Source organism: Adiantum capillus-veneris, chromosome 13 (assembly GCF_014529385.1).
Source record: "Adiantum capillus-veneris isolate H3 chromosome 13, ASM1452938v2, whole genome shotgun sequence".
Classification (NCBI taxonomy): domain Eukaryota; kingdom Viridiplantae; phylum Streptophyta; class Polypodiopsida; order Polypodiales; family Pteridaceae; genus Adiantum; species Adiantum capillus-veneris.
The window spans coordinates 83,191,591-83,263,679 of NC_140943.1; the positions used below are offsets into that span (position 1 = coordinate 83,191,591).

The window sequence follows — 72,089 nt, forward strand, 5'->3', positions numbered from 1 at the left end:
TCATTTCTTATGAAGTCTAAATTTATTCATGATCAACTATCGGCTATGAAAATTGCATTGACGAGTACTCAATTAGCTTCTTTGGCTCTCACAAAGTTGCCTGAGGTGTATGAAACGATGTCTAGGACACTTCAACTAAAAACCATGAAGGAAAAGCTAGAATTTGATGGTGTCAGCTCTTTTCTCATTGAGGAGGAAGCCAAAATTCAGATTTCTAAGAGGTGGGGAAACACTTGCTACTTCGGATTCCAGAAAGAGACCAAGAACCGTTGTTACAATTATGGAAAGCATGGTCATTTGGCTAAAGATTGCAGATCTAAAGGCAAAGATAGATATTCTACAAAGGACAAAGGTGACAGCAAGCATCATGAGGAAAGCAGTGATAGTGACTAAGGGAAGGACAACAAAGAGGCTATTGGTGTGGTGGTGACCATACTGGCACAGACTCTCGCCTTCTAGTCACATGGAGATCGGTGCTGCCACCAACTTTAGCTAGAGAGAGGCTTGTGAGTGGCAAAGAGGGGCAAGAAGTACTTTGTATAATTAATTTAGACCCTTGTATTGGATTTCAAGTTATCGGTGTATGAACCCGTGTGTTGGAGTTCAAGGCACATGCATCTAGCATAGGGAATCAATCAACCGTATCTAAAACACTATGGATGAGTGCACCAATCCATTGTTGTTGATCGACTCATGGACAGCATGTGTCCCACATTTCGTTATCTTGGAGTTTTTTTGGATGTGATGTGTTCACGGTTCACGAATGGGAATTCTTAGACGTAGTGTGTTCTATAGTTCAAATTTTCTAAAAGGAAACCAATGCTCAAGATGGAATTCTTCTAAGGAACAAAGTTGAGGGTAGCAAATTTGAGGTGAAATGTACCTCTTTTGGGGTGTTTATGATGGTACCTCTTTTGGGGTGTTTATGAAAGGTACCTCTACTGGGGTGTTTAGGATGATAGCTTCTTCATCCACTTGGTCTTACTATTTATGTCCACTATGAGCTGCAGAGAGGGTGTTAGAGTTTAGGCATCTCAAGTGAACTGCTCACAGTTATCCCATTATTTATTTTGGCTTTAGATATTTATTTTACTTATTTGTCAAAGTCTGGGTAGGGCAATTTACTCAGGTTGGTATAGCTTGCATTGTATTACACACATTCAATTATTCATTGCCAAGGTTGATTGGTTCATGAGACTCTCTCTCTCTCTCTCTCTCTCTCTCTCTCTCTCTCTCTCTCTCTCTCTCTCTCTCTCTCTCTCTCTCTCTCTCTCTCTCTCCTTGGTCTCTATGCTTTTGCATTGTTGACTTTGACAGTTACCACATATTTCCTTTTACTATGTGCTGGATGAATACCATAAGATGCATGTGCATGCAAACCATTAGGAATATGCATTCTATGTATTGAATTTTCATCATGATCATAATGAATATGTGCTTGCACTATAACTTCCTCAACTTTTTTGGGATCCTAGAATTTAACATGCTTCTTAATTTGACAAGTTAACTCACGGATGAACCCACATACCTATGCTAGAAGTCATTTGGACCCTCAAGGTAGAGAATAACATCTCTATAATGCAAGATACATTCAAGTTTTATCTTATGTTGATGCATAGAATACTTATCCAATGTGGTCAAATTTCTATCCTTCTTATTAGTAGAAATAAATTCTTTTTTGAACAAATTTTCCAAGGCAACCCATGTGCACGGTATGATGCCTTTTTCCTTGAGTGACATCCACCATTTCTAGGCTTTACCTTCTAGTGTCAAACTAGTTTGCAATTCCTCAACCGCATCTGGAGCCTGAAGAAGGTCATGAATACCATCCCATTTACTCATAAAGATATTTACTGTATCTTGGTTGAATTCTTTCTCCTCCCCTCAAAATATTGGTGGTTCCATGTTTTTCAACTTGACCCATCCACCTCTTTTTGAGTGAGAATTGGCAATGCATCTGGATTGGGGCCTTGCTCTTGCTTGGTGTTGTGCTTTGATGAGCAAGAAAAAATGAATGCCTTGTAAGAAACAATGCATTGCAAAGCTTTTTTGAGTTGATGTAGTGATTGCTGATGTGCAACAACAAACTAGGGAAGGTGATTGGTCGTACCAAATCAAATCCCAATACCCAACTAATGTGTTGCAATATTGAATTCAATGCCAATTACAAACTCCATGCCGGATAGGAATAGAAGTCATACTAGCTTTGATTGCTTGAATTTGCTTTCCAAGTTGACATATGATTTGAGATTGGTTATTGATAACCTTGCAAACAAAATGCCTTATCGTGGGTACTTTCTAGCTTTGGAAATTTTAGTGCTTTGTCTTGCTTGATTGCAAAACTTGGTGTAATGCAATGTAATTATTGTTTGTCACGTCTCCAAGTTCAAGGCCTTGCCATGAATGAATGTGCCAAGCTTGAGGACCTTGTGAAGTACTTTCTAGATTTGGAAATTTTAGCGCTTTTTCTTGCTTGATTGCAAAACTTGGTGTAATTTGCAATGTAATTGTTTCTTGTCACGTCTCCAAGTTCAAGGCCTTGCCATCAATGAATGTGCCAAGCTTGAGGAACTTATGAAGCGGGTGTGTTTGAGAATCTTGTGGGGGAATGGGCCTTTGGCCACCACAAAAGACAAAAAGTTTAGGGTGTGGTGGCCCTTGAGTATGAAAGAAAGAGTGCATGGTGCGTAGAAGGAGAGAGTGAACTGTGTGTGATGGTGGAGAAAACTCCTAAAAGAATAGGAGCCCCTTATTCTTTTTGGTATATGAAGAATAAGGTAGTGCATACATACACATAGTGGATGGGTGGCCAACAGCCCCGACCGTAGGCAGAGGCATAATGCCTTTACCCCAAAAACCTCCCACTTAAAGGCGACGCGTTGATAAGTGAGCACTACTAGCTAAACTACTAGTATGTACAAGGAAATTAGTGAGAGACTTTCTTAACCTATAACCACTGGCTCGCTCAGTCAATCTACATGCTATCGTATTGGGTCTAGTGATAGGCGAGTGTGCATATCCATGCTATAACTTGCATGCAAATCCCACAGACGACTCTGTATGGTTTGCATAGCTCCACAATGCATCATGCTAGTGTTAGTCACCGTACAACTAACAATCCCTGCTGCAAATTCTCTCACTATAGCTACTACTTCCCTATAAGAAAGTTTTCTTCTTTGCCAGCTATGACTATGAGTGTGTGTGTGTGTGACAATGTGAAACACACACACACACACACAACCTCAACCTCCACCTTTGGCTTTGATTTTTTACAAAAAATGCAAGCATTGCTCAATTAACTCTGCTACTTGATTCCCTTGCAATGCACTTATGTAAACTTGCCCAAATTGCAAACTTCCAAGCTCTACTACAAGCTCTCTTTGCAATGGTTGGATGCCCAATTCTCTATTGCCATCAATTCTTAACCTGCAAAGATTCAAGATCTCCCCAATGATTGATTCTATCAATTCTCTCTAGATCCTTGATTCTTACACACAGCCTCAATTGTGCTACTCGTTGCTGCCTTGTGATCTCTAATGGTCAACAATGTCCACTCCCTCTGCCTTCAATTTGGCTTGCATTGCTCAAGATCCCTCATTGCCCGCAAGCTTGTGAGCTCCCAATTGAGCTTTTGATGCTTGCTTTGCAATTCCAACAATGAGTTGCGTTCGAGCGTACAATGATTCCCTACAATGATTCTCTCTAATCCTTTGAATCATTGCAACGTATATGTGTGTGTGTGTGTGTGTGTACACACATAACCACAATTACTCAGTCAATCTTGAAAACCTTGGCTACAAGGGATCTACCCAACTTTGCAGAGCTCGACTAATAGAGTTTCCCAGGCTACCTACTCTTAATGCCAATTTCAAGACCTTCACTGTCCCAATTTTCACAAATTTTTTATTCTCCCTCCTTCAAGCTCACATGCTCTACAACTTGAATCCCTACTTTTGACATGTAGATCCCGCATGCTTGCTTGATGCTTTTCTTGAATTCCCTCTCTCAATACTCTATGTAGAGCGATCTTCGTAAGATTCCAAGTTTGAGCTTCAAAAGAGCTGCACACATTGGTATGCTCCAATCCAAGATCCGCTTGGAGCTCTAGCTTTGTCAGCTTCTAATATCTACTACACTCTTATGCTCAATTCCACATGCTAGGAGCTCCAAGCTCCACCATAGCCAACGAGCTCACCGAGAATCCACCGGGAAGTGGGACAAAAGGCATCATCTGTGATACTAGCTGAAAGAGTGTGTGGTGTGCAGAATGCATGTGTGCACGATGCAGTGCAAAAGAGGGAAGAAAGTGCACTATGTGTGGGTGGAGAAACCTCCTGAAGAAGACGAGGCCCTTATTCTTTTTGGTATATGAAGAAGAAGGTAGTGCATATGTACACACAGCCGGTGGGCAGAGCCGGTTGCCCGACCACAGGAAAAGGCATAACACCTTTACCCCAACAATGAACTCAAGGCCACCCCCTACAGTAATGGCGAGCAACACACACACACACACACACACACACACACACACACACACACACACACAGAGAGAGAGAAGGCCTTGACAATCTCTTATTGTAGCGCTACAAAAAAGAGATTGGCTCCTAAGATGAGTGTGCACCCGTCAGTTGTGGCCACTCGCATTGCGGTGGAGGTCAAAGATCTCGAGTGTGTGAGTGTTAGCATGTTATAAATGTAACCATGTCCAAAACCTTGCTTCGTCTTCTCCATGGCTTCACCACACATATGCATACGTGTAGGCCCCAAATAGCATGTGCTAACCATGTGCGAACTTAAGGTCTAATATCATTGAGAGGCCATAGGATAGGGAAAATCATGCTCCACCCAGCCATCTTGCCTATACATATAGGCAACCTTCATGCCAGTTTCCCACTGGCCCTTGGCCTCTACACTTCTCTTTTGTGAATGGATTGGCCACATTGTTGACCAATGTTTCAAAAACTTAGCCAAGAAACAAGAAATGCATCATGCTAATCTTTTTTTTTTTTCAATCTAAATATTGTAATCCATCTATAGAACAAGCAATCACTAGTACAACAAATGCACTTGCTAGTGGGGATTCTTGTAATTTTGAGAAGCTCTTTAAAAATTGAAAAAATATATAAATCTTTTAATTAGCATGAATAATTAAATCCTTTTTTTGATGTGGTTTTTACCTTTACCTTCTATATAAGCAACTAGTTTGTAAACAATTTAAGCACTACCCTGACGTTTTTGGTATGTGATAAGACTGCCTTATGCATTAGAGTTCAATAATCCCTTCATCCTTTGGTCCTCAACCTAGTTGTCCTTGAGGGGGCACTTCTTTCTCTTTAAGTTGGAAGAGCTTGGGGGGGGGGGGGGGGGGGGGGGGGTGCTATGGTGTAATTTCGAGGCGCCTCTCAACAATGATGGTAGTTGTTCATCCTATGATCCATACATATTGGTATCCTCTAAGCCATGTTGAGCCACCTCTAAACCTATCATATGTGTTTTTACCATATTCCACATCTTTGGAGCCATAATATTCTTTTTCCTCAAGTGCCATCTCATAGGTTAGTCTCACCTATGTGATGAAAGGGGAAATTGTTGGAATAGGTTTAATCCTTTTCTAATGGGAACTTATACTAAGCTAGGCATGCTTACACTAGACATGGTCAATGATGTCAGAAGCCTCTACCTAGATCTATATAAAATGCTCATCCCTCACTATTGAAGACATATCATCATTCATCATCCTCCCTATCTCACCACTATCAACGCATGCACACAAGAGAGAAAAGCACAGAGAGAGAGAGAGAGAGAGGAGAAGAATGACATTCAATGATAAATGCTGATTTTTATCTATCAACCATACAATAAGTATATATCAACGTAGAGAAAAGCAGAGAGAGAGAGGAGAATAATGACATTCAATGATAAATGTTCATTTCTATCTATCACCCATACATTTGTAGAAAAGCTTGATTCACTTGGGAGTATATTGAGGCATCCTGTAGAAAGTGTAATGCATCCCATCTCCGAAACCACTTACTTATGTCCTGCATCCATCTCGTGATCAAGATCTTGCTTTTTATACATCTTTTGAACTTTTTTGCTTGCTTCCCATGCAATGTTTAGAAGTTGATGTGAGGGCTTTGATGCATCTTTATCATGTCTTTCCATTCCCATAAGCTCAATGGGAAGATATCTTGACTCAAGCAGTAGGGAGCTTATATGCTATTTGTGTTTTACCTTGGAAAAAGTTAGAGAGAGAGAGAGAGAGAGATGGGTGAGTGCCTTGAGATCAATGATTTTTTGGGCTCAATTGCACTTATAAGGAAGCTGTAGTTCTACTGGATAAAAGTTGAATATGCATTCAATTTAGATTATAAATTTATTGCCAAAATTGATTAATATATTTTGATAGTACAAAGTAGGAGGTACTAAGTTCCTAGTAGGTTTATAATACTCATTTTTTCAACAATAATTATCTTCGCAATTATGAAATCCCCCTATCCTTTTTTTATGATGGATTTGGAGTTGGAGATCTCATTCCAACATTTGCATTGAAATACATGAGGTTTACCTTAGAGGGAGCATATTGGGTATATACCATCCTTCCTCCTTAAGCAGTGATGAAATACCGTTGTCATCAGGTTGCACCCATTTACAGACATTGCATTCCCACTTAGTAAGGGAGGTTTTTGTCCCAAAATAGTTTGAGATATCTCAATTCCAACTATAGGCTTTGACATTTGGTTCATATTGGTGGATATCTATAAGCAGGTTGCCCTTGAGGTCTCACGGAACTATTGCATACTCTTTTCATATTTCATCCTATAATAACACTCATGCGTCTCATGGTTAGTCCATTTACCCTCAATGGACACGAATTAGGTTATCTTGGTTGAGATATTGGTTGCCTTTGGGGAGGTCCTTAACTATAAGTCCTCAATGGCATTTGTCTTTGAAGAGTCACCATCATCTATTTCATGTTTGTATCTCCTCATATTCAGCCATAGGAGGGAAAAACTACCAGATTGACTTGGATAGGTATGGTGACCACTTGCTCAATCTCTCACTCTTTTGGTCTGAAATTGTAAATTTGTGCCATAGTGTTATGTTTAATCCTTGTTTTTGAAAAAGATGCTACACGAGCAAGAGTGTGAAGGTCTATGATACTACCCATTCTTGCTGTTCCCTCAAATATCCAATCCTTTGGGATAAAATCCCCACTCTTATCTAGTTTTTTTGGTTGGTAGTTACCTTTCTCATTGTTCATACTCCAGAAGTATTACTGAGTTTGTTGTGGATCTACCTCCTTTTTTTTGTTTGACATCTAATGTTTGACCAAGTCTCCCTTATTTGTGGGTTCCTCATTATCTATCTCAGTCATCATGAGGAAGTTGTTGTTGTATTCATCTTGGAACATATAGCATGATAATAGGGAAGACTCCTCTGATTTGAAAACATAGATAATAATACTTTGATGGAGGGTGTTTGGTTTGAAATGCGTTATCCCACAAGAGTTTAGTTGATTCCATTTGTTATTGATAATAAACCCCAATGTGTTCATTGTTTGTTTTACTCCTTTGCATTATTCTTGAGTTTGCTAAGACACCCCTTTACTTCCAATTGACGAGGTTTCTCAAAGGAGTCCTAGATTCAATTTTATGAGCATGCATTTTGGTACTATATCTTGATGCCAAACATTGGTGGGTTACGTTATGAATTGGAGTGATAACTAATCATGTACTCCCTTACTTTTAGCACATGCAAGGTTTTTGAACTTCCTTGCTGGAATTAGAGTTGCAGGGAAACATACACAAGTTGGAGAAGATGAAGAAGCTCAAAGCCACACAACAAAGAGTATATTTTGTAGTGCAAAATGGAAAGATAAGTTTTCCCTAGAATGATGGGTATATATACAATGCATGGGAGAACAATCTTCCTAGTGAGGGAAAAAATGCCCCGACGATCCTAAGTGTGTTCACAAACATCATTACCACATATTTGGTAGCAAATCCCCTCTAGGCGTGATGTGGTGACACATAGTGTACAGGGAAGTGCCATGCCTTGAGGACATGATCAATCCACAAAGGAAAGCAAGCCCAAATATTTACGGAAAGCTTTGAATTTCTCATGAGGCAATGCATTTGTGAAAAGATTTGCAAGGTTGTCCTGTGTCGGCACATAAGCCAAGCTTATCTCTCATGCTGAGACTCTCTCTCTGACGTAATGATAATGCACCTCAATGTGCTTTGTGCGAGCATGAAAAACTAGGTTCCTAGCAAGTGCCAATGCACTTTGACTGTCATTGTAGAAGATGTTGGAAGGGTCATGTCCAATACCCAAATTAGCCATAAGGCGTCTGAGCCATACACACTCAACCGTAGATGTGAACAAAGACCACTTGTGGACACTCGTGTGTCATAAAGACCAGCCAATCTGAGTCCAAAAGAGACAATCTGGTGGCAGTGATCCCCCCTTGGGGTAAAACAAGCCAAGATGTAAAGTGCCACTCAAGTAGCAAAAAATCCTCTTGATAGCCTACCAATGCTTAGACCCTAAGCTATGCATAAATCTACTAACCCGTGAGACTACAAACTAAATATCTGGCCTCATATTGCATAGATAAATAAGCCATCCGAGAATACTTTGATAAAGAGTGACATTGAGAGAATCACCAGAATCATGAAGACTTAATTTCAAACCTATTTTCATTGGAGTAGGAATAGGTTTACAGTTCTCGAGGACAAACTTACATAGTGAGGCGGTCCGGGGCGGGCAACAAGAAGAGAAACCTCTAGACACCCTTCAAGGCTCCCGTGCTGCTCAATGGGGCTGGGGCACAACACAACACAAACCAAAACAACAAACCCACAGCCAAATCCCAACTACACAAGGGGCACCACCTAGTTTAAGAGCGAACTAGGACGCAAAAGAGGAGAATCGTTAGAGCAACCCACAAATAAGCAAGGAATTTACACTAACCCTAACACCAATGGAACACTCTCACACACTAAAGCACGAGAGAGAGAGAGAGAGAGAGAGAGAGAGAGAGAGAGAGAGAGAGAGAGAGAGAGAGAGAGAGAGAGAGAGAGAGAGAGAGAGAGATAGTGCTCGGGCTGCTTTGAAACGTATCGGCAATGATCAAGCAAACACAACTATATATTTAAGAAAGAGAGAGAAAGGGGGAGGGGGTGCTTGTTGCATTAATACCTTCTTACAAATCTGTCATGACAAATCAAAGTGAAATTAGTATTTGTTCAACATAGCTTGCGTAAATTTCACCACAACACATCACAAGAAAAGCCACCCCAATCACTGTCTTAAAGCCAGGGGAGTCCTCTCCACCCTATCGCCCTCTTACAGTATGTGGGATTTATGGCTAGATTGATGACAACACCAGAGACAAGCTATCAAGAACTTAACAAAAAACACCAAGACACTTACGCATCATTGTTGTCCATTACTTCACGTTGGAAGGGAGACAAAATATCCAAGCTTAGTCCAAATCCACCCTCCTTGATTCATCAAATGGTGGGCTTACACTAGTAGGAGAAATGATAGATTTCCTACTCTCAATTGAATGATCACTCTCTCTCTTACAATGGCATAGAGTTCCCTTGCTAATCCCCTATTACAACACATGCACATGCATAAGACAATGAGCTTCCACTCAAGAGCTCCTTCTAGAGAGGTTGAGCTTGGCTTCTCAAGCTATAGCATAGTGCTCTTGCTTATGGCTCCCCCCTTTTTGTGCTAGCTACACCCTCCTTTTATAGCAATTTTGAAGGCTAGGGTTACTCCTCTAACCATGGTTGGGTTAGATTTTCAACAATTTATCTAATTTCTTTTGCTTGGAATTATCAAGAAGTTGGTGGGGAAAGAGAAAGGAGAGAAATGGAGGTGATAGGACTTTTCATAGTGGGTTAGTGTTAGTAGAGTTAGTATTAATTTACAAATGGAATTGGATATTTACAATGGGAGTATCCATGTAGGATACAAATAAGGAAGAATAACTCTTAAGAGGTAAGAAAAGGTGGATTTCTTACAAGGTTGATGCTCCAAGTGTTTTGAGTAGGGTCAATTTTGACGCTTGTTGACGGTCCACTAGCTTTGACGGTACATTTTTTCTCCACTCTTGACCTTCCTTGAGAGACAAGGTAATTGAAGCTGAGTAATCAACCACCATGATGTTGTCTTTTAAGAGAAGAGGCTGAATTTTGTGGTTTTTTTGATAGATATGGGTAATTTGGAGGAGGAAAAATGAGAGTAGGTGGTCAATTTTGGAATGGAATTGTGTGTGAGAGGTATGAGTTCACCATGGTTTCTCTTATTCTTCAAGGTTGAGGAGAAGGTGAGTAGGGTGCAGAGAGGAGGGGTGAGAGAGGTGGGGATGATGAGTGGAGAAGTGTGTGTGAAAGAGGAAAATGATAAAGTGGAAGAGAGAGTGTGGCTGCATAACATGGGAAAATTGGGGTCCACTAATAAAATCATAGCTTACAGCTCGTAGCTCAAAAAAATATGAAAAAATTTGAGGCAAAAGTTCAGCCCACGAGCTACAACTTTTGTTTGTATCACCTTTTCAAATTCGGAGAGCAAGTGAACTTTAAAAATTCAGCAAAACAAACCGTTTTTTTCCACTGCACAAGGTCCTTGTGGGGTCCTTCTTTGGATGATTCTTTTGAATACCTCCAAGAGTGAGCCCTCCATAGTGCATGTATGCATGCCACCTACCCTTGACCTTATTTGGTAGGTCTATAATTGAAGATATTGTTGAGATTATGATATAAGTGAATAGTACAACTAAGAAAATCAAATATTGAGGGATCTAAAAAATATGTACATGTCAAATATAAATAATATAAGTGGAAAAAATATAAAGGGGTCAAAAGAAATCTCTCTCATTATGAGGCTACCATAAAAAGATAAATATTTTTGGTGTTCTAATTTTTTAGAACAAAATAGATGTAGGAAGGGAAAAATCACAATAGTGAAAAAATATACACATAAATAAAACTAGTTTTTTTGGATTTTTGTTGGGGTGGAGTTACACCAAATATAAGAGAAGCTTACATGAAAATATTTCTATATGGAATAAAGAATATGAAAAATGGTAAGAAAAATTGTGGTAATGGTGAGGCAATGTACAGAGCATAAATAACACACACCTAGGTAGAAATATTTAAATAAATACCAAAATAATTATGAAAAAATCTTTTATTTAGGTCCTATATACAAAGAAATATTTACATACGCATGGGCCATAATATACTTATATTTTTTATTTTATTTTATTTTTTTGGCTCAACTAGCCCAATGACTAGCTAATTGAGGGTTTTTTAAGAAGATATGGGAAAACTCCCGTGACTCACGCACGCCTATGTACAGTGAAATGGTAGGGATAGCCACAGTGTTTGGGTGATTTTGGTAGGGTGAGGTAACTCACTGTGGCAATTACAAAGAGCCAAAAAACGGCTATCAATAGTTATGTCTCTATATAGCTTGTTTGACACAAGGCAATACCACCATCACAATGCTCAAACTGAATTTAGAAACATTTGTCTCATTTGGACCAATAATCAGCAAATCATCTACATATAGAACGACAATGAGAAATACATCACCCTCACACTTTACATACAAAGTGCTTTTTGTTGGACTATTGCAAAAGCCTTGTTCAACCAAATGCGTGTCATCTTTCTCATACCAAGCATGGGGAGACTATTTCAAACATACAAAGCTTTCTTACATTTGCACACTTTATCTTCTTGTCCTTTCTTAACAAAACAACAAGGTTCTGTTACATAAATTTCCTCAAATATATCGCCATCCAAGAAAGCAGTAACAATGTTTGATTGATGTACATCCCATCCAAAGTGAGCTACCAATGCACATAGAAAATGAGCAGTAGTCATACGGCAAGTGGGAGCAAAAGTCTCTTCATAATCTATTGATTTCTGTTGTGCATAACATTTTTCCTTGTAGTGATGAACCTCACCATCTGGCTTACGTTTCAACTTGTAAACCCACTTTGTACCGATGGCCTTTTTGCCAGGAGGCAAATCACATAAAGTCCATGTGTCATTTTCTATAAGTGCAACGTATTCCGATTGCATGGTAGCCATCCAATTTTTTGAATTATGTGCTTCATAAAAAGAAGAGGTTCCTCCTCATCACATAAATAAGAAACAACCAAAGCATAACAATGTGATGCATAAGATGCATGGCAAGAACCTAAATGAGTATGACTAGACATAAGTGCATCCAATTTACTATCACACAAAGTATACACCAGTCATTTTGGCATACCACTAGCCTCCTCATTCTGAGCCCTTTCCACATCAAGTACATCATGTACATTTTCATCATTCATAGGTTGATCCGTAGCATTGTCGAAAACCTCCATAGGTTGTACATTTGCTTCATTGGAATTTACATTCAAGTCTCCACCATTAAAAAGAGGCAACAAAGTGTCATAAATGTCCAGTGAGCTTACATTACTGTCTTTGGTACTTGGTAACAAAGTCTGAACAAAATCTTCAACAAACACCACATCTAGAACCAAGATATGTTTGTCTCCAACTGGTATAATCTGTAACCTTTGATTTTAGTATCATAACCAAAAATAAATAAAAAATTTAACAATCTTATCATCCAATTTTTTAATGCTGCATTTGTGGCACCAAAGCATAAGCCAAACAACCAAACACTCGCATGTGATCAATAGATGGCTACTTACCATGCCATGCTTCATAAAGCGTCATAGACTGCAAAGCTTTTCTAGGACACCTGTTGAGTACATAAGTAGCACACATGATAGCCTTGAGCCAAAACGAATGTGGTAATGCTTGACTCTCGACCATACATCGTGCCATATTTGTAAGCGACCTATGTTTTCTTTCAGGAACACCATTCTATTGAGGTGTATACGACACTATACCTTGGTTTATCCCACAATTAGCAAAAAATGTATTAAACTCATGAGACATATAATCCCCCCCCCCCCCTCGATCTATACGGAGGGTGCCCATAGTACATTTAGAGACATTTTCATCCATGGCCAGAAATTGCTTAAAGAACATGAACAATTTGGACGTAACTTCACTATGCACAAGTTGCGCATGTAGCCCTTACCGAACCATCCTTTGGAAACTTTGAACGTTGCATCTTACCCAAAATCTAGCCTTCCCAAACATTCTTTGAAGGTGCTTCAAGAGGCTGCAAAGAGGTAACCATATTAGATTTCTACAAAAGCAAACTGGTAAAATTTAGATGCCCTAAATGTCCATGCCAAAGTTTTGCATCTAAAATAGCCTTTAATCAACAACTGCATTTGAAAAATTCTACCCACACTTGTCATAAAAAGTGAGCTCATAAAACCCACGACACAAAATGCCAGATGCAACAATTTCGTCACCAAAATTGAGATTTTGAAATGTATATCAGTCATCCACAAATACGACAACAAGACAAAGTCTACCAAGTGCAGATACAAACAAAAGTATTTTTTTAATCCCAGGTACATAAAGTGCATCAACAAGTGTGAAAGAACTGCCATTCGTAGCACTCAACACAATCTTTTCAACTCTTTTGACCAGATAAGAGGTATTGTTGACACAATGGACCAGACACGAGAGAGGTAAACAAGTCATGATGTGCAGTAATGTGCTTTGTAGTACCACTAGAAAAAGTACCACACATGTGAATCTGCAACAACTGACATACATGCATCATGGACGAAACGATCATAAGTGCACTCTGCACTAAATGCCCACTCTACATCTACATCAACATCACAATCTCCATTCACACAAGATTCTACAATAGTTGCACTTGAAGTGGAACCAGCCTGTTTCTTCTTGGTGTCTTTTGCCTTCAATTTAGGACACTGCTTTATGAAGTGATCATTAGCCTTGCCATAATGGCAACACATCTTCTTTTTTCCTTTTTCGCTAGAATCTCTAAACGCGGTGCTGCCAGCAAAAGCATTAGGAACATGCCATTCTCGATCTAAACAGAGGGTGCACATAGTACATTTAGAGACATTTTTAGCCATAGCTAGAAATTTCTTGAAGCACATGAACATTTAGCAATTAACTTTAAGTGGATACACTCATGCATGCCTAGAGTAATCATAAATGAAAGTCACAAAGTATAGGTAATTGGTAAGGGCGGAATTTGCATAGCACAAACATCACTATGCACAAGTTGCAATCTGCATGTAGGCATTACTCAACCATCCTTTGGAAACTTGGAACGTTGCATCTTACCCAAAATACAGCCTTCAAAAACAAAGGTGCTTCAAGAGGCGGCAAAGAAGCAACCATATCAGATTTCTACAAACGTAGCAAACTGGCAAAATTTAGATGCCCAAAACGTGCATGCCAAAGTTTTGCATCTAAAAGAGCCTTTGAATCCACAACTACATTTGAAAAATTCTATAACCCACACATGTCATACAAAGTGATCTTATACAACCCACGACACAAAATGCCAGATGCAACAACTTCATCACCAAAATTGAGATTCTGAACAGTACATCTGTCATCCGCAAATGCAACAACAAGACAAATTCTAGCAAGTGCAGATACAGACAAAAGGTTCTCTTTAATTCCAGGTACATAAAGTGCATCAATACATGTGAAAGAACTGCCATTTGCAGTAGTCAACACAATATTTCCAACTCCCTTGACCAGATAAGAGGCATTGTCAGCACAAGTGACCAGACTTGAGAGAGGTAAACAAGTCATGATGTGAAGTAATGTGCTTTGTAGCACCACTAGAAAAGTACCACACATGTGAATATGCAGCAACTTACATAAATGCATAATGAATGGAAGGATCATAAGTGCACTCCACACTAAATGTGCACTCTAAATCTACATCATCATCACAATCTCCTTTCATCGGATATTCTACAATAGCTGCACTTGAAATGCAAAGAGCCTTTTTCTTCTTGGTCTCTTTTGCCTTCCATTTAGGACATTGCTTTATCAAGTCATCATTGGCCTTGCAATAATGGCAACCCATCTTCTTTTTTTCTTTTTCACCAAAATTCCCAAACGGGGTGCTGCCAGCAAAAGCATTAGGAACAAGTCATTCCCGATCTAAACAAAAGGGTGTACATAATACATTTAGAGACATTTTCAGGCATAGCTAGAAAATTCTTGAAGCACATGAACATTTTGGAATTAATTTTAAGTGGATACACTCATGCATTTCTGGAGTAATTATCAATGAAAGTCACAACGTATAGGTAATTGGCTAAGGAAGGAGTTTGCATAGGCCCACAAACATCATTATGCACAAGTTGCAATTTTCATGTAGCCATTATTGAACCATCCTTTGGAAACTTTGAACGTTGCATCTTACCCAAAATACAGCCTTCACAGACATGATCTGAAGGTGCTTCAAGAGTTGGCAAAGAAGCAACCGTAGTAGATCTCTACAAAGGAACTAGACTGGAAAAATTCAGATGCCCAAAACGTGCATGCCAAAGTTTTTCATCTAAAACAACCTTTGAATCCACAACTACATTTGCAAATTTCCACCCACACTTGTCATACAAAGTGGTCTTATACAACCCACGACACAAAATGCCAGATGCAACAACTTCATCACCAACATTGAGATTATGAACTGTATATCTGTCATCTACAAATGTCACAATAAGACAAAGTCTAGCATGTGTAGATACAGACAAAGGGTTTCTTTTAATCCCAGGTACATAAAGTGCATCAACAAGTGTGAAAGAACTGCCATTTGCAGCAGTCAACACAATATTTCCAACTCTTTTGACCAGAGAGGAGGCATTGTCAACACAAGTGACCAGACTCGAGAGATGTAAACAAGTCATGATGGAAGTAATGTTCTTTGTAGCACCACTAGAAAAGTACCACACATGGGAATCTGTAGCAACAGACATACATGCATCATGGATAGAAGGAGCATAAGTGCACTTTGTACTAAATGCCCACTCTACATCTACATTAGCATCACAATCTCCTTTCATAGAAGATTCTACAATAGTTTCACTTGAGGTGGAACCAAATGGTCTCTTTTACCTTCAATTTAGGACATTGCTTTATCAAGTGATCATTAGCCTTGCAATAATGGCAACACATCTTCCTTTTTCCTTGTTCACCAGAATTCCCAAACGAGGTGCTACCAGTAAAAGCATTAGGAAAATGTCATTCTCGATCTAAACGGAGGGTGCACATAGTACATTTAGAGACATTTTCAACCATAGCCAAAAATTTCTTGAAGCACATAAACATTATGGAATTATCTTTAAGTGGATACACTCATGCATGCCTGGAGTAATCACCAATGAAAGTCACAAAGTATAGGCCTATGGACGGAGTTTGCATAGGCCCAGAAACATCACTATGCACAAGTTGCAATTTGCATGTAGCCATTATTGAACCATCCTTTGGAAACTTTGAACGCTACATCTTACCCAAAATATAGCCTTCACTGACATGTTTTGAGGGTGCTTCAAGAGGCGAAAAATAAGCAACCATATTAGATTTCTACAAATGCAGCAAACTGGAAAAATTCAAATGCCCAAAACGTACATGCCAAAGTTTTGCATCTAAAACAACCTTTGAATTCACAAATGCATTTGCAAAATTCTACCCATACTTGTCATACAAAGTGAGCTTATACAACCCACGACACCAAATGCGAGATGCAACAACTTCATCACCAACATTGAGATTATGAAGTGTATATCTATCATCCACAAATGTGACAACAAGACAAAGTCTAGCAAGTGCTGATACAGACAAAAGGTTCTCTTTAATTTTATGAACATAAAGTGCATCAAGTGTGAAGAAATTCCATCTGCAGAGCAGTCAACACAATCTTCCAACTCCCTTGACCAGATAAGAGGCATTGTTGGCACAAGTGACCACACTCGAGAGAGGTAAAAAATTCACGATGTAAAATAATGTGCTTTGTAGCACCACTAGCAAAGTACCGCACATGTGAATATGTAGAAACTTACATACATGCATCATGGACGGAAGTGCACTCTGCACTAAATGCCCACTCTGCATCTACATCAACATCACAATATCCTTTCACAAAAGATTCTACAATAGCTGCACTTGAAGTGGAGCTAGCCTCTTTCTTCTTGGTCTCTTTTTCCTTCAATTTAGGATATTGCTTTATCAAGTGATCATTAGCCTTGCAATAATGGCATTAGGAACAAGTCATTCCCGATCTAAACGGAGAGTGCCCATAGTCCCATAGTACATTTAGAGACATTTTCAGCCATAGCTAGAAATTTCTTGGAGCACATGAACATTTTGGAATGAACGTTGAGCAAATACACTCATGCATGCTTGGAGTAATCATCAATGAAAGTCAAGAAGTATAGGTAGTTGCCTAAGGACAGAGTTTGCATAGGGCCACAAAAATCACTATGCACCAAGTTGCAATTTTCATGTAGCTATTACTGTGGAAACTTTGAACGATGCATTTTACCCGAAATATAGCCTTCACAAACATGCTTTGAAGGTGCTTCAACAAGCGACAAAGGAGAAACTATATTAGATTTCTACAAATACAGCAAACAAGAAAAATTCAGATGCCCAAAACGTGCATGCCAAAGTTTTGCATTTAAAACAATCTTTGAATCCACAACTACATTTGTAAAATTCTACCCACACTTGTCATACAAAGTGAGCTTATACAACCCATGACACAAAATGCCAGATGCAACAACTTTATCACCACACGTTCTCTTTAATCCTAGGTACATAAAGTGCATCAACCAGTGTGAAAGAACTTCCATTTGCAGCAATCAAGGCAACCTTTCCAACTTTGTTGACCAGATAAGAGGCATTATCGGCACAAGTGACCACACTCGAGAGAGGTAAACAAGTCACAATGTGAAGTAATGTGCTGTGTAGCACCACTATCGTGAATCTGTATCAACTGACATACATGCATCATGGACGGAAGGATCATAAGTGCAGTCTTCACTAAGTGCCAAATATGCATCTACATCAGCATCACAGAGAGAAGATAAAGAAGAAGAATTTTTTTTTGCCATCGGAACAATCCCAAAAGATATATCTCATAACATGGGTAAGAATAAAGTTATTTTTGTTTCATCTTCTCTCTCTCTCTCTCTCTCTCTCTCTCTCTCTCACACACACACACACACACACACACACACACACACACACACACAAACACGTACACGTACACACATGTCTTGATAAAAGGAGAAATTGAAATGTTGTAGGAACATCCAATGAGATCTCAAAGATCTATCTGATGGTAGAGAGAGAGAGAGAGAGAGAGAGAGAGAGAGAGAGAGATCATAGCCATCTATACTTTTCTTTTCAAAAAAATAAGAAAAAGGAGTTCGCTTCTTCTTTTTAAATGTCCACCTGGGATCATCACTTCAACTAGAGGGTTTGGCGAGGGGAGCATAGAATTTTTGAATGTCATAGTTATGTATTGGAACAATAGCAAGATGCCTCAAGACCTATGTGACAAATCTTTCCTTCAAGCATATATGTGTGTGTGTGTGTGTGCGTGCGTGCGCACACGCGTTATGTGTACATATAGACATAATTGGAACATATTAAAATGCCTCAAGACCTATGTGACAAATCTTCGCTTCAAGAACACACATATATATATATATGTATATATGTGTGTATATGTATATGTGTGTGTGTGTGTGTGTACTATGTGTACATATAGATATATATGTATACATACATCCATACATATGCACAAGGATATAAGCAAGTAAGAGATTGGAGCAAAGACATTGAATCCAATTGCGTTCTTATCATTGAAACCAATTTTAGAACCCATTCCATTTATAAAAAAAAGGTTTATTATTACATTGACTTCTCTTAGCTTTCATCTCTTCACACCATGCTAACTTATCTAATCTCTATTAAGAGGTCGTGCCATGCATCACTTTTATAAATGCGATAGACTATATGTGTAGGAAGAGAGTATTGATAGTGTTCCACTTGGAGGAGAAGATAGCCCTATGAGAATACAAGCATTGTTTTTTTGACCGTAGCAACGCTCGCGTCACATACTAGTCTTATTGAACTATCAAGCATTACAAAACATTCGCAAAAAAATTCCATTGAAATATCAATACCACGAGGTATTTGGGAATCTAGTGCTCTCTCTATCCCTTTGACATATGTGTTATCTCGAAAATGCTCTCTCTCTCTCTCTCTCTCTCTCTCTCTCTCTATATATATATATATATATATATATATATATATATATATATATATATATATATATATATATATATATATATATATATATATACATATATATATTGTTGTGCTCTTGGAGCTGCAAGTCACACCCGTCGCTTGAAGGAGATTTTGACGTGTGGCAAGGAGGGGGGGCTGGAATCCATCCCCCCATTAGTATACAAGACACACCCGTCGCTTGAAGGAGATTTTGACGTGTGGCAAAGAGGGGGGACCGGTCGCTTGAAGGAGATTTTGACGTGTTGGCAGGGAGGGGGGGTCGGAATCCCTTCCCCCATCGGTGACTGTATGGGGGGAGGGATTTCGACCCCCCCTCTCTGCCACACGTCAAAATCTCCTTCAAGCGACCGGTGGCAATTAGTATGGGGGGAGGGATTCCGACCCCCCCTCCTTGCCACACATCAAAATCTCCTTCAAGCAACCGGTTCAAGCGACGAGTTCTGGCTTGCAGCTCCAAGAGCACATCGATGCACGCGCACACACACACACATATATATACATACATATATACACACACCCACACACACACACACACACACACACACACACATATATATATATATATATATATAGAGAGAGAGAGAGAGAGAGAGAGAGAGAGAGAGAGAGAGAGAGAGAGACGGCCGAAGGCTGCTGGCCACACTAGTATATATAAAGATGGCAAGAAATAGAAACCACTTAGAGCACAAAGGACAATAGATAGAAACAACTTCAAGAGATCTTCATTAGATAAGCATGCAAACACTGTACAAGACAAAGAGTAGGGAGGAAAATAAAAGAGGTTGGGTGGATGGAAAGAGCTTTAAAATAGTGAAGAAAGTAAAAGAGAAAAACCAAATTACAAGAGGTGAAGGTAAATATGATCGTACCAAAGCCAAATTGACTTTAATAAAGAGGAGGGGTTGGGAGAAAGTGTTGAAAGATAGTTCTAGCTTCTTTGGGTATCTTTTGTACCGGATCTCTCTCTCTCTCTCTCTCTCTCTCTCTCTATATATATATATATATATATATATTTATTTATTTATTTATATTTATATTCTCTATAGTCTAGTTTATAACATTAAGACTAAGTCTAGAGAGGAGGATTTAAGGGATCCTACTTGTGAGGCATAGTGATCCTTAGTCATTATGGTCTTCTAAGAGACCAAAATAGAGTACAAAGCTATATCTCATCATCAAAGGATGTTGCATTCCTCTCATTCCATATGAATAATAAAATTCAAGTGGTCAATGATAAAGAAAGTCAGGGAATGTTACCATATATGTGGTAGTGATGTGTGTGAACACACTTAGGACCATCGGGGCATCCTTTCCTTCAATAGGAGGTTTTTTTTCCGCGTGCATTGTATATACGTCCATCACTCTAGGGCTAACTTATCTTTCCATTGTGCACTAAGCAATATACTCTCTGTCATGTGCCTTTGAGCTTGTTCATCTTCTCCAAGTTGTGTGTGTTTCCTTGCAACTCTAATTCCAACAATTGGTATCAGAGCAGGTCGCATCCTCCAGAGCATAGTCGCCAACATCGCTAGCACACACCCACTCACTTTCTCCGATTTGAGTGAGCTTTGGTGAGCGTCAGTAGGTCGACAAGTACTTTGGGCAAGCTCATAGAGCTTGGTCTGCTCAAAATTTTGATTCATACTCATTTCTGCCTTCGTTTCCACTACAAGAAGTATTGTGTATGCAATTGTCCTTTTGTGAATTTTTTTTGGCAGTGTAATTCTTTGCAAAATAGATCCCTTACAGTCATCTTTGGGTTGTGCTATATAGCACATCTTGGCCCTACTTTGTTTTACCTCTTTTCGGGCATTTTTCACATCAGGTGTGCAGTCACTCACCATGGCTTACAACAACACAAATGTTTTCAAGATGTTTGTTATTGCTGATGATAAATTAGATGGGGACAACTACCCAATGTGGGCTTACATGTTGACACATGTTCTTGTGTCAAAGGGTGTATGGAATGTTGTGCAGGGCATTGATATACGTCTGCCTTCTATGGATACAAACTTTGTTGAGGATGTTGTATGTTCTGGTGGTAGGTCTATTGTTGCTAGACTCTATTTTGCCTACGGTTGAGCAGTCTCGTTGGAATGTTAGAGATGTGAAGGCTCATGCATTGATTGCAACATCTGTGAAGCGTACTATTACTCCTCACATACGCTAAGATAAATAATCAAAACATGCTTGGGAATTTTTGGTTGGTCTTTATGCAAGTCGCAATGAGGCTAAAATTGCATTGCTATGTAAAGATCTAGAGTGTGAATTCATTTCAAAAATTTCACTTGTGCAGATTGTTCTTGATGCATTGCCAGATTCTTACTACACTTTTGCTAGTACTTGGAGACTTATGACCCAAGGAAACCCTCAAGCTATCAAGTTCGATGCATTATGCACATTGATGTTAAAAGATTCACTTTCAAGAAAGAACAGGGCTAAACAACGTGCAGTTCAACAAGCTTTTGTTGTTGCTCAAAGAAAAGGTGGTAACATCAATGTAGCTACTTCTCATGGTTCTTTGGCGAGTAGCAAATCACCTGTTCCAAATGCTTCTACTCGTAGTACCTCATTTGGGAATTCTGGTGAAAAAAGAAAAAAGAAAATGTGTTGCTATTATTGCAAGGCTAATGATCACCTGATAAAGCAGTGTCCAAAATTGAAGGCAAAAGAGACCAAGAAGAAAGGGTTGGTTCCACTTCAAGTACAACTATTGTAGAATCTTGTGATCTCTCTCTCTCTCTCTCTCTCTCTCTCTCTCTCTCTCTCTCCCCTCCTTCTCCCCATAGATATTCACTTTTGTTGAAGACTTGTCTTGTAACTTTTAAAGTCACTATAGATTGTTCCTACACGCGAACATTTTGTTGTCTTCCTCTCTCCTCCTGCGTCATTTGTTGGACTTTGCATTTCAATACATTAAATACGGCACTAAAAAATTGTCCTCTCCCCCCCCCCCCCCCCCCCCCCCCCCCCCTCTCTCTCTCTCTCTCTCTCTCTCTCTCTCTCTCTCTCTCACTCACTCACTCACTCGTTGATTTTAGATTGGAACCCTTGCCTTCCAAAATTTAAGGAATTTATAGATTTTTAAGCATGGCTTACATGTTATCTCTTAAAAATAAAAAGAACAAAATATCCAAGAATTGGTAAAAGGTCCATCAAATGGAAAATCTCTCTACCCATTTGCGGTGTTCTCTCTTGTTGATTTTAGATTCGCACCCTTGCTTGCCAAAATTTAAGGAATTTATAGATTTTTAAGCATGGCCCACATGTTAACTTCAAAAAATAAAAAGAATAAAATATCCAAGAATTGGTAAAAGGTCCATCAACTGGGAAATCTCTCGATCGATTTGGGGTGTTAATGTGAGGGTTGGTCTTTGTCGAGCATTTAATCCATTTTCTACGGGTGAAAAACTTTAGCTATCTTTTAAAAATACAATAATGCCAAAAAATAATATCTTAAAAATTTGAAAAGAGCGTGAGCTCAACGGTAAAATCTTTCTTTCTTTCTCTCTCCCTCATAAATACACATGTGTATGCACACAGGCAATGTGAATGTCTCTCTCTCTCTCTCTCTCTCTCTCTCTCTCTCTCTCTCTCACACACACACACACACACACACACACACACATAAGCAATGCGGTGGTCTCTCTCTCTCTCTCTCTCTCTCTCTCTCTCTCTCTCTCAACGACCCTTGCATTTGCATGTCATGCATGTCCTCAAAGCGAGATAGCCCAAGTCGACATTAAGCGAGCTTTTTTCTTTTTCTAAGGCTCATTAAAGAAATACATGCTTCCAATTTTTTTAAAAACATATCAATATTAGTCTTGAAAAAATCCCTTTGAAAAGATAAAGCCAAATATATCTTCAAAAATTACATTTCCATTAAACATTAAAAAAAATCACTATTTTTTTTTGTTATATCTTCAAAAAGTAAATTCGCATTAAGTAACAAAACTTTCACTAAACCCCTTTTTGTTATGTGCAATCAAACTTCAACATTTTTTTAATGTAGAATAGAAAGTCTTTTCATTTGAAAAGGCTTGTGAGTTTTTACATTCTGCAAAGGTTGTCATTTCTTACAATCTTACCCAATGCTTTTGCATTTTAGATTAGATGTTTTGTAAGATGTTTTTTGAAATGAACCAGGGGAGTGACACGTGGATGCCCTCTCCTTCCTTGAAAATTTTAAGCTGCATTATAAAGAGTATAGAAAAACTCCAACTTTGGCATGTGTTTGTGGGTCCATTTGTGTTGTCAAATGCATTTTTGCCAAAAGCTCTTTTCCATCATTCGTGGCGCTATGCTATTGGAAACTTTGGCAAAGATGCTACTTTGTATGAACTCATGATGGTTGATTGACGTAATGAGTTTGATTATCAGTTTGAATCCTAAGCACTACTCTTTTGTTTAGATTGAACTACTACTTGTATAAAAAGCGTTTCTCTTTTTTCTTGCATACATGAGCGTGTGACTTTGTAGAATGCTTTTGAATTTTGATGATGTTCAAGTAGTAAGTGGCCACTTTGTGGTCGCGGAAACATGCCGATTGGAGATCATAAGGGGTCGCGGTCACTCATCAAAATCTCTCTATATCATCATTAAAGACATTGTTAAAAGGAAAAATTACCAAAATACCCCTCTAACTTGTGGAACTCCCAAAATACCCCCCCAATATTTGTCATAAATTCCCAAAATGCCCTTCAAATTTTCCAAAACTCCCAAAATACCCCTAATTGTGAGATTTCATTTCTCCAAAGATAAATTTTTTTTGTAGCTTTTCATAAGATTAGTGATTATCTATCAATCCAAGATGCTAACATTGGAATTTGAGTTGGTTATGCAGGCTTTGGAGATGAAATGCTTCATTATTTTTAGACATAATTGCCTTTTTTGCGAGGTAATTTGAGACAAATTACAAAGCACTCAAAAACGGATCTCAATTGTCAAAAAGGAATAACAATTAGAAAATCTTGACCACTCCAACCAAAAATGGATACAAGGGTATTTTGGGAATGTTTGAAATTTGAGGGGTATTTTGGGAATTTCCATGAATTAGAGAGGTATTTTGGTAATTTTCCCTTGTAAAAATATCCATCTATATACATACTATATTTACACTCTATATATGTATACATAAATACATAAAGTATACATTTATCTTCACCGATTAACGCACGTGATATGGTACACGGAATGAAAAGTGACCGCTTCGAGAATGTTGATTAATCATGAGGAGGCAAATCACACAATCATGGTGAGGGATCAAAACTTAGTGGCCACATGACATTTGTGGGCATGCATGTGCGTGCAAATGGTCAATTATTAAGGGAGGGAACATGGGCTTCTTATGGGGGCAGTGGCAGTTTTTCCTTTAACAGCTCAAGGGCATGTACCATATGAAAAGTCTTCAACATAACATTGGATCAATAATTTGGGATGGGGCCGAATTGAAATTTGAAAACACGCAAAACTTGATTCCGGGCAGACAGCGCAAGTGTTTAGCCTATGTGGCGCAGTAGAAATGAAGCTCGTTCAGTCCTCCTTCTTCTTCGCGGTGGTGTTGGGTGAAGATGGAGCTTTCCTACCCCTCTGCTCCTGCCAGCAGGTCCAGCGATGGCGACTCCAACTCCCGCATGCTCCCTCCTCGCCAGCTCGATTGGGTCTCCGATGGCTCCGTCGACTTGCATGGACGCCCTGTTCGACGCGCTCTCACCGGCTGCTGGAGAGCCGCTCTCTTCATCATCGGTACGCCTCCAGCTCCCCTCCAACGCGCGCGCGCGCACGCTCACACAGAGAGAGAGAGAGAGAGAGAGAGAGAGAGAGAGAGAGAGAGAGAGATGACGCGCTTGCTTTCTTATTGTTTCCTTTTTCTGCCCGACAGTGTATGCCAATGAAATATTTTGCGTGCGTGCGTGCGTGTGCGTGTGTGTGTTTCCTAACACTGCTTTTTAGCAACGATGTAATAGTTTGTGTGCAAGGTGTGCATGCACGGGTGTGTGGTGACGTGGGTGTATCATAGCATGCATGTCCATGTGCGCCATGGCATGGGGCCGTGTGTGTGTGTGTGTGTGTGTGTGTGTGTGCAGAAGCGCGCGCGCGCACACACACACACACACACACACATGTGCGCGCGTGCAGAAGCATGACCAAATGCAAGATCTTGTGAAGGTTTTGAGAGAGAGATTTTTTTCGCAGGTGGCGAGTTTAGTGAGAGGCTCTCCTACTATGGCATTGCTTCGAATTTGATAACGTACATGACAACAGTGTTGCATGAGAGCTTGGCTTCTGCAGCTAAGAATGCCAACAATTGGTCAGGTGTCACGCTTGTCGTGCCACTAGTTGGCGCATTTTTTGCTGATGCTTATTTTGGGAAGTATTGGACCATTGCGACTGTCTCTGGTGTGTATGTCATTGTAAGTCTCCCCTCTTTGTTATGTGGGTGCTATGTAAACACTTCAAATTGTAATAAAGGCCGTATCTGTGGCGTCATTTTGGTATCACCTGTTCACTTTTTACTTGTGTTTGAATATGTGTGTGTATGCGTGTGCACATGCATGTGTGTGTGTACACACACACAAGTGCGCGCAATATATATATGTATGTGCGATCTATCTGCGTTTTTTGTGAGAGATCTTCAAGCCAGTCTTTGAGAAGGATGGATCTTCATGCGCGTTTCTTTGATTCCGCAGGGATTGTTGCTCTTGACTCTCTCGGTAAGTGTAAGCTCATTGAAGCCACCACCATGTGCAACAGACGGCATATGTCCGAGGGCCAGTAGGGGGCAACTAGGATTTTTTTTCTTTTCGTTATACTTGATATCGGTAGGCACAGGTGGGGTGAAGCCATGTTTAGAAGCATTTGGGGCTGATCAATTTGAAGAAGAGAACAGAGAGGAGAGAAGAATGAAAGCGTCCTTCTTCAATTGGTGGTATTTTGGACTATGCATGGGCGCAATGGTAGCGTTCACATTCTTGGTATACATTCAAGACAATGTAAGCTGGGGTCTTGGCTTTGGTATCCCTGCCATCGCGATGGCATTTGCCTTGGCAACCTTCATGGTGGGAACCAAATACTACAGACATAAAGTGCCTGCTGGAAGCCCTCTCACTCGTGTTGCCAAGGTCGTGGTCGCTGCTTTTTGCAAGCGCCGGATGACGCTCCCTCACAGCCCGGACCTGCTTTACGAAGTAATTGATAAAGAGTCGATACGAGTAGGGAGGCGAAAGCTTTCTCATACAGATAATTTGAGGTGAGACTTGTATGGGTTTTAGCCACTGGGCACGAGTTCTTTTCAACGATAATGATGCTCATGCAAGGAGTATTATAATTAATGTAGCTTTAAGAAGCTAGATCAGCTTGAGATTTGCCTGTGTGTGTGATCTCCTGCCTGTGTCTGTATGTGGTTATACTATAAGGTAAGTATATTTGTGTGCACGACTGGTATGTGTGTATGTGTTTATGAATATTGTAGCTTTAAGAAGTTAGATCAGGCTTGAGATGTGTCTGTATATGTGCTCTTCAGCGTGTGTATGTATGGGGGTATCGTTACGTGTGCGTGTGGGTATCTGCGTGTGTATACACAAGAAGATTTAGAAATTTTCTCATGTAGGAAAAGGGAGCTTTTTTCAATGTTTTTCATACACTGCATAACATCATGAGCTTCTGCTTAGGAGGCACTGCATACCTAGCTAGGTATGCCGTACCTCCCTCACAGAAGCTCATGATGTTGAGTTAAGTCATAATGTGGGAATTATTGTGAGAATCTGTCTAAAACTTCCTTGTGATATGACTCTACATTTTTATATGTTCATGTATGTTGCACGATATGAATGAGCGGGCACGCCTCTCCAGCCTAGAGAGAGAAATTTGCTTGTCAAGACTTTCAGTTTCATCATTCAGTAACGTGAATAAATGATGGCACTCGCACACAAAACACATTGCACACCCTTGTTATGCTTTTGGTTGGCTTAACTAAAATGATTCTAGTTTTTGAACTTGTGAATGGTTGGCAGGTTTCTTGATAAAGCTGCTATAATAGAGGATGGCGACTTCAGTTCAAATCAGTGCTCTTGGAACTTATGCACTGTCACACAAGTGGAGGAAGTCAAGCTAATTGTATGCATACTACCTGTGTGGTTAGCAATGCTAACATATGGGGTAGTGTTCGCGCAAACGTCCACGATTTTCACTAAACAAGGCAGCACTATGGACAGGAAAATGGGTTCGAATTTTGAGATTCCGGCAGCTTCTTTGCAGAGCATTACGACCATCGTCATTGTCACACTACTTCCAATCTACGACAGAGCATTTGTTCCGATTGTAAGCCGACTCACGGGGCATCGAAGGGGCATAACTATGCTTCAAAGGATAGGGTTTGGGTTATTTTTGTCGATCTTGAGTATGATCGCAGCGGCTATTACAGAAAGAAAAAGGATTGATGCCGCACGAGATCATGGACTTCTAGACTCTCCCACATCTATAATACCTTTAAGTATTTTTTGGTTGCTGCCTCAATACATATTGAGTGGAATTTCCGATGTTTTTGCCATTGTTGGGCAACAAGAGTTTTTCTATGACCAGGTGCCCGACACAACTCGCAGCTTCGGCATGGCTTTGTATTTATGTGCGATTGGGGTAGGAAGCTTTTTAAGTAGCTTGCTCATCACAATAATAGAAACCATAACGGGCGCAGGCTCGAGGAGCTGGTTCACAAGTAACATCAACAGAGGCCATTTGGACTATTTTTATTGGTTACTTGCTGTTCTCAGCACCATGAACTTGATTATGTATAGTATGATCTCACATGCTTACGATTATAAGGCAGTGGAAAAGAGAAATGATCATGATGCTGAAAAGCCCGTCTAATTGGAGGCATCTCTCTGTCTGCCTCTGTTGCCTTCTTCTCCTTGTCTCTGCTTCTGGCTCTCTCAGTCTCACATATGGTTTGGTGGGTTGGTAGAGATGCAGAAGAGGGGAGAATGGGCAAAGCAGCTCGTTTTGGGATCTGTATCTTTACCCGGCCTTCATGGTAAGCTAATGATACCTCTTCCTATCTCTCCTAAGGCATTGTATGTTGTTGTTGATTAGAGCAACAAGTACCAGCTATACATCATAGCATTGGCGCGTCGCAAGGTCACATTGAAGCCATCAGAGCATTCCTCTACCTCACAGCCACTCACTTGGTACTCTGGGTTAGTGTGCGACTCTTGTACAATATCTGGTCTGTCTTTATTGGTTGTAAGATACTGTACTTTGCAATGTAATCAGAAGTGGAGCTACTTTTTCTATTTTGGCTTTCTAAAATAAGCTTTAGTGAAGAAAGGAGCTAGGCATGCATTTGACTTTTCCATGCAAAGCTTTAAATGAGCGACATTTTCTTTGGTGTATTGTAGCATACCAGATGCTCACCACAATGTTAACAATTAAACTATGCTTGATTTAAGCAAAATGGAATCTCAAATATTGAGACAGTTCCATGGGTGTTGTTTTAAAAGACAACCAAGCAAAAAGTATCTTCATGACTTACACACTTTACTTTTTCTCCTAAGGATTAATTAAGCAATGATTGACAACCCCATTCATGGTATGTCGAAAAATCGAAAATCACCTAGGCATGTCATCTAGTAGTGGTTGGCCAGAAACAATGTATGGGGTCCAAGGTTGCTAGGCATTGTAACAACTGCAAGAGTGTGGCCATAAAGGTAAGGAGCATATAACTTTTGAACTTCAAGTACAAAGAGCATAGTTTTAGCAACCTTAAGTCTTTTGTCTAAGTAGACTTCGAGCTTGGGCAACGTTTATCATTTATTTAAATATAGAATCATGTGTTAGGAAGTTAAAGATGCTCTTAAACAAGTTGTTTTGGATAAGGACAATCAAATTGAGGAATTGAAGCTTGAACTTTCTCGAATCAAGAATATAGTCTTCTTCAAACATTGCTGTTATGGATGGTGTCTTGAATGATGATGATATATTAAATGATCTTTATGATTTTGGTGATTTCAGAAATTCCATTGAGAAGTTTGAATGTGTACATCCACATTGTCTTGAGAAGCAACAACTTATATGGATGATGATGAGGGGCTTATGGCTCCATGTAGAGAAGACTTGAATTGATTGAACAAATGCATTGGCATGTCATTGAATTAAAAAAAAAGATACAAATGGCACATAACAAGTGATGCCTTATAACATGTCAAAAGGAACACCCATTCCATTACATCCCCCTAAATCTCTTTCTATGTAAAGGCTAGGAGGTGGAGAGGAAAGAACTCTTGATAAAGCAAACCAAGTAACTTTGTTAGTTGTGCAAGTGAAAACAAATTTACTCTTAAGGATTATATCTAGGATTGATTTTTGATGGGTTGGGTATTTTCTCCATTTCTAACATGTTAAAATATGATCTATCCTTCAAAAAATACTCTAAAAATAGCCAAGAATATGTAAAGTCTTGGAAATTTAAAGGGCAAGGGTGCTCGTCAAAAATCAAACATGATTACATTTAGTCACAGACTAGGGTTGACCCCTATTCTTTCGTTCTCGAGAGACAAACAATATTTTGCAATATGATCCAAAGCAGTATGATGATTTTATGCAATGCCCATATGGATCTACATCTGTAGAATCATTGAAATCTACTTTGTATATGGTCCTCTATATCAAAATGACGCTAAGAAATCCTTGAACCATCACTATGGCATCTAGGCTCCACATTTTGCAGGTCAGGACAGAGCCCTTAGTTTCAACTTGGAGCTTTACTAAAACAATCTCTCTTAAGTTGAAGTTTCTCTGGATTTGCAAGATGATATAGAAAATTTCAAAAGAATTCTCATTTATTACTAGTATCCAATCATAGCATTTGACTCTAAATCGTAGGTTTTTTTGGCCCTAACATTACCATGATTATCGCTATGGCCAAAGGAGGAAGAGGGAAGAAGCTCGGATTCACCACCCAATCATAGAGGGCTACACATTGCTCAATGCACCACATATAATATGAACCATCAAAGCCTAACCTTATATTGTGGCTTACTTGTCGATATTAAGGGGGGCCGTTTGTAGCATAGGCAATGACACAAACCCTTGACAACCAAAATTGTCAGTCCAATGATTGACCAATAAAATTGTCAATCCAAGGATCATAACCCGGCTAGGACTTGGAGGAATCACACAACCTACTCAGCAAATCACCTTGAACTCACCATGGAAATTGAAATTTATCCCTCCTTAATATTCCCATTCACCACTCTACACAAGCCATACAATTCACACATTCTACTTCACATTAGTGATGACACGCCGGCCCAACCAATCAATGCTAATCAATATGCAAAAACAATAACCACACATACATTGTGGAAAGAGAGATCATGAGTAAGAAGGTAGAGCCCTCACACATCATAACCAAGATATGGATGAAGAGAGATTAGTTAGAGAGTGATTAGAAGATGTAGAATGTAATTGAACTTAAACACAATTAATACAAAGTAGGTTAATAAAAAATATGGAAGTTAGTTAGCGAAAATCAAAAATTACAAAGGAGAATATTGAGAGCCTAAGAACATTCATGACCAACATATCTACAAGAGCTTTGCTCACCTAAGAATGCTTACCTCTTGCTTAAGTACTTTTTTTATAGGCATGGGCTGTAAGCTACTTTACATTACTATTAAATCGAGCCCATTGTCTATAGTCTTATACGAATTGGAACTCCAATTGATGGAAAATATAATACATCCTTTTCTTTGCGCATGCTTGATGTAATTATTAGCTATCGTTAACATATATCTCCCCCCCCCCCCCCCCCCCCAAAAAAAAAAAAAACCACAAACCCAAAAACCTCGTCCTAACTGGCACACATCCTCATGCGCTGCAAAAGTAGAGCATGATGACATGATGGAATTGCACAACATTGGAAAGAATGTTGAGATGTTAGAAGATAAAGAGAGATATAATCTTAGAATCATGTAGAGTGAATTGCTTTCACAGCATAACTCCAAACTAAACAATACAAAGTTAAAAGAAACCAAAATAGTTAAGAAGATTAAACCACTAAAAAATTCAGATTTATTAATGTCAACACACACAGTTAAAATGACCCTAGACTAATGCAAATCCATAAGCCTACTAGCTTAAAAATCAAATGATTATTCTCAATGAAACAACCAAACCTATATATATATATTCATGGGTGAGCTCAAAAATCAATTAGTACATTGTCATATAGCTTTGAGAGAAAGCTTATGGAAGATTCTTATTGCATTTCATTAAAAAAATAATGCACATCACATGACACACACCCCATGACAAGTCTAGTTGCGACTCTCAGTTCTTTATTACCCACAAGGCCTTCTCTAAGGGCCTACTAGCCTATCAAGGCTATGGCTAACCCCTATCACTTGGTTTAGGGCCTTGACCAAGTGAACCAAGGTGGTTCCCCTCGCTTGCCAAGTGCCACTAAGGTGATAGAGCTCACCGGTGGTGGCTCTAGTATCTCTCAAGATCAGATTAGGGAATGTGGATGTGCTTGGACGTATCTAAGATAGATGTACCTTTTATCGGCAATGCACTCCATGATGTTGCCCATCTGATAGGCAGGCATGAGGCGCGACCCCCATTCCTAGGGTTTTTCGGGGTCAAAGTCTCGAGTCCTTTGTAGTTCTGCTACTAAATATGTGTCCCAAGTCACTTTTAGTGAGTTAACATGTTTAATAGCATTTTCCGGCCATTTATCAAGATTGTGGATTTTCACGCTAGGTAGGGAAATTCTGAAGTTGCCTATACATGCAACCCTCCCTCCAGTACTATTTGGCATGTTGTTCAGTGCAGAGTTCCAATGTTTGGACACACACACTCTCTCTAGCATTTTCCTCTTGTAGCATTTTCTATATGTGTGGCCTCTCTCTCTCTCTCTCTCTCTCTCTCTCTCTCTCTCTCACACACACACACACACACACACACACACACATTTTCCATCATTAATGGTCTCTCTCCCTCTGGCGTTTTTGCACAATGATCTCACTTCCTTTCACTAGCACTCCCTCTCCCCATTGTGTAGACACCCTACACATATCTTGTTTGCTTGCAAGTGATTGCCGTGCCTGTACAATGGGAGATTCATGCAAGGAACTTGTGTACAAGGAGATCTATTGGGGTAGATCTGCTGGCTGCCTAGTCCCGAGAGGAGATTTGCTCACAGTCTTTTGCTGCATCCTTGACGTGGTATCATAGCCACAATGTACTCTCAAATAAGATTGGTGATCTATGCGAGTTTCTAGTGCTAAGTTTCCATGATGAAAAGAGACGGTTTGCTAAATTTTCAGCCTTTTTCACTCATTTGGGGCTAATTTTGACTGTAGCGGACAAATTTGAAGATTCTACTTCTTCTACCTTAACTTAGCCTCATCACATGTCCAAGTTCTCTCACTCAATGGTTTTGACATGATTTTGGTTCGTGATGAAGTACATCTTGAGGTAGCTACCAACGGTGGTGGTGAACCACCTATCAATGAGGAATGGGGAGATTGGTCCGAGTTCTACTTTGGCATAGATGATCAACCAATCATGATACCTACCCTCCCTACCTTTCCCTCGGATCGGTAATTGAATGGCAAAAACCATGCCAATTGGAAATCGACCATGGTGGCGGTCTTCAACTCTTAAAAATCTGGAAGCTTTGTTACGTGTTCAAAAGCCAAAGGATCCTACGGGAGCAAACTCATGGGAGCATGTCAATGCTCAAATCTGGCCTTTCATAATCCTCAATAGTAAGTACACCATCAACCATTAATCACATCTGAAGGATGCGAAGTTGCTTTGGATTGACTTTCTTTGCTATATGATTGAGTCTCTCTAATGAAGCGGATAGACTTAGAGGTGCAGTTGAGGACCCTGGATGTGAAGAGCTCATCCATGAGGGAACATATCAACAAGATGCTGGAGCTTCAACACGATACACTTCATATGGGAAAGCTTATCAGTTTAGAGGACATGGCCATCCAGCTTTTCGCCAGATTACCTCCTCGGTAGGCAACACAGGTGGGGTGAAGCCATGTTTAGAAGCATTTGGGGCTGATCAATTTGACAAAGAGAAGAGAGAGGAGAGAAGAATGAAAGCGTCCTTCTTCAATTGGTGGTATTTTGGACTATGCATGGGCGCAATGGTAGCGTTCACATTCTTGGTATAGATTCAAGACAATGTAAGCTGGGGTCTTGGTATCCCTGCCATTGTGATGGCATTTGCCTTGGCAATTTTAATGGTGGGAACCAAGTACTACAGACATAAAGTGCCCGCTGGAAGCCCTCTCACTGGTGTTGCCAAGGTCGTGGTCGCTGCTATTTGCAAGCGCCGGATGACGCTCCCTCACAGCCTGGACCTGCTTTACGAAGTTATTGATAAAGAGTCGCTACGAGTAGGGAGGCGAAAGCTTTCTCATACAGATAATTTGAGGTGAGACTTGTATAGGTTTTACCCATTGGGCACAAGTTCTTTTTACGATAATGATGCTCATGCAAGGAATATTATAATTGTAGCTTTAAGAAGCTAGATCAGCTTGAGATTTGCATGTGTGTGTGATCTCTTGCCCGTGGTTATACTATAAGGTAAGTATATTTGTGTGCACAACTATGTGTGTATGTGTTTATGAATATTGTAGCTTTAAGAAATTAGATCAGGCTTGAGATGTGTTGGCACATGTGCTCTTGAATGTGTGTATGTATGGGGGTATCGTTATGTGTGCGTGTGGGTATCTGCGTGTGTATATGACTCTACATTTTTATATGTTATGTGTGCGTGTGGGTATCTGCGTGTGTATTGAGTGGAATTTCGGATGTTTTTGCCATTGTTGGGCAACAAGAGTTTTTCTATGACCAAGTGCCCGACACAACTCGCAGCTTCGGCATGGCGCATCGCATCGCAAGGTCACATTGAAGTCGTAAGAGCATTCATCTACCTCAAAGCCAAATACTTGGCACTCTGGGTGTACAATATGTGGTCTGTCTTTATGGGTTGTAAGATCCTGTACTTTGCAATGTAGTTAGAAGTGGAGCTACTTTTTCTTTTTTGGCTTTCTAAAATAAGCCTTAGTGAAGAAAGGAGCTAGGCATGCATTTGACTTTTCCATGCATAGCTTTAAATGAGTGAAATTTTCATTGGTGTATTTTAGCATAGCATATGCTCACCACAATGATAATATTAAAAGTATGCGTGATTTAAGCAAAATGGAATCTCACATATTGAGACACTTTCATAGGTGTTGTTTTAAAAGACAAACAAGCAAAAAGTGTCTTCATGACTTACACACACTTTCCTTTTTCTCCTAGGGATTAATTAAGCAATTATTGACAACCCCATTCATGGTACCTCGAAAAATCAATAATCACCTAGGCATGTCATCTGGTAGTGGTCGACAAGAAACAATGTATGGGGTCCAATGTGACTAGGCATTGTAACAACTTCAGGTAAGAGTGGGGCCATAAAGGTAAGAAGGAGCATATAACTTTTGTACTTCAAATACAAAGAGCATAGTTTTCGCAACCTTAGTCTTTTGTTTAAGTAGACTTCGAGCTTGAGCATTGTTTATCATTTATTTTAATGTAGAATCATTTATTAGGAAGTTAAAGATGCTCTTAAACAAGTTGTTTGGGATAAGGAGAATCAAACTGAGGAATTGAAGCTTGAACTTTCTCGAATCAAGAATATAGTCTCTTCAAACCTTGATGTTATGGATGGTGTCTTGAATGATGATGATATATTCAATGATCTTTATGATCTTGGTGATTTCAAAAATTCAATCGAGAAGTTTGAATGTGTACATCCACATTGTCTTGAGAAGCAACAACTTATATGGATGATGATGAGGAGCTTATGGCTCCATGTAGAGAAGACTTGAATTGATTGAACAAATGCATTGTCATGTTGACTAAAAAAAAAGTTACAAATGGCGTGGAGAGGAAAGAACACACTTGATAAAGCAAACCAAGTAACTCTCTGTTAGTTGTGCAGGTGAAAACAAATTTTCCATAGTTATTCTTAAGGATAATATATGATCTATCCTTCAAAAACTACTTTAAAAATAGCCAAGAATATGTATAGTCTTGGACATTTAAAGGGCAAGGGTGCTCATCAGAAAAAAACCATGATTACATCTACTCACACACTAAGTTTGACCCCTATTCTTTCGTTCCCATGAGACAAACAATATTTTGCAGCATGATCCAAAGCAAAATGGTGCTTTTATCCAATGCCCATATGGATCTACATCCATAGAACCATTAAAATCTAGTTTGTATATGGTCCTCTATATCAAAATTAAGCTAAGAAATCCTTGAACCATCACTATGGCATCTAGGCTCCACATTTTGCAGGTTAGGACACAGCCCTTAGTTTTAACTTGGGGCTTTACTAAAACAATATCTCTTAAGTTGAAGTTTCTTTGGATTTGCAAGATGATATATAAAATTTCAAAAGAATTCTCATTTATTAGTAGTATCCAATCATAGCATTTGACTCTAAACCATAGGTTTTTTTGGCCCTAACATTACCATGATCATCGCCATGGCCAAAGGAGGAAGATGGAAGAAGCTCGCTTTCACCACCCAATCATAGAGGGATACACATTGCTCAATGCACCACATGTGATATGAAGATATACCCTCAAAGCCTAAATGTATACTGCGACTTACTTGTCCATATTAGCCTAGTGTTGGGGGGGGCATTTGTAGCGTAGGCAATGACACAACCCTTGACAACCAAAATTGTTAGTCCAAGGATTGACCATAAAATTGTCAATTTGGTAGGAAAGGTTTGAGCCTTGCAGTGTCAACATTTGCAGATTAGCTTTCAACTTGTCCAAGAGCTCATTCTGATCTTTTAATCTTGCCTTGGCTTGTGCATCTTGAAGATTGGTTGGTTCAAGTTGAGTCTGTAGACAATGAGCATGTGAATTTATATCCAAGATAGTGGCTTAGGCCCCTTGTAGCTTCTTCTCTTGAGCTTCACTTGCAGTGGTGGTCAATTGTTCCACAAGATTTTCTATGATTTTTAGTTCTTCTACTTGCTGACAGTTGGAGTCTTTTAAAATAGCCATCTCCATTTGGGATTGTTTGTGTAGGGAGCTATTTTCGTCTACAAAAGCATCCGCTACTTGTATCCGTGTAATAAGATGTTTGTTGGCCATCTCAATTTGCTTAACTATCTATCCTTGGCATATACTACAACTGACTCCCAATCGGTGTGTTCTATTTCATAGATGAATTCAGCTTCCTTGAGCTTCTCAATTTCTTCCTTGATCTTCTTAGCAAATGTCTCATTGTAGGTATATGGTTGTTGTCTACTTGGCTTAGCATCATCTCTCATACAAATAGTATGTTGACATATTTCAGGATCCACTCCCTTGAGATCTTTGTAAGATCAAGTGAAAACATCCCTATATTTCTTTAACGTTTGGATAAGAATTTATTCCTCCTCTAAGGACAAACCTGTAGCTACGTATGCTAGTTTTGAGTCTTCTCTCAATTCTGTGAGGTCAATTTGTTTGACGTTTTCAAGTCCCTCATGGGATTTTCATGGTTCTTTTTGCTGGCGCAATGGTTGCTCTACTATGATTCATTGATCTTGCAAAGTGTATTTTTTGTAGTGCAAAGGAACACTAATTGTCTCTCATTTATCACCGTCTGACTCCATTTCAGTAGTCCAAACCTCTTTTAGGGTTTGTTTCAACTGTTTATACTTTGCCTTTCTCGGTTTTAGTCATTGGAGTTTCTTTTGCCTTAGTCTTGTCAGGCTTGCTTGATTTTTGTTTTGCTTTGGTCGGTCAATTCATGGCTGGATATCTCTCCGTTATTTTGTCCTTGATGCAATTTGATGCATCTATTATTTTCAAAAATTGAGTTTTGGTCTCCATTGTTGGTTTTGACTGTTTTCTTTTCATTTTATTTTTTTGTTTTCTGCGATACATTTGTTGGCGTCTATGATGCTGATTTGGAAACTCAGAAAACTTTTCTCCCCCCCCCCCAAGTAGCAGTTTAGCAGCTTCTTCTCTTCGTAAACTACTAGATGCAAAATCCCCACACATCCAAATTGGAGTGTCTCTATATATCGATGATGACAATTTAGTTTCCGCGGAGGTTTTTAAATCCAACTCTTGGATTGTTGTCCTCAAAACATCCTTGTAAGAATGATCTATTAAATGTACACGATTAATTGACCTAGCTAGTTTTCTCCAATCCTGGATCAATTGTATTTGTCTCATAAAATGTGTTCCTAGGATGATTTCACAATTAAGTTTCTTCCCAAAATCTACAATGGCAAAAGTGTGTTGATAGTCAATTCCATAGGAGCTCACTATCAATCCCATTGGTTTCTCACTATGCCCATCTACCAATTGTAGTTTCGTGCATGTTTGTCTAATTTTTGGTTTTCCTCATTCCTTCGTGATAGCTTTTGTTGCTATGGAAATGCTTGCCCCACTTTCCAAAACATTTATGGTTGCTACATCATTGTACTGTAACAAAAGTTTTGTGTTTCCTTCGTTTCCCTCACAATATTTCCCTACTTTGTTCATGCACATGGACTTGACAATTTTAGCCTGCAATTTCTCTTCTTGGAATTCTTCTAGGTTTTCTTGGGTTACCCTCTTTAAGTCCGTCTTTTCCATGGTAAGTTGCAGATCCTTCCATAGATGTGGTCTTATCTTAAGCAACTCACCGGATGTGATTTTGCATTAGATAGGAGTCGAAATAATTGATTGCAAAGTCCCCACATTCAAAGTTTTCTTTGGTCTATTCAATTTTGTCATTTTAAAGACCAATAATTTTTCTTCATTTTCACCTAGGTATGAAGGTAGTGTCTACATCGTTTGAGCTTAACTTCTCTGATCCTCAATCTCCATACATATATTTCTTATCTAGTTCCATGGGTGGTTGATCTAGCCATACTTCTTTGAGTGGAGCTGATTTTAGAGTCTGACTCCCATCCTTCACTTCCTAGACTCATTCCCACAGGTGGTTTGATCATTCTTCCTCAACTAAAGGGACTCCATCTAGACCCTCCTCACTATTTGGAACTATTAGTTCAGGTGTATAAGTGTCTATTAGAGTTTTTCTCAACTACTTGTCATCCTGCATTTTGCCTTCGTTCGATCTGGTCTTAATTTCTACCGATTTTCCTATGAATTCTAGCTGAGGCTTTTGTTTCTCTAGCATAAATTACATGATTTTCACTAATTATTTGTAAGATTCAAGTTTGGCCGCTTCCATGTCAGGTGCTAGGTAGTATTTCCAGTTTTTTTCTAATGTCTAATTGGTTTTTATATTTTATCTATGATTATGGATCCTACCGATCTTGGTTTTGATTCTTTAAATCCCAATGACAATGTCTGTGCTATTTCCTCTATCCTCTTCTGAACTTTCTCTTTAATCTCCCTTCATTGTTTTTGTCTTCTAAAATTGTATCATTTGTGTCGTTCTTTCTTGGAATGTTTTGATGATTTGTTGGGTGTGCCTGATCTGCTTGCATTTTTTTGTCAATTCCCCTTAGCTTGAGCCCTAGTAGCTACCGAGATTGGAATTATTGGTTCCCCTTCTGATGAGCTACTGCACGACTTGAAATACATTTATGGCTACCTTTCCTTTGCTAGTTGGATTCCTTGGTCAATCGTCTAGAAAATGTTTGCCTTTGCAACCACACTGTAAGAAATATGCCTCAATTGGTCTAGTATTCTTATCTAGCTCTAGATACTCATTTTTCCAGTGGCCACTTGATCCACAATTATGGCAATTTTTTGTTTTTGGTTTAGGCATTGGTTTTCATCATGGGTGGTCTAGCCCCCTGGTTTGCAATGAAGTAAACCGATGCTACATCTGAAGGTGCTTGATAAACTTGTTCCACTATGACATGAGTTGACTAAGTGTGCCACTCATCCTCTATTCCCACAGTCATAGAGATATCTTCATTATATGGCGTGATTGGTACTAGAGCTTGCTCATCCACTTGCCCTTCAGGTAGTATGTATTTGATTGGTACAACATTGTTGTCACATAATGGCGGCTACTAGCCTAATACGTGTTGTGGTCTCTCCATAGCCACAGGTGGCTTTTGAACTGGTGCCATGTTTGGTGGATATTTATACATGGGTTGTCCTTGTTGTCTCATTGGTATATACCAGAAATGTTTGTCATATTTAGTCTTATAATAACACTCAATTCGTTTTGTGAATTGTAGGCTTATAATAACACTCATTCATTTTGTGATTTGTCAATTTTCCTTTGTTGGAACACCATTTCAATGGTCTGTGTTGTCCCATAGGTTGCCCCTGTGGTGGACCCTATCTCAATCCTCTCATAGGTATCCTCTGCATGTTGGTCATATGTCATTCATGCGCTTAAGCATGTACTCCATAGCATTGACAACAGCTGCCACAATTGATCCTAGTTGTGTTGGCATGATAGGTGTGGTCCGCTTTTTTTGTGTGTCCTTAAGAGTGATTTCTTCATTGAAAATCTTGCAATTGTCACCCAAGTCAATTGCATCCAGGCTACACGCTTCCCAACTTGTATGATTTTTGCTATACAAAATGGCATGCAAATCCTTGTAAAGTAACCCTTTAGGAACAATGATACAAGTCTCTCCTCGGTTGGAATTTTCAACGCCGAACATCTATCATGTATTACCTCATTACAATTTTCCTTGTTTTTGTTTGAAGCTATAGATTTGTGCCATAGTGCTATGCTTGATTCCCATCTTTGACCAAGTGTCAACAAATATCATAGCCAAACTCGATAGATCGGTAAATTGATCCAAAAGATATGTTCTGGAACCATGTCAAAGTTTTTCCTTCTAAAGTCATCCCAAACTCCACAAATTGCGTATAGAAGTTTGTTATATGTGCAACTCTCAAAACTTGTATGAAACTGGCTTAACGTCATATGGATCCTCTGATTTAGTGTATTTTTTGACCCAGTTTTGAAAATCTACTGGTGTGACTCTACAGTGATGTTTCACACCCACTCTCTTGGCTGGTGTTTCTCTCATTAAGCCTTCAAACTCGTAGTTGGTAAGTGTGACTTGTGTGGACCTCTTCTTTTCTACTCAATCTTCTCCAATTAAAGGTGGTTTTTGCATCTCTAGCCCCATTTCCATTATTAGGTGACTCCCTTGGGCCGTACTTCCCCACTGATTGACCATGCTACCATAGGCTCTTTCATTTGGCCCCAAGTTTTTTTCTGTTTCAAATATTGTTCCCATAATGACTTCTAGGATTGAGTATCCCTGATATTTTGTTTGTTCAATCTCTTTTGAACTCATCATAACAAAATTATTGTTATAACAATCCCTAAAGAGCTAGACGGGAAGTTTTGCTAAGACCTTCTCCCTTATCTTGAAAATATACATGATTTTCAAGGATGTCAACTGTCGTGGTTTGGCATGAGCATTCCAAACCAAGTCCATATTATTGTTGTCCTCCCAACGATACACTCCAAACCTTGGGTTTTTGGTAGGTATACGCTTTAGAGGTTTGGTGTCTATCAAGTCATATCCTTCAAACTCTAACATCAACAGTCATTCCTTCATAATCATATTTGGAATCAGAGTGTCAACTTCCATTCCCCATATGTTTACAATGTCAAAATTTTGTATTTTGAGGTATTACACTCCATTTGGGTCCATGTAGAAGGTATCTTGCTTGTTTTCTTTAACCTCCTCTTTGAACTCGACAGTAAAGTCACTAGCCTTAAGACATATTCCTTGTTAGAATACATATAAATTTGAGCACCGTGCTTGTTAGTCTTATAAAGGGTTAGAATGTGCTTGAACCTAAGTGAGGTTGAAACTCTCGATTGGGTAAAAAAAGAAGACATCTTGGACTTGACCTTGCAAGTTCAATTTTCTAAGTTCAATGCCAAAAAGCCCATGTTCCACACCAAAGATAACTTTGACAAATTTTTGATGTTTTTCAGAGCATCTCAGATCAGATGCAATCTTGATTGTTTTCTACTTACCCTACTCCTATTGAACATAAAAAATAATGCAGTATGTGGAAGAAACTCAGCTTCTAGTACGAAATCTTTAATTCTACCTAGGTGCTAACCTTCCCAACTAGTCACTAGTCTCAAGGAACCTTCACCCAATCCTACTAGCTAATCTAATGCTACCAAGGTCCTCATCGAGTATCCTTACTCTGAAGCACCTCTCAGTAATGATAAGGTCAAAAGGTGTTCTCTAGTTGAGCCTAGAGGAAGTACATGAATTTTTAGTGACTGCTTTGGGTTTTTCTCTAGTCTAGGTTACCTTGTCCCTAATAATGGTGCCAAAATGTCGGTCGAATACTAAGCCTCACCATATCCATGCCAACAAAGCGATAATAACCACAAACATAAAATGTCAATCCCTATAAGAAACAATTTTCCATTTCTTGGAAAAAGAAGTTTCATGTTGATCTTTTGGATATATGTCTCATTGATTGTATTCCAAGTATCATAAAATCTAATATCTAACCAATCCAAATGATTTTACTGATCATTAATATGGGAGAATCAACGGGACGAAGGGTTAAGATATATACATGTGCTTATAAATCTATCTCTACACAGGGCCAGTGGTAAAGGGGCCCAAATGAGAGATGGTTTATCAAAGAGCAAGTCTAACCAATGGAGCATAAAGACCTTCAGGTTAGCTTCATTGAAGACCTCCAATAGTTAGTGTAAAAGTCCTTTCACCTTAGGTAGAGCTTGAGGTGGGAACCCGGCCCAAGCTTAATGTGCCTGAGTTTCTTGTCGTGCTTGATGACTAAGGTGCTTGATGATTGAGATGCTTGAGGTGCTTGATGATTGGGATGCTTGAGGTGCTTTTAATGCTCGAGATGCTAGATGCTAGGGTTGTACTTGAGGTGGGAACTCGGCCCAAGTTTGAGGGGCTTAAGGGTCAAGCTTGTGGTGGGAACCAAACCCAAGGTTAAGTGGATTGAGGTGTGCAAAAGTCAATGCCAATCCCTACAAGGAGGGGGCGAGCCCTACATGGCAGGGGATGAGAGAGAACACACACACACACACACACACACACACACTCACACAAGGCATTCCTAGTACAAAGAAAGCAAAAGGGACACTTGTCAAGTTCCTTCTCATGTTGCCCTCATGGTGTGCCTGAAGCCTATTGGTTGGCCACCCAAGGGGTCCAATGATAATTTAGGAGATTTAATTAATTGTCTTTGCATTTATCAAGTCCTCTCTCTCAAAGGGTAAAGGGGGACAGTTGTCTCAAGACTACCCTTGTTGCTTGCTATGACTCTTGCTTATGATTGGCTAGGTCCGGAGGGGTCCAATGAGCTTCAAGCATGAGCTACCGGGGGGGGGGGTCGATCAAAGCTAGTAGGGGGCTTGCTTAGGGGGTATACTCTCCCACACACAATCACACACACTCTCATTGTGCATTGTGCAAAGTGCAAGAGCTCCATCTCCTTCTCCAAGCAAGTAGAGAGGTTGAGAGCCTACACCAACACTCTTGGCTATGGAATGCAAATCCAACCAAGAGCCATGCTTCAATAATTAAGCTTTCCATATTGTCCATCTTCATTACTATGATTTTATCTATGCTAGAAAGAAGAGTGATGATAAGTGAGGAACTAATTCTTTCTCCTATTAAATGTTTCTTCTTCCTCTTCCCTACCCTCATTCCCTGCTAGCTCTCTCCACCTTCAAAGGTGTTGAGGTCTTGGGACTGAGGCTTGGGATAGTTAAAGATTTCTACAAAGTTTATGTTATGCTTGTGATGCATGAAGCTTTCCATCTTCATTGCATCACCTAGGTCACAAGGAACACAAAGATTGTATTGCAACAAGTCTCTCTTAATGGGAGAAATCATAATACAAATGCCTATTGGAGGGGGGACCGGCTCCACATAAATTCGGTCCTCAATTGTTGTCATGTTCTCTAAATTCTCTCTCTTGCAAAAGTATTGTTCATGCCAAGTTAACTAATTGCTATGTTTATGTTTCTATCTTCAATTATGTTCACCCGCTATGCTCACAAAGTAGTTTCTCAAAAGTACTCTCATTAATTTCTGCTTTGATTTTGCACATGAAAGGGCTAATGATGATGCCCCCTTCTTCTCCAAGAGGAGAGAGATCTTAAGAGGCCTCTTGAAGAGACCCCCAAAAGAAGACTCTCTCCCATACAAGAGGAGGAATCCAAAGAACAAGAAAGCAATGAAACTTTAAGTTCTTTTGAAGATGTGGTCCACGAAGACGACGGTATAGACGACTGCCCACTCCTCCCAAGAGGAAAAAGATCAACACACAGTCCTTCTCCTCATCATTCCGAAAGGAAAGAGAGAAAACAAAGGAAGAAAAGGGCTATATAGAGGTCACCCTCTTCTCCTTTTTCACCTTCCTCCTCTTCCGACAAAAGCCATGACTATTCTACTAGACAATACAAGAGGGGAGGACATCACATGGTGAAGGAAAGAGTATCTCTTTTCTAACCTATGATGGCACCTTTGGTGCTACCGACAAAGTGTTGGCCTTCATCCAGCAATTTGATGCGGCCTTTGGAGATGAGGGCTTCATAGAGTCCTCCAAGCTACACCATGTAGCTATGCACATCCAAAAATCAGCTCGTCAATGGTGGGCTAGCCTACATGGCAACGGCGAAGCCCCAAAGACATGTAAAACTCTACGAGTTTCCATCATGAAGCAACTTGTTGCAAGCGATGCAAAGGAAAAAGTGCTTACCGAATGGCACAGCTTGAAGCTTCTCTCTCATGAGTCTATCCACAAGTATGTAGACAAGTTTTGGGATTTACATCTCAAGGCTACTGTCTTTCAAAAGATAGACTTTGCCGATCAAAAGCAACAATTCTGTGCAAGATTACCTGAAGAGATGGCCGAATACATCAACTCTCAACATCCTGGTTCTATCACCAAGGTAATCCATCAGACCATGGTTTCTTCACGCATCAATTTCCATCAAGGGCCTAGATGGAATGTCAAGCCCATGGAAAAAAAAGATAAAAATGATGCGAATGTGAAAACCAATGCTCAAAATTCTTCCCAAGGTACTTCCAACAACAACAACAACAACAACAATCGGTCAAAGGAGAAGGGAGTTTACAAAGGCAAAAACAAACTCTCTTCTGAAGAGCTTGAAGCTTTTCACAAGGACCATAAGTGCTTCAAGTGTGGGGAGCAAGGACATGGCTATCGTTCTTGTCCCAAGAAGAATGCTTGCAATGAGACTCCTAGGGCTTCCACCATCGAGCTCCAAAAGAGGATGTTCATTGCAAAGGATCATCACTTTCATATGATTGGGGAAAGGTAAGAGAGCTTGTTGCCTTCATCTTGTTTGACCCTGGCTCTACTCACAACTTCATATCAATAGAGTTGGCCACCAAGTTGGGCATTCAAGCTTTTGAGATGGGAGATATGGTAACGGATAACACAGCTTTCAGGGGACAACAAGCCTCCATTTCTCCCTTGATTGGGAAGTTGAGGCTTCATGTCCAAAGCTATGTCGACAAAGAAGAGTTTTTCATCTCTCCTCTCCAACGTGAGGATGCTATCCTATGGGCACCATGGTTTGATTGCATGTCTACCAATACGAAGTTCCCTAAAAGGAGAATCTACTTCACCTACAGGGGAAAGAACATGTATATAGATGTTAGTAAGCATGGTCGCACTATTCCACTTGTAAATCCTTCTGCTTTTGAAAAATCAAAGAAGAGCTCACTTTTTGCGTACATGATTTTTGTCAAAGAGTCTCAAAGAGTCCCTTTTGTTCTCCAGTCCTTTTAGTGCAAAAGAAAGATAGTACATAGTGTATGTGTGTGGACTATCGAGCATTAAACCATATCACTTGTTAAGGCGGTTACGCCGCTAGCGGAAGCTAAATAGCGAGAACTCAACCAACAACAGAATTTGTCAGACGAGGACGGAGCTTGACCCGCAGGCGCATGGAAACAACTAGGTGGGTGTCAAATCACCTACTCGACCTTCTAATGACAATCACTACTAAGGAAATCAAATCTAAGTTCTAAAATACGCAAGTGACTGAAATCCGTACTATGAATGAATGCTATACGAAACAGGATTTAGAATCATTGAATCGATCTCAAACTCAAGGGGAAGTCTATACACTAGGTAAGAACAACACCCTAAAGACTTGAACTGCAAAATCAACCTATAATCACTCCGTGCGGTAAACGCGTATGAAGACAGGCCGAAAAATACAGGTGACCGAAACTTGACCCCGATGGTACTAATGTGTAGCTCTACTCGTTGTGGTTCTATAGATATGCTGCACGCTCCATTCCAACACACGAGTTGGAAGAAAACTCACACTGAAGCTCGTAGGAACTTACCACACATAGAAGCCGATAGCGTGCACTCTTAGTCTCTGTGCGTAGCTCTCGCCGTTGCTAACACAATGGCGGTGTCGCTTCTCCAATGGCGGCTCCGTAGCTCGCGTAGCAAGTAGATAAGACTCTCTCTCTCTCTCTCTCTCTCTCTCTCTCTCAGACACAGTCACGGTGCTCCAAAAACTCACTTTGATTAAATAAAACTCTATATCTTTAGGTTACAAAACTTTGGCTTATATACCTCAGCCTTGGAGGTGAGAACATCTCTAACTAATTACATCAGCAAGTGAAATTACTTCGAAATTACAAGCTGGAAACTCAATTGAGTCCCGTTACTTAATGAATGGCTCCAATCAAAATCAATGTCGGAAAGACATTTATTACAATCAATGGTTACAAAAATGATGAGTGTGAGCAAAAATGTGGGTGTGATCCTCTTCTGGCTCAACACTCCCCCCCTCCGCGTTCATGTCGTCCCTGACATGACTTTTATGCTTGGTCAATAAAGTCCTGTCGTCTTGAGCATCTGCAAATGTGATTCGTATTGTAGGTTGCCGATGGTCAAGGTTGGGCCGAATATTTTGCTTTCGTGAGTGAAAAAGCCGGTGTAGAAAGCTTCTTCGAATGTTGTCATGTGGAAGCTAGGCAAAAACATAATCCTTTGGTATAGGAGGTGCAACACTTTTGGAGAAGGCTGCAATGAAAGATCATATATCATATCAGTCACTGTGTCGGCCGTCGGTAGTAGACTCGAGGTCGTGGCTTTATCTGGCGCGAACACTTCAATGCAAGCTAAGAGAGTCCTGCAGATTTTCTTGAGCATCTGACACGAAAGGTCAGGAGAGCCAGTAAAGAGCTTGATGGTGCCCGTTAGGGTTTTCACCATGTAGGCTTTACCTATTCTCTCTCCTGCCTTTGGTCGTGGCATCCTGGGATAATTAAGCCAATTTGGCTTCTTTTCTGCAATCTTGCCATGCTCTTTCCAGTTTCTGACTCTTGGCACCGGGCAGAAGGTTGCATTCTCCCGAATCTCCTTTGGTGCCTCCACCAAGTAGATTAGGTAGGCTAGGTATTTGTTCAGCCAACCTTTCCTCCATCTAGGTTGTGAATCTACTATCTTCTTTGACTGTTCCTCCTTTGTGATGTCGCCTTCGTAAAGAGCGACATACTGCTCCTCCTCTATTCTCTTTTTCGTCTTTAGCACTTCAAATTTCATCAAAGGGAAAGGCAGGCTGGGTTGCATCCACTCTTCATGGAGCACTTTTGTGTCTAATCCCTGAAGTCTAATGGAGATGAGGAGTCTCCTCTCCCATTCCATTTCCGCCTTGGCACTCTCCTCTGCTAACTTTTCTATTTGGTCATGGAGCCTTTGTTCTTCTTCTTCAGAGATTCCTGAAGTCGAGGCCACCTCGTGAGCTGGGGCTGGATCTTCAATTGTGGTTGCCTCTCCAGTTTCTGGTAGCTCTATGGCTGCTCCACATGATTCTTCTTGTGGTGTCTCTGTCTCTCTTCTTTGTTGCTCTTGTAGATCTTGGAGCTGTTTGCGGAGGGCCTCATTCTCTGTCCATAGTGTTTGATTTTCTAATGTGAGCCTCTCCTCTGCGGCCAATGATCCCTTTGCAATGTGCAACCTTTGCACTTGCTCGAATCTTAGCTCTCTTTGTAAGCTTCGGATCTGGTCTTCTAAAGCTGGTACGAGAGTTCCTTCTTGTTCGGTTCCTGCTCTGCTAGCTCTAGGGGTAGTCCTAAGTCTAGTGATTGTTCTTTCTTGGAGCTCAACTCTTTCCCTTAGCTCAATGAGCTCATCCTTGGCTGCCTCCAACTCATCTGATATCCGCTCCTTTGCTTCCTGTGCACTTGCTACCTCTCTTGAAGCCTCGGCTAGCTGGAGTATCAAGCCGTCTCTCTCGTTTTCCGCATCATGGAGTGATGCTTTATGACTTTCAGATTCAGTCATAGCATTCTCTAATTTCCTCTGCAACTCTGCTTCCCTTTGTTTGGCTGTCTCAATCTCTACTTCCTTTGCCCTGGATCTTTCTTTGATCTTGCCTAGCAGTTCATGCACCATGTGCATGTCTTTTTCATCTTCATCTGTCAACTCTAAAGCTCTTTCTGCCACCACCTCCACTGGCTTCGGCTCTTCTAGTACGTTCTGTTCGTCCAGATTCTCTTCACTTTCTTTTGTACTCTTTGTTTTTTCCTCCGTCCCTCTCCGATCATCTTGTTTTTGTAGGGTGATCCCATAAACTTCCTCAAGGGCCTCTGCTTCAGTGTATCCTATCGCTACCAGATCCTCATAATCATTTCTCTTTTGATGAACTAGATCTATCTCCTTTTCTTTGGTCTCGGCCTTCGGCTTTTCCAAATCATCTGTGTCCATCTCTATTGTGGTCTCTTCCACGATATTTTTCGTCTTCTTTGGGCTTGGTACATCAGTCATAGAGGGGTATCTATCCTCAGCTTCCTTGGCTTTCCCCTTGTCGGCTTGCCCGTCTTTCTCTTGAGATTTAGTAGACTCATCTACCTTCCCTTTCCCCTTGTCGTCCTTTTTCAGCTCAGCTTTTAAAAGTTGTACCTCCTCTTCAGTGTATGGCTCGACAGGTTGCTGCTCCAGTATAGCCTCTGACTCCTCATAAGCTTTAATATATTGATCGTATTGATCAACATGTGGCTTGGCTGAGCTAGTTCCGACTTTGGTGGGGTCTGGCACCCACTTTTCTTCAAAGTCACCCTTTAGAGCTCTTTCTGCTCTAAACTGCTCCACTAGTCTTTCCATTCTTGCCACTTTCTGACTTTTGGTTTGCTTGGGAGAAACCTTCTTCTTTACTTTCTTCATAAGCGGCTCGTCCACCTCCTCTTCAGGTTCTGAAACTATTTCTAGTTTTCGGCGTGCTCTTGTGGACGCCCTCTTGGATACTTCGGGTTGTTCTTCCTCCTCGTCGGCTTCTCTAAGCCACTCATTCTGGGAGGGAACCTTTGGCCACTGATCTCTAGCTCCAATAGCTTCATAAGCTATTCTTGTCAGAATTTCCGCTCCTCCTATATACTTTGGCTTCTCGTTGTGCATGGCAATTACTTGCTCGTGGATGTGTTGAGCGTAATTCACCTCTTTTGGCATATTGCTCTTTAATGCCCATGTGATGGTGGTCGCAATGGCATGGGGCGGTGTCGTATACTTTTGCGGTCTTTTACTGCAAACATGGAGAAACTGGTTGTACAGTCGGCAAAGGGTTTCCGCTCTTTGGTCCGCCATATCTCCATAGGTTGCATTCTGTTTCTTGGATCCATAGACCTCTATGGCCTCCCTTCTTTCCCTGACAGAGCTCCCTTTGTTGTGCAGCTTCAATGCGTCTGCAATGAGCTGTGGAGTGATCTGTACTTCTACTTTCTCTCCATCTATGGCTGTCAATGTGGCTTTCCCATCCTTCTGAATGGATGTTGCCAACTCGTACACTCTTCTTGTATCCACACCTGATGGTCTCGAGGTGAAGAAACTGTGCAAGTCTGCCCTTTCCAGGTACCTGCTGATGTCTTCTGACCTGCTATAATCTACCAATTCTTGTGGGATCATCGGTACATCCACCGCTTGCCCTTGAGGATCTCTGAAAGTCCCCTGGTAGATCTTTATTCCCTCTTTCTCCAATACTGCTTCCTCCACCCAAGTTTTGGTTGGCTTGAGGGTTTCTGCTGGAATGTCAAAGGGTTCCGCTTCTGCAAGAGCATCTTTTATTGTCGGTCTTTTTCTCTTCGTTGCCGATAACTTGGCGGAATCCATGAAACCTGTAACTCCAATTTCAGAAGTTAGCGTCTTTTTAGTACTGAAAGCCGAAATGAAGCTTTTAACTATTCAAATGACTTGAAAATTGAAACATGAGCTATTCACGGCCTAAGGATGCAAGGTAGGTGAAAAAATATGCAAAATGGGCTCAAAATCATGTTGGAGACATCATACGCGTATAATGTCTTTTGTGTCAAAATGACTTCATATTGGTTGTGCTTGTAGCTGATAGTGTATAAATGAGTATCATATGCTTGGATTTGAGTTTGGATCCCATTTGGTCAAGTTTTGGCCAGTTTAGTCCAGTTCTGGCTCTTGGCAAAATTTTGAAAGGGAATTGGATTTTATGATCCAAATTGGATAAAACTTGGTGGTTCACTTTCAAATGGCATGTAGATCACTTCTGTTTGGTGGTTGAAGCCCTGAGGTGCCAAAATCACATAGTGAGACATCATACGCGTATGATGTCTTTTAGTGTATTTTTGGACCAAATTTCTCTATAAGCTTGGATTTGGCTTTAGATAGGCTTATTCAGTGGATTTATGAAGTTTGGATAGATTTTGGGCTAAAAATGGCTCTGGAGACATCATACGCGTATGATGTCTTTTTCATCAATTTTTCATGGGATTGGTTCTGTGGACTCCCCATGTACTAGTGAAGGACTGTCCCTACTCAAATCTTGGTTTGGACTTGAGTATGTTGGATTTGGGCCAAAAATAGGCTTTATGTGAAGGATTTTCCCTCAATTGGGCTAATGGGGTGATCCACTTGACCAAATGGTTCCAAATTTCATATGTAGCATGTATTAGATATATATAATGGATGTATGATGACAAATGAGCAGTTTTGGCTCTGTAAGTGCAAATAGACATCATACGCGTATGATGTCTTTTGTGTCAAAATGGTGCTTTTTGGTTTCAGATAGCTTGTAGATGTGTTAATCAACAATCCTACAAAGTTTCATTGAGTTTGGAGTTATTTTGACAAAATTAGAACCAAAAATCAATTTTATGGCCTAATTTGCGTTTTTTTGGTTTTCCTTGGGTTTTCTAACTCTAATTCTCATGATACTTGGTTCATAGGATGTGATTAACATGTGGAATGAGGCTATGCACTCAAATGTTGAAATGGATGTGAAATTCATGCTGTGAGACATCATACGCGTATGATGTCTTTTCTTGAAATGTTGGTCTTTTTGTGCAAAGAATGCTTTGTGCTAGTGCCCTAAGCCCTGCTAACTAGTTTTCAACTTAAAAAAGTCATCAGTTTAGCTAAAAAGCCCCTTATAGGCATTTCAGTCTCCGAAGTCGTCTCTTTGCCGTGGGGTTGAATTTCTTCAACTTTTCTTCTCGAGAGTTGCATTTTCAGCTCATTGGATATGTTGTGAAGCCATCTATTTGGTTGAACTTGACTTTGGCTCCCCGTTCTCCATCTTTCTCCATTTGGTTGCCCGAAATCGTCTTTTTCACCATCGGTAAGTGAATCAGCTTTCTTTTGGGTTTTGCTTGCAAACATAAGTCATCCATGTATATTTGAAGTTGCTTGTGAAGTTTCATTTCATTCGGTCGTCAATTTCAGCCGTTATGCCAAAATGACGCTTTGTGTGTCCGTAGCCGACGAATCGGTTGTTCCGACCTACTTTTGGTGGTCCAAACCTGGAGATACTCCACGGTTGCATTGTCCTTGATGTGGTTGAACTTCCTGTGAAGTTTCGTGTCGTTTCGATAACTTTTTCCTGTTTGCCTCTTGCAGGCTCTGTTGACCTAGGGTTTTTCGAGTCGTTCTTTCTCGAGCTTTGAGTGTTAGAAACCCATCTTCTATACTAGGGTAACCCACCTATAAGTTCTTGCAAAGTTTGATACGCGGTTGTGCCACTACCTAGCATTCTACCGCATTCCCCGTCTGCTCTTGTTTCTTGGTTTTGGTCAGTTTTCGCGACAAAAGTTAATGATAAGCATCAAAAGCTTATGACAATGAGTCTACCTCTCATGTCTGGTGTCCTCTGAGCTCTCGTAGCAGTCGTAGAAGGCTGTAGAAGGTTGGATGCTCCTGTGTGCTCTTTGCTCTCTCCAAGAAGGTAATAGTGGAAATGAGCTTGAAAGTGAAGTGAAAAATACTTAACTTCGGACTTCCCGGAACACTTGTTACCAAATTTGACATGTGCTCCTATCTCGTCGTGAAATGCACTTTAGGATTTGAAATTTCTCAATTTGGACTCCGTTTGACCTGTTTCTGAGAAATCTGTCCACTTTGCCAAAATTCTGTCATTTCGGGCTTCCCGCAACTTTTCCCGAATTGTACTCAATTTTTACCATGGGTTGCCCTTGTCATTAGGATCATCACCATCTATTCTTTTCTTTTTTCTGATCTCGTTTCACCTGCTTTTTTATTTTTATTTTACTTTTATTAAGAAAATCATAAAAATAAAGAAAAATAGTAAATTGAAGCCAAAAAATTCCAAACATACACAATAAATAGCCGGTAACCCTGTGTATATGAATATACACTTATTTGTGATTTCTGGACTTGGATTACCACTTTTTTCCACTTTTTAGCTCCAAACACACTCTTATTTAGTGATATTTACACGTCTAGAGACCCAAATTCATCATTTGATCTCTTCTTGTTGCAAAACAAGGTATATAAGGGCATAAATATTATCAATATCCGCAATCAAACATAAAAATTGCAAAATCATGTAAGACACTGCCCTTGTAATATAAATTTTGTTTTTCTTTGTTTTTGGCGCTTATAGCTGCTTTGTAACTCCTGTATACCTGTATACCTCCCCCCCTCCTAGTCTGAGTCCTCCCAGACGACTATGAAGTGTCTGTGGGCGAAGCATTGTAGTTGTTTTGGTCATAAGTTCCCAATGCAATTGTAGAGCGATGATACAACAGTCTTTTCAATAAAGCTGCTCTTTGTTTGATTGAAGGATTGGTGGTCGGGTTTTGGGTTGGTTTTGGCACTTCGGTAGTAGAATCAGTAGATGGATTCTTCTTTACTTTGTTGTTCTTTTTTACAATCCAAATCTGCTTCCGCTTCACTTGTGCTTGCCACAAACTCTTTGCGACCCAAACCTGCTTTGTTCTTTGTGTTGATTTCCTCGACTTGAAATACCTAGGAGTTTCCGTTGATTGTACTGAAGGGAGTTCCTGTTTACAAATCTTTGGGATCCAAATTTGCTTGCTATAGCTTTGTGCCGTCATGAACTTCTTTGGAATCCAGATCTGTTTCACTGTCCTTGATTGTCTGGAATCACTCTGTTGTCTGGTATTGAAGACTCTGTTTTCCACCTTTGTGTTCTCTGGCACAACCTTTTTTGGTCTCCATACCAACTTTGACTCCGTTTTTTTCCAAGGTTGAGCTGTTATATTATTGCTTGTCTTCCTTATCCACTGTTGAGAATTCCTCGTCGAAGAGTAATCCGGTTGTATAGAAACTTTTGGTTGCCATTGCTTCTTCTTTTTCTCTGGTTGTTGTTTACCTTTGTCTTTGGATTCGTCCTTTGGAGTTGGCTCTTCTCCTTTGGTGAACTTAACTGATTGACTTTCACCTTCGTATTTAATAAGCACTGATTTAGAACTCCAGTCAATCATTGCATTGTATTGCTTCTGCCATGGTTGTCCTAGCAATAATGGATGTTGTGTAGCTTGGTCTTCAACCACGTAAAACATATGAGGATACACATACTGGTTAATCTGTATATGTAAAACTGTGCATCCGACAGTTTTGATTGAATTCTCAGAGTAACTCTTTAACTCTTGCTTGGCAGTTTGTAGTTTAGTGTCATTTGCCAATTGTCTATACAAACTGAGTGAAAGTAGGTTAGTTTGAGCTCCTGAATCCAATAGTGCTCTGGCTTTGATTTGGTTGGTTCCTACTTTGCATTCAATGATGGGTTCTTCTTTGTCATTATCCATTTTTGTTATACTGACTGCGTTTATTCGTATTGCTCCTTCATTGCGTTGTTTCTGACGTAGTAGTCTTCTTTTCTCCATTCTTTCCTTCGCCTTGGCTTGCGCTTCCTCCAAAATCATTTTCTTTTTCTGGACACGCAGCTTTTCTTGATGTATTTTGAGAAGCATGTCTTGGGTTAGCGGCAAAAGATACTTTTTCACTCTGCATCCACTAATCCAATTGGGCATTTCTTCTCCGTCTAATGTAGCAAGCTTGACGGCTCCACTTGGTGATAGATCTTTAATCACCAGAGGTCCCATCCCTCGCTTTTTAAGCTTCTTAGCATGCTGTTTCAGAGTGTAAACTAGGACATAGTCCCCAACCTTAAACTCTTTAGTCCGCACATGCTTATCAAAAAATTCCTTTTGTCGCCTTTTTTGAGCGTAGATAGAAGCTACTGCTTTTAGGCGAAGCTCGTCTAGCTTTTCCAGGTCATCTATTCTATCAGAAAGCTCGTGCCCTGTCCACTCTAGATCCTTAGCCACCCTTAAGGTTGAAATCAAGAATTCTATTGGTAAGATAGCATTTAGCCCAAAAACCATGTTATATGGGGTCGTTCCTATTGATGTTTTATATGCTACCCTATATGCCCATAATGTTGAATGCAACTTCTGGTCCCAGTCAGTTCTCGACTCAGATACAATCTTCGTGAGGACCGTGCATATGGTTTTGTTTGTTGCTTCAGCTTGTCCGTTTGCTTGTGGATGATACGGGGCTGATTTCCTATGGATTACCATGAATTCATCTAGAAGGATCTCTATCACTTCATTTATAAAATGTGTGCCTCGATCACTCACAATTTCTATTGGCAATCCATATCGTACAAAGACGTATTCATATAGAAATTGTGCCGTGGTCCTGGCATCCGCTTTTTGAGTTGCCTTTGCTTCGACCCACTTTGTTAGATAGTCTGTAGCCACAACGATGTATTGTGCATGAGTCTTATATGCAGGAGGTGAAATGGGTCCGACATAATCAATCCCCCATTTTGCAAAAGCTCTTGCCCCCATCATTGGTCTAAGCGGCATATCATCTCTTTTAAGTGGTACTTTGGTCCGCTGACAGTCATCGCACCGTTTAACGTATTCCTCAGCGTCCATATGTAATGTTGGCCACCATATTCCTGCGGCTAAGACAAGTTTTGCTGTCTTATCACCTGAGAAATGGCCTCCACCTACTCCTCCATGAGCTTGCTCTAGTATTATCACATACTCAGACTCTGATGCGCAAATCCTAAGCTGGTTGTCTTTACCTCTCTTATAGAGTTGATCTCCTATTAAAGCGTAATCTCTAGCTTCTGTCTCTACAGATTTCTGACGAGCTTTTGACGTTCCTTCTGGGAAAGTTCTATTTGTGAGATATTCAACAATATACTGACTCCATTCTGGAGCGATCATTATCTGATATAATGTCGAATACTCTGCTGGCGGTTTTGATGAACATACAATACATACAGTGACATATTCATGTACGCTTTCTTTCATTCCTGGCCAATAGACTCCCAATTGTAACAAATTCCTATATGTGTTCCTTCTTGAACAATGAAATGCACATTCCTGAACATGTGCTTCGCGCAGATATATATTATATTCCTCAGGATTGATGCATAGTCGTAAAACATGATCATTTCCCAATTGATACAACCTTCCTGCAACCAATTGAAGATTCTTGGATTGCTGAATAGCAATATGTTTTTGGTTGTATTCTCTTCTATCGAACTCTCCTCCATAGGTTAATAGGTTAACGACATTTTGAGACCACTTCGGTATCATTTCTATGTTGAACAAGTACGCGTCTGGCATGTCGTCATCTACTCCTATAGGGTCTTCTCCATTCGTCAATCGCGAAAGATGATCAGCTCTAAGATGTGTTTTTCCTTTCTTTACTACTACCGTGAAGTCGAATTCCAGTAAGATAATGAACCATCTCACTATTCTCCCGGTATTGCATGGTTTATTCACTAGGTAGAGCAAGGCTTGGTGATCCGTAAAAAACACAAACTTGTTGGCTAGAAGATAATGCCGAAATTTCTTCACAGCATATATCATTCCTAATCCTTCTCGCTCTGTTGTGGTGTAATTCTTCTCTGCATTGTTGAGCTGTCGACTGGCGTAACAGATAGGAAAATCCATGTTTCCTTCTTCTGGCTGAGCCAGAATGCATCCTATTGCATATGCCAAGCATCTATATGCACATGGAATATCTTCTCCCAATCTGGTGATTTCAAGACTGGAGCAGTAATGAGTGCCTCTTTCAATTTCTTGAATGATTCCTCACACTCCTCTGTCCATTCAAAGTTCACTATTAGCCTGTAAAGTGGTTGGCCTATTATAGCGTACATGTAAATGAATCGTCTATAATATCCGCAATGTCCCATAAAGCTCTGTACTTGTTTCGCATTGGTTGGTCTAGGCATATCCACTATAACTTTTATCTTCTCTAAATCCGTGGATATTCCGTTTTGTGAGACAATATGTCCCAGAATTCTGCCGTGTCGGACCATAAACACACATTTCTCAGGATTGAGACAAATGCGATATGTCCTACATTTCTCAAATACTTTTCTTAGGTGTTCTAGATGCTCATCTCTCAGAAGAGAATGTACACATAAGTCATCCATGTATATTTCTAGAAACAACCTTAAGTATTCTTTGAAAGCATGCGTCATCAGCCTCTGGAAGGTTGCGGGAGCATTGGTTAAACCAAAAGGCATAACCCGATAAGCATAAATTCCCCACTTCGTTGCAAAAGCTGTTTTATGTTGATCTTCCAGTGCTATGGCTAGCTGGTTATATCCTGAAAAACCATCAAGAAAGGACTATGCTGTTTTCCCTGATACACGCTCTAGAACATGATCAGTTATCGGCAAGGGATAATTGTCCCTGATTGTTGCAGCATTCACTTTCTTTAAGTTGACACACACTCGGAGTTTTCCGTTCTTCTTGGGTACTACCACAATTGGAGATACCCAATCGGTGTGTTCAATCTCGTATATGTATTCAGCTTCCATTAGCTTATCTATCTCTTCTTTGATTCGCTAGCAAATGTATCATTATATGTGTATGGTCTCTGTCTGCTAGGCTTTGCGTCTTGTTTCAGTGGGATTGTGTGTTGGCATATCGATGGGTCAACTCCCTTTAAGTCCTTATAAGACCATGCAAACACATCCCTATACTCTCTGAGACGACTCAAAAGTCTCTCTTCCTCGCCTGGAGACAAATCTGTGGCTATGTACACCGGTCTAGGTGTCTCACCTGGAGCTGCTAAATCAACTTTTTTTGCATCCTCCGGTCCGTCATAAGATTCGTTCTCCCTTCTCTCTCGAATAGGTTGGGTTAATACCACCTTCCTATCCTCTATTGTGAATTTCCTATAGTGAGAGGGAACATCCATGTTTTCCTTGATTTTGGCGTTTTCGTCCTCTCCACTCTCAAATTCTGTCGTCCAACTTCTTTCAGAGTTTTCTTGAGCTCTCTGTAGTTGTTTCTACGTTCTAACTTGGACTCCGTGTGTTCTCTGTTGCGCTTGTTCTTTTCTGATTTTTCTGTTTCAGTTTTCGTTCCATTCCTTTGAACTTGATTTCTTGAGCCTCTTTTGTCTTTTCGTAAGCTCTTTTGATCATTGCCTCTCATTCTTCCAAAAATCTTGTCCTTAACACAATCTTCCGCCTTTACTAGCATTAGGAATTGATTTTTTCCTCTTATTCTAGGCATCGGATTGGTTCTAACCCCCTTTGTTTTTCTCTTTGCTCTATAGCGTTTCTGGCGTTGTTTAGTTTGGTTCGAAAAATCATAAAATCGGACATCCGTTATAGTTTCTTCGTTTCCGCTTGAATTGTCCGTTGACTCGTTGTCTGCTTCATTTCCCCACTCTGGATGATCGGGAATGTCGTGAAACACCTCTTCTTCATTTTTCTTTTCCAGTGTATCGTTCTTTTCAGTTTCTTTTTCGAGTATCGTTCTCAGCATGAAGTATGGAACCACGTCGTACCTGTCCTTGTCGCAAAATTTCGTTGTGGGACCATCCGCTATTGCACAAACATCTAGGGTTGCTAGAATGTGTGTCCATTCTAATGGTTCAAGTGTGTCCTCTGGAAAGGGTTCTCCTATATAAGTTTCGTCTTCGATAGCCCTTTCTAAAACATATTCTTCTCGCCTCAGACTTCCACATTTCGAGGCTCCACACATCCATAACTCCTTGGGCTTACCTAACCAAGCTGGAAATTCGGATCCCGCCAAAGTAGCTGAATCAAACTCCTCTATCGGTGTTCGGTTCACATCTTTGTAGCTATGGTCTCTCAGGTTCACACGTGTAGTGGTTTCCATATTTCTCAGGTATATGTGATCGTAGCCCCAATCTTGGACCATTTTCAACTGTCTCATGAATGGTCTTCCCAATATGATATCATAGTTATTCTCCTTGCCAAAATCGACAATAGCAAAAGTATGTTCGTATTCAATGCCGCAAGAAGTCACTACGACTTTCTCTAATAACCCCATAGGTTTCTCCATGTGTCCATCTGCTAATTGGAGTTTCAACCTAGTCTTCCTTATTGCTGGTTTCCCCCATTTTTTAAAGATTTCTTTTGTAGCAATGGCTACCCCAGCTCTGCTGTCTAGTATTGCCATCGTGTTCACTCCTTGGAATTCAACTGGTAAGGTTGTATTCCCCTCTTCACCTTCGCAATACTCTCCGACCTTGTTTAAGGGTACAGGCTTAGCGTTCTTTTGTGGTTTACTCAGCTCTTGTATACCCTCTTGCAGTCTCGATGTTGGGTCTTTTATCCAAAATTTCTCCAAGCATTTTCCTACAGTGGTCCACATATGTGGTCTTAGCCTCAAAAGCTCAGCTAGAGTCATAGTTCATGTCACTGGTGTTGACAAGATCTCTATCAATCCTTGCGAGTCCATGACTTTTTCTGATGAGATTCTTCGTGAGGGAAGTGCTCTAGTCTCGGATTTTGCTTCATACTCTCCTAAGTATGAAGGTAAGGTATTCAGTGAGTGAGGTTTGCTCTCCATTGTTCTAACAGAGCCCCCATCTCCCTAGTAAGATTGCAGATCCAAGTCCACTTGAGATCCTGCCTCAAATTCCACTATGGGAGGATTCCTGATGTCCTTTTCCCAATTTGTCTGATTAGCTTGGCAACTTAGCTCGTTTGCAAAGTTTGCCTCTCTCACTTGTTTCCAAAATTCATTGTAATCCTCATCTCTTCCATAAGACCTCTGTATGACTGGATGAAAACTCTCTATCTCCTGATCGGTTGTGTTCAATACTATGCGGTCATCCTTGTGTGTATTTTCAGGCTTTTGTGCACTGGGAGTCTTTTCAGCTACCCCTGAAACGATAGTCTCTTACTGAATTGGGTTTTCCGTTCCACAATTCATTGTTTCTTTTGGTGGTTCTAATAAGGCTTGTGCAGTCTCGATCATTCTCTGGCACATTTCAAGTCTCTGCTTTTCCAATTCCGCGTTTGGGTATGTCATCCACCTCTGTTCTTGTGTTTGGTTGGTCTTTAACCTAGCTTCGTAAGCTCTCATCAATGCGTCCAATGGTTCATGTACTTTGTCGACTAGCACTGATCTCCCTGAGCTTAAGCTCGTTGTTTCTTTGATACTCTTTTGTTTCGTTCTTTCCGGGCTCATCTCTCGTTTCCCGTTTTGACTCTCAAGTTTTTCTAATCTAGCTTTAGTTTGCTTTAGTTCCTCAGTTAGAATAGCGTCTTCACGTTCTTTTCTCAACTTCATGCATGCTTTTCTAGCTTTCCATGTGTTTCTCTGACTCGCGGTCCTTGACTAACCACTTCAGTCGCTAACTTTCCATTCTCAGGTTCCCTAGTGGTTTTCTTAGCTTGAGCTCTAGTAACAACTTGCGTTGGTATCAAAGTTTCATTTTCAGACCCACTGCTGGTAGGAATAGTTTCTAGCATATTCAATGTCGTCTTTTGCACTTTGTTTGGATTCTTTGAACAATCCTCAATGAAGTGAGTAACCCCACACTCAGTGCAATAAGCGTTAATTCTAATGATTTCCGTATGTGGACAAACATTCATCAGATGGTCACCTCCACACTTGTAACAGGGTCCTAGTGCTGGTCTTGGTCCCATTTGATTCGTCCTTTGTGGATAGGATGGTCTTTTTCCTGTTAACCCTCCATGAGCTATGAACATCAATGTTCTTGCGTCCAAATTGTATCTCTCTTCATCAGAAGCACTTATAACTGTTGGTATTCCAACATTCCCAATCATGCCCCATGGTTCTGGTTGTTTGGGTTCTTCTGGTGGGTAATACACAGTTGGAGACATGTGTGCACCAGATTCTTCATAATAGGCTTGAACAGGCACTAAGGCTTGTTCTTCGTGATTCTCTAAGGTTGGTGCATATCTAATGCCTACTGGTCTTGCTCCTGGTAAAGGTGGTTGTTGTCCCAATACCGGTTGCGGTCTTTCTATCCCCATAGGTCCTGGTACATTTCCCATTGGGTATCGAGGTACTGGATGTACTTGAGGTGGTGCTAATTGAGCAGGAGGTGCATACTGACGCTCCCTTACATACCCTTTGTTGTAATAGCACTCCTCTGTTGGATGGTTTGTCCATTTTTGTTCAATAGCACACCATTTCAGTGTTTTTGAAAATGGTTTTTGGTATGGTGCCATCCTTTTTAGAGCATCTTCTATCATTTGCTCTACATTTGGCATGGTTGTTGTTTGAACATTCTTTTTAGTGGTAGTCTCGCTCGCTACGGAGGAGGAGCTACTGGATGCAAAATCTGTATCCGGTGACACCTCTCCATAAACCGTACAGTTATCCACTAAGTACAATGCCTCTCTCGTTACTTGCTCGAAACTTGTACAAGCTTTCAAGTGCAAGTCCTTCTTGAGAGTGTCGTTTCTCAGTCCCTCAATAAAGAGAATAGATAGTCTGTCATCTTGTGGTCGTTCACGTACTGGACATCTCTCAATGTATTGTTTGAAGCGAAGTGAAGCTTCCTTCACTTTTTCGTGTTCTCTCTGTTTAAAAGCATATATTTGTGAGACCGTATTGTCCTTAATCCCTCATTTTGAGAATTCCTCAGCAAACTCTCTTAGCAAATGGTCAATGTCATGGAATCCCCCTATGTTCAGTGGTTGAAACCATGTCAATGCCGTACCTTCTAGAGTAAGACCAAATCCCTCGTATTGTGTATGGAAATCTGTTATCTGCTCAGCTCTTAAGACTTGCTTAAAGAGTGACACATGTGCATACGGATCTCCTGAACCACCATACTTCTTTGGCATACACTTCGCTACTTGAGAAGGTCTCATACGTCTATGGTCTCCTACCAATCTCATTGCTCCTGTGTCCCGGCTAAAGCTTTCTCTAGCATCATGGACTTTATGGGTTACCCTTGTCGGTTCCCCTGCCCTGAATCTACTACTAGGAGGTAAATGTGATGGTTCCGCTTCGAACCTTGGACCTGGAGTGGTATATGTGGGGATTGGAACTGCACTACCTCGATTCGTATCCATTGACTCTCTAGAATGTAATGATCCCATTGGTCCGGGCTTCGAGTACTGAGGTTGACTGAAAGAGTCAGCAGCCTGAGTTCTTTGTCCTCCTGTCGTCATTGGGTTTTGCCCTCCATTTGTTGGTGCTGGTCTTTGTGAGCTAGAAGTAACATAATACTGATGTAGTGGTCCCCCAAAGTATGTATATCCTTCTAATTCTTTCTTGCCCATTGTTGAGTATTGCCTCCCATACTTGTCGTAAGCAGCAATTTTCACTTCCGATCCCTCTGTGTAGGTAAAGACATAAAGTCTTTTTTGGTCTGTCAACTCTCCGGTGTAGGGTTCTTCACATCTATAATAGAGATCTTGCTCCCCATTATTATATTTGTATAGCCCCACATAGATGTTATCAGTGTTGATCCTTGTAGTTTCATTCTCTCTTCTTAACCTCGCATCAGGGAAGTTCATTATTGGTGCTTTCTCCTCAAGTTCTTCATCTACTTTGGCTTTGGTGCCCATCAATCCCCACTTGTCCACAATGTTAGGGTTTAGGACTACCAAGTACATGGTACCCTCGTCATCTAGATATCTATCTCCGCTATAGCTCACAGACACTAAGTCCTTGAACTCACTAGGTCTCTCTTCTATCTTTACACAATAGCGGTCCATTCCATCTTTGTAGATCTTGGCACCTTGCTCATTGTCGTACTGGTATTTTATGAACAATAGCTTCATTGTGGCGGAAGGGTTTGATGATCCTGCTGCCATATTTTCTCTGTTGTTCAGGTTCAAGTGTTGGTGAAAATCTCGTAAGATCTCTCCGAAGAAGTATCAGAAACACTTCCTTCAAAGATCGGCTCTAATGGTTGCACCCAACTTTGGTTTACACTTCCCTCGGTTGATATGACACTTGCTTGTTCCCCTTGTTTTGGTTGGTTATTCTAGAGATTCCTGCCCGATCTCAAATTCATCAATTCCCCTAAAGGACTTTAACTTCTCCGTCTCGACAATTTGTGTTCCCAAGTTTTTGTGGTCAGAATTGATCCAAACTGATTGATACTTGGTCAATTGTTTAATCTTGTTAGTTGGACAACTTCTGTTTCATCAAGTGAGAATTTTGTTGCAGTTATGCTGAAAAAGACATTATACGCGTATGATGTCTTTTTTCACAGATTTAGACTATTTTGGTTATGCTCACTCTCAGTAGCCCCCTTATGCTCTTTCCACTCACAAAATTCAGTTTGAACTCTGTTTGAGCAAGTTATGGCTAATTTAGGCTTTTCTTGGCAATTTTCCGCTTTTGACTTGTTTTGGGTCAATTATGATCCAAATGGGATGAAACTTGAAATATAACCTCTAGACAGCTATTACAATGGATCTGTTTTGACAAAGTATCAAAATATGTCCAAAATTAGGTAAAAGACATAATACGCGTATGATGTCTTTTTCCTCAATTTGGGTCAAGACTTGATATTTATGCTTCTACAGTGTTTGTAACAATCTTGTCAGGTCAGATATCAAAAATAAGTAGTGGATGTGCTAAAAGACATTATACGCGTATGATGTCTTTTTTCCCAGATTTTGACTATTCTTGGTTTTAAGCCTTCTCCAATGTTTATAATTGAGTTTCAAGTGTTTTTGTCAGGTTTGAATGTAAAAACAAGATCTGAATCCAAAATTTCCTATTCTTTGCGTTTCTTGGACTCCGACTTGTCTTTTTGGGTTTCTTTGAGTGTTAATGCTCTTGTTTTAAGTTGAAATTAGGGTATAACTCCCCTTTTGAACACTCTGGTAAAGTAAAAATTTCTATTTTGGTCTCTGTTTGGTCATTTAGACATCATACGCGTATGATGTCTAAAGTTGTAGATTTCCAGTTTTTTGGGACAGAATCCTTCCTAAAGCTTTCTCAAGTGCTCAGCAACTCCCAGATACACAGAAAATTTCTCTGGCTTTTGTTTATTGCAAGTTTCACTACTAACTCGACGGTTTAGTGATCTAACATGCAATCAACCATATCAAGCAAATACTCCAATGATTACTAGCTCCAGATCAGGATCAAATGAAGTCCTACCTAAGCTATTCCTAATCATAAAATGGGTTTGGTAATTGTGATTTTAAAGAGATCCACTGCCACTCACGGACTAGCAAATTCTTCTTCTATCAACAACTACTCAACACCAACAAAACAACAAACAAATCTAAGCTAATCTAAAAATACTGTCAACACGGAAGACCCAGGAATACCCCACTTCCTAGTATCTCTCGAGATCTTCGCAGTCCACCACTCCTAGATCTTTTCTAACTAAAGTATACAAAGTAGTTTATACGACTCACCTCGTAGGATTAGTCTAAGGTCACCTACTTAGGGCTCTCGTCCCCGGCAACGGCGCCAAATGTTAAGGCGGTTACGCGGCTAGCGGAAGCTAAATAGCGAGAACTCAACCAACAACAGAATTTGTCAGACGAGGACGGAGCTTGACCCACAGGCGCATGGAAACAACTAGGTGGGTGTCAAATCACCTACTCGACCTTCTAATGACAATCACTACTAAGGAAATCAAATCTAAGTTCTAAAATACGCAAGTGACTGAAATCCGTACTACGAACGAATGCTATACGAAACAGGATCTAGAATCATTGAATCGATCTCAAACTCAAGGGGAAGTCTATACACTAGGTAAGAACAACACCCTAAAGACTTGAACTGCAAAATCAACCTACAATCACTCCGTGCGGTAAACGCGTATGAAGACAGGCCGAAAAATACAGGTGACCGAAACTTGACCCCGACGGTACTAATGCGTAGCTCTACTCGTTGTGGTTCTATAGATATGCTGCACGCTCCATTCCGACACACGAGTTGGAAGAAAACTCACACCGAAGCTCGTAGGAACTTACCACACATAGAAGCCGATAGCGCGCACTCTTGGTATTTGTGCGTAGCTCTCGCCATTGCTAACACAATGGTGGTGTCGCTTCTCCAATGGTGGCTCCGTAGCTCGCGTAGCAAGTAGATAAGACTCTCTCTCTCTCTCTCTCTCTCTCTCTCTCTCTCTCTCTCTCTCTCTCTCTCTCTCTCTCAGACACAGTCACGGTGCTCCAAAAACTCACTTTGATTAAATAAAACTCTATATCTTTAGGTTACAAAACTTTGGCTTATATACCTCAGCCTTGGAGGTGAGAACATCTCTAACTAATTACATCAGCAAGTGAAATTACTTCGGAATTACAAGCTGGAAACTCAATTGAGTCCCGTTACTTAATGAATGGCTCCAATCAAAATCAATGTCGGAAAGACATTTATTACAATCAATGGTTACAAAAATGATGAGTGTGAGCAAAAATGTGGGTGTGATCCTCTGCTGGCTCAACACACTATAAAAAATAGATTTCTCGTGCCTCGGGTAGAAGATCTGTTTGATAAGATTCAAGGCTCTACCTACTTCAATAGGATTGCCTCCTAGAGCTACCTTGGTCAAAATTCAAGAAGAGGATGCTCATCACAAAGGATCTCCTCTATGCCATGCTTGGGGAAAGATAAGAGAACATGATGTTTTTATTCTCTTTGACCCTGGTTCTACTCACAATTTCATATCCACAGAGTTGGCCACCAAGCTAGGAATCCAAGCCTATGAGATGGGAGATGTCTTACCTGCCGATGGTGCTTTCAAGGGGCAAGAAGTCTCAGTCACTTCCTTAATTGAAATTGAGGCTCCATGTCTAAAGCTATGTGGACAAGGAAGATTTCTTTATCTCTCCTCTCAAGCACGAGGATGTATTCCTAGGGGCACCATGGTTTGATCACATGGCTGCCATTGTTAAAATCTCTGAAAGGCAAATCTACTTTATGTTCAAGGAAAAAGATATGTACATAGATGCTAAGGAGTTGGGTAGTACCATACCTCTTGTACATAAGCAAGCTTTCAATAAGTCAATAAAGAGCTCTATTTCCGTGTACATGATTTTTGTTAAAGATTCTCAAAATGAACCTAATGCTTTAGCAAAAGAAAATATAAACAATCAAAAGGAATTAGAGTTATCCAATTTCCTCAAGGGGTTCCAAGATGTTTTTATTGACGATATCCCTTGTGAACAACCTCCCAAACGAGGTAATGATGACAACCATGCAATTGAACTTCTTCCAGGAAGTTCACTGCCTAATAAACCTCCTTATAGAGTTTCCCAAGCTCAACAAGAGGAGATTATGCAGCAAGTGCATGAGTTAGTTGAGAAAGGCATGGTTAGTAGGCCTAGCTCATCTCCTTTTTGTTCATCCGTGTTATTAGTGCAAAAGAAAGACGGCACATATCATATGTGTGTCGACTATAGAGCACTAAATAGGATCACTATCAAGAATAGGTTTCCCATTCCATGGGTAGAAGACCTATTTGATAAGCTACAAGGATCGACCTACTTCAGTATAATTGACCTAAAAAGTGGCTACCATCAAATAAGGACAGTTGATCAAGACATTGTAAAGACCGCATTTCGCACTACATTTGGTCTTTACGAGTACATTGTCATGCCATTTGGCTTGACCAATGCACCAGCCACATTTAACTGCTTGATGGAGAATCTATTCAGGCCTCACTGGACCTTTATTGGAGTGTTCTTTGATGATATAATCATCTACTCTAATTCATTAGACCAACACAAGCAACACCTAAAGGTAATATTTCAAGTTTTGTGAGAGAATAAACTTTATATTAATCGAAAGAAAAGTGAATTTTTCTTACAAGAGATTCAGTATGTAGGTCACATTATCTCTCAAGATGGTATCCAAATGGATCCATCAAAGCTATAGGTAATAAAAGGATGGCCTAATCCAAGGAATCAGCATGAACTCAAAAGCTTTATAGTTATGTGTGCATACTATAGATGCTTTGTAGAAAAGTTCTCACAAATTGCAGGACCATTACATAACCTAACAAAGAAAAACATTAGGTATATATGGTCCACCAAGGAGAACAATGCTTTTGAAAAGCTTAAAGAAAATCTTATCTCTCAAAGTGTGCTTACACTACCAGATTTCTGAAAGCCATTTGAGGTCCAATGCGACGCTTGTGGTGAATCAGATTGCCAAGAAGCTCCAAGAAAGGCATGCCATAGCCTATGAAAGTCAAAGGTTTGACCCTGTTGAGCAAGCTCTAGGCATACATGAGAAGGACTCTTAGCAGTTCTACATGCCTTAGACTCGTGGAAGCACTATTTATTTGGGACTCCTTCCATTCTGCAAACGGATCACCAAAGCCTTAAGTACTTCATGACGGAGACCAAGGTCTCCGACAAACAAATGAGGTGGGAAAATTTCCTTTCTCAATTTCATTTTCATATTGCTCACATTGTTGTGGCAAGCATAATCAAGTAGCCAATGCACTCTCAAGACGACCAAGAGTGAATGCGGTATCCATAGCAACTCACAATGATCTATCTTATATGATAGATGAGTACGCTATCGATCCCGATTTTAGAGATGTGATTGTAGCCCTTGCACTAGGGAAGAAGGAAGAACCATTTACCCTACAAGATGGTTATCTTCTCTATGGCAATAGACTATGCTTACTAACTCACTACGTGAGAAAGTAATGTATGAGTCTCATGCTCCTCCTTATGTGGGGCATAGAGGGATTCAGTCTACCCTAAAAGGGATAGAAACATTTTTCTATTGGCTTGTCATGAAAGCAAACATACAAGAGTATGTTTCAAAATGTGTGGTATGCCAAAAGACAAAGTTTGATAGAGGGAAGCAACCTGGATTGCTTCAACCTTTGCCAATCCCTAATTCACCATGGGAGAGCATATCCATGGATTTTATCTTTGGATTGCCCAAGTCTATCCATGGGAATACATGAATATGGACGATAGTAGATAGGTTTAGCAAACTAGCACATTTCATACTTGTCAAAAAGACTATTAAAGCCCATCAAATGGCAACCCTCTTTATATCACAAATCTTCAAATACCATGGGCTTGCCAATGTCTATAGTGTCGGATAGAGATCCTAGAATGACCAGTAATTTTTGGAAGGATCTCTTTGAGAATTTAGGTACCAGGCTAAACTTTCTTTGGCCTATCATCCCCAAACGGATGGCCAAAGTGAAATAGCTAACCTGACAATTCTTGATCTACTAAAAGCTTATGTCATAGAAGTAGATCAAAAGTCCCATTGGGATAAGTACTTACCCTTAATGGAGTATGCTTACAATAACATTGTACATACTTACACGGGAAAAGCACCTTTTGAGGTGATAGGGGGAAGATCAAAAAGTCCCCTGCTACTCAAGGTACATGGGAAGATCTTTGTTGTAGATGAATATAGCCAAGACCTGCAATAATCTTTTCAAAAGATTAAGAATGCTATATCCATCTCACAGCAAAGGCCAAAAGCCGGTGCTGATAAGCACAAAAGAGCCGTAGCCTTTAAACAAAATGATTGGGTGTTGCTCAAGTTTCCCAAGGCTCGATTAAGGCAAACAACGGGCAAGAATCCTACAGGACACCAAAAGTACTATGCTAAGTTAGTGTTACCATATACATGTGGTAGTGATGTGTGTGAACACACTAGGACCGCCGGGGCATTTTTTCCCTCTTTAGGAGGTTTTTTCCCCCGTGCATTGTATATACGCCCATCACTCTAGGGCTATCTATCTTTCCATTGCACACTAAGTAACACACTCTCTATTGTGTGCCTTGAGCTTCCTTCGTCTTCTCCAAGCTGTGTGTGTTTCTCTGCAACCCTAATTCCAACAATTGGTATCAGAGCAGGTCACGTCCTCCCGGGCTTAGTCGCCAGCTGCTCCAGCACATGCCTGCTCACTTTCTCCGATTTCAGTGAGCTTTGGCGAGCGTTCGCAGGTCGACAAATATTTTGGGCAAGCTCGAAGAGCTTGGTCTGCTCAGAATTTTGATTTGGGCTCATTTCGGCCTCCGTTTCCACTACAGGCAGTACTGCACAGGCTATTTCGTCATTTTGTGCAGATTTTCTGTCAGTGCCGTTTTTTGCATAACAGGTGCCTTATAGTCTTCTACGGTTTGTGCTATATAGCACAAGTTGTTCTCGCTCCATTTCTCCTATTTTCGGGCAGTTTTCACATCAGGTGCAGCATTTACCATGGCTGACAACAACAACACAGATGTGTTCAAGATGTTTGGTGATGAGGACAGGTTGGATGGGGACAACTACCCTATGTGGGCTTATATGATGCAACATGTTCTTGTGTCAAAAGGTGTCTGGAACATTGTACAGGGCATTGATGTACGTCCTGGTTCTGAAGATGTAGGCGATGTTGAGGATGTTGCAGGTCTTGCTGCAAGGATTGCAGCTGTTAGAGTTGTTTTGCCTACGGCAGAACAAGCTCGTTGGGATGTTAAGGATGCGCAGGCTCATGCATTGATTGCCTTGTCTGTGAAGCGCACCATTATTCCTCACATCCGTTCAGCAAAATCTGCAAAACAGGCTTGGGATATTCTAGCAGGTCTTTATGCAAGCCGCAATGAGGCTAAAATTGCTTTGCTACGTAAAGAGCTAGAGTCGAAGATTATGCATGAGGAAGATGATATGGACACTTTCCTTGCTAGTGTCAAGGATATCAATGAGCAACTCATTTTTGCAGTTGAAGTCATTTCGGACAGTTCCCTTGTGCAGACTGTTCTTGATGCCTTACCAGATTCCTACCAGACTTTTGCTAGTACTTGGAGACTGATGACCCAAGGAAATCCTGAAGTTGTCAAGTTTGATGCATTATGCACATTGCTGTTGCAAGAGTCACTTTCTAGAAAAAACAGGACTAGGCAGCGTTCAGTTGAACAGGCTTTTATTGCTTCTCAAAGAAAGGGTGGTAACAGTAATGCAGCCACTTCTTATGGTTCTGCTGCGAGTGGCAAAAATACTGTTCCTAATGCTTCTGCTGGCAGCACTTCGTCTGGAAATTCTGGTGATAAGGGCAAAAAGAAGATGCGTTGCCATTATTGTAAAGCCAATGATCACTTGATCAAGTCGTGTCCTAAGTTGAAGGCCAAAGAGGCTAAGAAGAAAGAGGGTGGTTCCACTGCAAATGCTGGTTCCACTACAAATGCAGCCATTGTTGAGTCTTCTGTGAAAGGAGATTGTGATGCTGATGTTGATGCAAAATGGGCTTTTAGCGCAGAGTGCACTTACAATCCTGCTGTCCATGATGCATGCTTGTCAGTTGCTGCAGATTCACATGTGTGGTATTTCGACAGTGGTGCTACAAAGCACATTACCTCACATCGTGAATTGTTTACCTCTCTCGAGTTTGTCCCTCATGGGAATTCAGTCACTTGTGCCAACAACGCCTCTTATCCAGTTCAGGGAGTTGGAAAGATTGTGCTCACTGCTGCTAATGGCAGTTCCTTCACACTTGTTGATGCACTTTATGTACCTGGGATCAAGAAGAATCTCTTGTCTGTATCTGCACTTGCTAGACTTGGACTTGTAGTCAAATTTGTGGATGACAGATGTACAGTTCATGATCTCAGTTTTGGTGATGAAATTGTTGCATCTGGCCTTTTGTGCCGTGGGCTATATAAGCTCACTTTGTATGACAAGTGTGGACAAAATTTTGCAAATGCTGTTGCAGATTCAAGGGCTATTTCAAATGCAAAACTTTGGCATGCACGTTTTGGTCATCTGAATTTTGCCAGTTTGCTGCGTTTGCAGAAATCTGATATGGTTGCTTCTTTGCCGCCTCTTGAAGCACCTGTCAAACATGTTTGTGAAGGCTGTATTCTGGGTAAAATGCAGCGTTCTAAGTTTCCAAAGGATGGTTCAGTTAGGGCCACATGCAGGTTGCAACTTGTGCATAGTGATGTTTGTGGGCCCATGCAAACTCCGTCCTTGGGCAATTACCTGTACTTCGTGACTTTCATTGATGATTACTCCAGGCATGCATGGGTATTTCCGCTTAAAGCGAAGTCCGAAGTTTTTATGTGCTTCAAACATTTTTTGGCTATGGCTGAAAATGTCTCAAAATGTACTATGGGCACCCTCCGTTCTGATCGAGGGGGGGAGTATATGTCTCATGAATTTAATGCATTTCTGGCTAGTCGTGGGATAAAACACCAATGTACAGTGCCTTATACACCTCAGCAAAATGGTGTTGCTGAGAGGAAAAACAGGTCACTAACGGAAATGGCACGATGTATGGTCAAAAGTCAAGCTTTGCCGCATTCTTTTTGGCTTGAGGCCATCATGTGTGCCACTTATGTACTTAACAGGTGTCCTACGAAAGCTTTGCAGTCTATTACTCCATATGAAGCATGGTATGATAGAAAGCCTTCTATTGAGCACATGCGTGTTTTTGGCTGTTTGGCATATGCTTTGGTGCCACAAGTGCAGCGCAGGAAATTGGATGATAAGGCTGTCAAATGTATTTTTGTTGGTTATAGTGCTGAAAGCAAAGGTTACAGGTTGTATCATCCGCAAACAAAACGTATTCTGGTTTCACGGGATGTAGTGTTTGTGGAAGACTCTGTTCAGCCCTTGCTGTCATGTACTAGAGACAGTAATGTAAGCTCACAGGACATTTATGACACTTTGTTGCCTCTTTTCAGTGGTGGAAATACGAATGTAAGTTCCAATGAGGCAAATGTACAGCCTATGGGGGTTTCTGAAAATGTTTTAGAACATCCTATTACTGATGCAGATGTACATGATGTACTTGATGAGGAAAGCGCTGAAAATGAGCAGGCTAGAGGTATGCCAAAATGGCTGGTGCACACTTTGCGTGACAGTAAATTGGATGCACCATTATCTAGTCGTACTCGTTCAGGCTCTCGCCATGCATCTTATGCATCAGATTGTTATGCTTTGGCTGTGTCTAGTTTACATGATGTTGAGGAGCCTCTTTCTTTTGATGAAGCACAGAATTCAGAAAATTGGATTGCTGCCATGAAATCAAAATATGATGCACTTATAGAGAATGGCACATGGACTTTATGTGATTTGCCTCCTGGCAAAAAGGCCATTGGTACGAAGTGGGCTTACAAGTTGAAACGCAAGCCGGATGGTGAGATCGATCGCCATAAGGCTCGACTTGTTGCAAAGGGTTATGCACAACAAAAAGGCATAGATTATGAAGAGACTTTTGCTCCCACTTGTCGTATGACTACTGTGCGTTTTCTATGTGCATTGGCAGCTCATTTTGGTTGGGATGTACATCAATCAGACATTGTTACTGCTTTCTTGAATGGTGACATATTTGAGGAAGTTTATGTAACGCAGCCTCGCGGTTTTGTCATAAAAGGACAAGAGGACAAAGTGTGCAAATGTAAGAAGGCTTTGTATGGGTTGAAGCAATCTCCTCGTGCTTGGTATGAGAAAGCTGACACTCATTTGGTTAAACGAGGCTTTCGTAACAGTCCAACAGAAAGCACATTGTATGTAAAGCGTGAGGATGATGTATTTCTCATTGTGGTTCTTTATGTTGATGATTTGCTGATCACTGGACCAAATGAGAGACATATTGCTGAATTTAAGGCTGATTTGAATGCTACTTTCAAGATGAAAGATTTGGGGCTGTTGCATCATTACTTGGGTATACAGTTTAAGCAGTGTGATGGTGGTATTGCCTTGTGTCAGAAAAGTTACATAGAGACATTGCTATGTAAGTTTGGACTTCAGGATTGCAAACCTATTGCCACTCCCATGGAAACAGGTTTGAAATTGAGTCTACATGATGCTGGCGATCCTGCTGATGTCACTCTTTACCAAACTGCTGTTGGCTGCCTCATTTATGTATGCAACACGAGGCCAGATATTCAGTTTGCAGTCTCGCAGGTCAGCAGATTTATGCATAGCCCAGGGTCTAAGCATTGGCAGGCTGTCAAGAGGATTTTCCGCTACCTTAGTGGCACTTTACATCTTGGCTTGTTTTATCCCAAGGGGGGATCATTGCCGCCAGACTTACATGCTTTTTCGGACTCAGATTGGGCTGGTTGTTTTGACACGCGAGTGTCCACAAGTGGTTTTTGTTTCATGCTTGGCAATTCATGTATATCATGGTTGAGCAAGAAGCAACCTACTGTGGCCACTTCGAGTTGTGAGGCTGAGTACAGGGCAGTCTTCACAGCTACGGTTGAGTGTGTATGGCTCAGACGCCTTATGGCTGACTTGGGTGTTGGACAGGACACTGCTAACACTATCTACACTGACAGTCAGAGCGCATTGGCAGTTGCGAGAAACGCAGTTTTTCATGCTCGCACAAAGCACATTGAGGTGCATTACCACTATGTCAG

The 72,089-nt window shown here is 40.5% G+C and overlaps 1 protein-coding gene across 2 annotated transcripts; it reads left to right on the top strand.

The window, feature by feature from the left end:
• The first annotated feature begins 24,604 nt into the window (after positions 1-24,604).
• Positions 24,605-28,546, top strand: LOC147444352 (protein NRT1/ PTR FAMILY 8.1-like). Of its 2 annotated transcripts, XM_086526992.1 has the most exons (4): positions 24,605-25,004; positions 25,455-25,672; positions 25,949-26,508; positions 27,272-28,546. In XM_086526992.1, the coding sequence occupies exons 1-4, from the start codon at positions 24,830-24,832 to the stop codon at positions 28,122-28,124; spliced, it is 1,806 nt and encodes a 601-aa protein (XP_086383118.1). In that variant the 5' UTR covers positions 24,605-24,829; the 3' UTR covers positions 28,125-28,546. The 2 variants fall into 2 exon arrangements, with proteins under 2 accessions (XP_086383118.1, XP_086383119.1); XM_086526993.1 differs by lacking the exon at positions 24,605-25,004 and having other exon boundaries at positions 25,482-25,658.
• Positions 28,547-72,089: the final 43,543 nt, after the last annotated feature.

Coding starts and splice junctions, on each gene's coding strand:
- LOC147444352 (XM_086526992.1), top strand. CDS start 24,830: ATGGAGCTTTCCTACCCCTCTGCTCCTGCCAGCAGGTCCAGCGATGGC. Junction 25,673..25,948: donor TCTCTGGTGTGTATGTCATT/GTAAGTCTCCCC, acceptor TTGATTCCGCAG/GGATTGTTGCTCTTGACTCT. Junction 26,509..27,271: donor TCTCATACAGATAATTTGAG/GTGAGACTTGTA, acceptor AATGGTTGGCAG/GTTTCTTGATAAAGCTGCTA.